The sequence below is a fragment of the Mandrillus leucophaeus genome, unplaced genomic scaffold (assembly GCF_000951045.1).
Source record: "Mandrillus leucophaeus isolate KB7577 unplaced genomic scaffold, Mleu.le_1.0 Scaffold339, whole genome shotgun sequence".
NCBI classification, from domain to species: Eukaryota; Metazoa; Chordata; class Mammalia; order Primates; family Cercopithecidae; genus Mandrillus; species Mandrillus leucophaeus.
Window position 1 is genome coordinate 3,141,029 of NW_012103576.1, and position 55,712 is coordinate 3,196,740.

At 44.5% G+C, this 55,712-nt stretch overlaps 2 protein-coding genes across 4 annotated transcripts in view; one reads left to right on the forward strand and one right to left on the reverse strand.

Moving 5' to 3' along the window:
• RAB33A (RAB33A, member RAS oncogene family) overlaps nucleotides 1-9,204 on the reverse strand; it is a 13,781-nt gene extending 4,577 nt beyond the window's left edge. Inside the window, exon 1 of the mRNA XM_011988839.1 lies at nucleotides 8,099-9,204. Within this exon, the coding sequence (XP_011844229.1) occupies nucleotides 8,099-8,356 (258 nt within the window). The 5' untranslated portion in view covers nucleotides 8,357-9,204. The remainder of the gene's footprint in view (nucleotides 1-8,098) is intronic.
• Nucleotides 9,205-14,193: 4,989 nt separating this feature from the next.
• AIFM1 (apoptosis-inducing factor, mitochondrion-associated, 1) lies at nucleotides 14,194-49,979 on the forward strand. Of its 3 annotated transcripts, none has more exons than XM_011988836.1 (16): nucleotides 14,194-14,530; nucleotides 23,463-23,605; nucleotides 29,842-29,941; nucleotides 31,530-31,654; nucleotides 31,785-31,915; nucleotides 33,845-33,935; nucleotides 38,724-38,808; nucleotides 39,470-39,546; nucleotides 40,942-41,050; nucleotides 42,165-42,272; nucleotides 42,619-42,707; nucleotides 43,165-43,305; nucleotides 45,884-46,026; nucleotides 47,552-47,676; nucleotides 49,186-49,382; nucleotides 49,717-49,979. In XM_011988836.1, the coding sequence occupies exons 1-16, from the start codon at nucleotides 14,425-14,427 to the stop codon at nucleotides 49,786-49,788; spliced, it is 1,842 nt and encodes a 613-aa protein (XP_011844226.1). In that variant the 5' UTR covers nucleotides 14,194-14,424; the 3' UTR covers nucleotides 49,789-49,979. The 3 variants fall into 3 exon arrangements, with proteins under 3 accessions (XP_011844226.1, XP_011844227.1, XP_011844228.1); XM_011988837.1 differs by lacking the exon at nucleotides 23,463-23,605 and adding an exon at nucleotides 24,784-24,914; XM_011988838.1 differs by lacking the exons at nucleotides 23,463-23,605; nucleotides 29,842-29,941; nucleotides 31,530-31,654; ... (3 more) ...; nucleotides 39,470-39,546; nucleotides 40,942-41,050.
• The last annotated feature ends 5,733 nt before the right edge of the window (nucleotides 49,980-55,712 follow it).

Sequence of the window (55,712 nt, forward strand, 5' to 3'; positions counted from 1 at the left end):
GTGGCTCACTCCTGTAATCCCAGCACTTTGGGAGGCCCAATCACTCCTGATCCACCTGCCTCAGCCCCTGAAAGTGCTGGGATTACAGCCGTGAGCCCCAGTGCCCGACCTCTGAATACTACTTTCTGACCAGTTTTCCTCAATCCCTGCTTGTATCAGCATGCCATTCACCTCTTCAGGAAACTACTGTAGCCCTCTACTGCATGTGGCATCACATGGATTCCAAATGTGGAATTCTGTCTGCCATAATTTCACCCTTCCCAACCTGGTTTCAAGCTACTCAGCTACACCGGGTTGATTCCCTCCTCTGTACTTTGGGTCATGCTAGTCCACTCCTCCCCTATAGAATCGGCTGCCCCCTCATTGCCCTATCAAAATCTCACTCATTCTTCAAGGTTAAGCTCATGCTTCTGGCTTCTTCCTCAAACCTTCGCCAACTTCCCTTCAATTTTCTTTTCTTAGGAATCTCTGTTGCACTTTGAGTCTGCATCACACCATTTCGAATAGATTTATGTTTTCTAATTGTCTCGTCAGTGCTCTTGGCCTCTCTCCAGCAAGACTGTAAGCAGTCTTTTTCTGCATCAGACCACACTCGTCACTGAGGTTGTCACCATCACCATTATCAGCAGCAGCCACGTTATCAAAAGGCAGTGATGGCCTGAACCACTGAAACTACAAGCAGTCTGGCATCCTAGATATCTGCCAAGGCGATTTCAGAGGGAACGTCTGACTGTGATCACACAGAAAAAACATAAGTCCTCAAAGACTGATTTGCTTCTGCAAGCAAGAGACAGAAAATATTTTCATTTCTTCCACCTCTCCGTGGTGTTCTGAACAGGAAGAAAGGGAGAACAGACCACAGGAGGAATGGAGGTCAGTAGGAAGACAGCAGGCATAGCCCAGGAATATCATTACCACTTGGCTCCTGATCCCCACTCCCCACCTCACCCCCCCAGCAGTCTTCACTCTTGCCTTTTGCCTCTGAAGAAGGCTGAATCCCTACCAGCCCTCAGGCATGTGGCAGATGCTTTAACACCATGAGCTCAGGACTCTAAAAATACCTGCCACTAGCAGGAACATGGGTGGGAGTGTGTGAGGTGATTGAGGCTGAGTAAGGTTGGCCATTTGGCTTTTCTTTGGCTTCATAATTGTGTATGCCGCCCAAGTTGCCGGAACTGCCAGGAGGGCCCTCTCTGCTGGAGACCTCCTCTGTCTTTCCAACGCTATTGGGAGCCTTGAAGCTTTTATTTGGAGGCTCCAAATTTAAACTGCAGGCACTGCTCCCTTCCAGTTCTTTGTAAACCCCACCCTGAGTTCTTTGCAGACGTGTCTGTCGTGAGAGGGGAGCCAGGAAGCAGGCTGCTCGCAGCAGAAAATAGAAGAACCAGTGGTGTGGCCTCAGAAGCATCAGAAAGGAAGATCACAGCAGGCAGGTTCCCTAAACACATGAAATGATCTCATTAAAAAAAAAAAAGTCGCCGGGCGCGATGGCTCACGCCTGTAATCCCAGCACTTTGGGACGCCGAGGCGGGTGGATCACAAGGTCAAGAGATCGAGATCATCCTGGCTAACATAGTGAAACCCTGTCTCTACAAAAAAATACAAAAAATTAGCTGGGCGTGGTGGTGGGCACCTAGTCCCAGCTACTCGGGAAGCTGAGGCAGGAGAATGGCGTGAACCCGGGAGGCGGAGCTTGTGGTTAGCTGAGATCGCACCACTGCACTCCAGCCTGGGCTACAGAGTGAGACTCTGTCTCAAAGCAAACAAACAAACAAAACATCAGACAGGGTCTCACTCAGTCACCCAGGTTGGAGTGCAGTGGCATGATCTCAGCTCATTGCAGCCTCAACTTCCCCAGACTCAGGTGATCCTCCCACCTCGGCCTCCCGAGTAGCTGAGACTACAGGCATGCACCACCACACCTGGCTAATTTTTGTATTTTTTGTAGAGATAGGGTTTCCCCATGTTGCCCAGGCTGGTCTCAAACTCCTGGGCTCAAGTGATCTGCCCGCCTGGGCCTCCCAAAGTGCTGAGACTCTACGTGTGAGCCACCACGCCCGGTCTCTCTCTCTCTCTCTTTTTCCAGACAAGATCTCATCATGTCACCCAGGCTGGAGTGCAGCAGTGCAGTCATGGCTCACTGCAGCCTCGACCTCCTAGGCGCAAGCAATCCTCCCTCCTCAGCTTTCCGAGTAGCTGGGACTACAGGCATGCACCAGCACACTCAACTAATTTTCATATTTTTTTTTATTTCGTAGAGATGGAGTCCTCCTTATGTTGCCCAGGCTGGTCTGGATCTCCCGGGCTCAAGCAACTATCCTGCCTCGGCCTCCCAAAGTGCTGGGATTACAAGTGTGAGCCACCTTGACCAGCAGTGATCTCATTTTGTTTGAGAGTTAGGTGTTCCTGTTCTCAGCATCTTCACAAACCCCTGGCCCACGCCAAGCAGTGAACGCATCTCCTTCCTCTTTTGCAGCTGCCTCTCCTCTCACCCTTTCCTCCTTTCCTGTGGGCACCACATCCATACAGTGTATGGGGGTGAAGACTGCCTCTTAGCCACATACATGTATCCCAGATCCTTGTTTCTCTCAGATGGCCAATGGAGTATAGTGAAGTCAAATCAATTTGGGTGCAGATCTCGGCCCAAGTCATGTTAGTACATGACTTGTTAGGTGTCCTTAGGTAAGTTAGGTGTCCTTAGGTAAGTCACTTTCTCTGTCTTCAGTGTCCTCATCTGGAAAGCGATGATAACAATAATAAGGTAGGGATGCTATGAGGATTAGTAGTCCTTGTAAGTACATGACCCAGTGTGTAATATACACTCTCCCTTCTTTCATGACCTGAAATCTCCACCATTCAGTCTAGATGGGCAACAGTTTGAGCAGGCACTGTTGGAAAGGCAGCAAGCATCCCAGCTCTTCTGCTCAGAAGCTGAGTAAATGCCAGACAAGTCTTTTAATCTCCCTGAACTGAGCCTTGTTTTTCTCACCTCTACAATGGGACCTTGATCCTCCTATGGTTGCTGGGATGATCCAGTGAAATAACACATGAGAAAGGACTTTTGGAAAATGTCAAGCACTCTGCAAATATTAGTTGTTGCTCTGGTCTCAGAAAGGCCATCAAGCCCTCTTCTGTCGGTATGGTTCCTTGAATCCATTGGTTTCTCATCCTGGAAATCATAGAAAGCTTGGCTTCTCGAAGGTGAGACAGAGCTAAAGGCCATCCAGTGGGGAGGGGGGAGGAGAGAGGAATGCTGGCAACATGCCATGGGTGGCCCGGGGACAGGCCCGAACTGATGAGGTGCTAGAGGAGGATGGAGGGGCACAGCGTGGGGAACTGCCAAAGAGAAATCTAACCTTTTGAACTATTTTCTGGGTGAGCTTCAGCAAGCCCCCCACCCCCTGCATGTGCTCTTAGCTGACAGGGGGATTTCTTTTCCCTTGGAAACATAACTGGCATCTTTCTATAGATGAGGCATGAATGTCCTTTTGTTGGAGGCTGATGGGGGAGGGTAGAAGTGCAAAAAAAGGAGACAAATACATCTGTAACCTTTGGAGCATGCCCCAGTGGATGATGGGAAAAGTTTAAAAGAAACCTGTTTTCAACTAGCTGGACTGTCCCATCTGCATCTAAGATCTACACACAAAGCTGACACAGAGAATGGCAAAGGAGGACAGAGACAAAGAGAAACTCACACACAGAAAAAACTAGCAAGGGAGACAGAGAAACTCACACTGATGGATAATTAACCATTAAGCTAACTGGCAGAAGATAGAAGCTCAGAAGCACTAAGGAAGACATGATGTCATTCTGATTTCAGGCAGCTTCCAAGGAACACTTAGCTCAGCCTCCATCCACTTGATAATGTAACACAGGAAGGTTTTTTTTTTCCCCCAGTGATCAGTAGAGGAACAGAAATTCACAGTCCTGAGCTGTACCTGCCCTTAGCCACAGCTGACCTGCAGTTTATTTGGTCCCCAGGGCTGGGGCACAGGGAGTGCCCAGCCTGTGGGAGGAACCAAACTATTATAGACAGAAGTGCAGCTTCCATGCAAATTTACAAAGAATGATTCAAAAATTAGTTTCTTAGCCTCCCCTCTACTACATACCATCCCTCCCTACACACACACCCCCCTATTCAGCATTTTCTAATGCATTTAGGAGACAGACTCAATAAATTTAGCTACATCTGTAGGTGACAGACACATCACAGTCATTAAGGGAAGTTCCACTCTTCCTTTGGGGGTTGGGGGATACCTCCACCCTTCCTAGGCTAATGTCAAGAAAGATTGTCAGCTATCTCTTATGATGTCCCTCTGAATTCTTGTCATAGGCAACCTTGTGGGTTGGATGGACCATGGAGCTAGACTGGAGAGAGGATTTTGTGCTCTTCTAAGCCAGGCAGCATGATGTGTGGAAAGACCAGAAGGGGAATTAGGAGACCTGAGTTCTAGGTCTGACCCTGTGTGATCTTGGGCAAGTCACTTTCCCTCTCTGAGTCTCAGTTTCCTATCTGCAAGAGGACGACACTGGATTACAGAATCTGTAACGTCTCTTTTATCTCTGAACATTCTCTGCATTTCACACCTGAGTTGAGACAATCAAAGTGCAAAAAGTAAACCCAGGGCTCCCACCTGTAATCCCAGCACTTTGGGAGGCTGAGGCAGGTGGATCACCTGAGGTCAGGAGTTCGAGACCAGCCTGGCCAACATGGTGAAACCCCATCTCCACTAAAAATATAAAAATTAGTTGGGCATGGTGGCGGGTGCCTGTAATCCCAGCTACTCAGGAGGCTGAGGCAGGAGAATCACTTGAACCCGGGAGGCCGAGGTTGCGGTGAGCTGAGATCGTGCCATTGTACTCCAGCTTGGGCAACAAGAGTAAAACACCCTCTAAAAAAAAAAAAAAAAAAAAGTAAACCCAGTTGAGTTCTGTGTGTCCTGAATACAAATTGAAGGAGGCATCTGAAAGGCTCCTGAGGCCTTGGGCTATAACCCTAAGTCCCTGGCCTACAAGAAAGAGCAAGACTGGCTGACTGACATTCTACCTCCCTCTGTCAAACTCCCCCAATCTAAGGGACTGAATATTCCCCTGTAGAGTGGAATGCAGTGGTAAAGGGTATGGTCTCTGAATCTGGGTTGAAATCATGGCCCTGTAACAGGAAAGGCAGGATAGTGAGGTGGCGAAGTGCTTGGGCTCAAGAGTCAAAGACTGAAGCTCAGATCCATAGGCCATTGGGTTATTTCATCTCTCTTAGCCTCAGTCTCCTTATCTATAAAATGGGAATGATAACAATAGTGCTGATTTGATAAAGCTGCTGTGAGGAGCAAATAAGATAATGCATGTAACGTGCCTAGCCTGGGCTCTTTGTTTGTTCAATACATAGTTATTATTATTATTATTATTATTATTATTATTATTGCCTACTCATTGGAGGCTTTTCTTGGTGTTCATACAATTGAGTTCACCAGGACTCAGTTGTAAATGCTTTGATGGGGTGAGGGTGGGGAACATAATGATTGGAGACAGCAAATGGGGCTTCAATACCCTAGGGATGGCCTTGAAAATTAATTACAGCGTGACTCTAACTACACCAAATCAGTTGTCCCTAGCAGGGGTTCATGTATGTGCTACCCCGGGACACAGGCAGGCAGCCCAAAAGAGGCCACACCGTTGCTCTTAGACTGAGAAGAACTAGCTGAGACCTCTCTACCACTCTCCTGCAAGGGCTGGTATGTTACAGCCCAAAAGCCTTCTATTGCTGGCCATGGTCTAGGCCAGACCTCGGACTGTCACACCGGACTTTTCTCTCTCTCCCAAAGGGCAAAGCCCTTGGCAGTCATCTCCAAGCATGGCTTTGGCATGTATTCCTTGAACAACTTCAGGCTAGCCAGAGTGTGAGGCCAAATCTTCTCCTATCTAGATCATGTGCTAGCTGCCAGGCCCTGCCATCTTCCCACAGACATGCTGGCCTCTCGCCTGCCAGCTCTGGTCCTAAGACTGCAGCAGCTTTACAAGAAGCAGGGTCACCATCTCCCCACTCTCACACGCTGCTCTGAGCTCCTTCAGAATCTGCCCTCAGAGGACTCCTCCATGAGCAGTGTCACAAGGCTTTGTCCTCTTGAAAATATCATCTTCCCAAAAAAAGCCTGTATTAAGCACTTATCTGCACGTGGTGTTGTGCTGAGTTCTGTTTCTAGTGAGTCACACTGTCACAGGCTCTGCCCTCTGGGAAAAAGTCTGGAATCTTTGCCAGAGACTGTAAAGTCCAGTTTGGCTAAGTACTGGCGTGTTAGAAGAGAAGGAATGGTTTAAAAATTCCTCCGAGGTCACTGGGTGGTGACTCTTCCACTCGTGTTCATCTCCCATCCCTCACTTTCTAGCTTCCTTCTCCCTCCTTCTTTAGATTCCCAAACACTTCATTTTTTTCCATTTAAATTTCAGATGGGCTTATTTCCCACCTTTTAAATCCAGGGAACTCTTTGGCTTACTGTAACACTTGATTTTAAGCAAATGAGAGCATTAGGTTTTTGAGGGTTTAAGAGCCCATCCGTAAAGATATTTCTACTTTGGATTACAAAGGCATGTTTTAGAAATTCTAGAATCGTATAGCCTTACATTAAAGAAGCCAGACACACTAGAGGAAGTCTTAACCAAGCAAATGTCAACAGCCCCAGGAAAGGACAAAGACAAGATGCTGCCTTTGACTTTAAAAGGAAATGTAGCAATTCCCCTTCAAAATGCAAGGGGCAAAAAAGATCACAATTTCAAAATAATGTTCTATCTTCCTGACCCTGGAGCTCTCCCTTATCAGTACTGAGCTGTCCATCTTCCTGACATCTAGTGCGCTGGCCCAGTTTCTGAAGCCATTTTTAGAACATGTTCATTTTAATAATCAAGGAGTCAGAGTCTTGCACAGTTTCAAGTGTTTCATCAGTTACTCAGCCCTTCTCTCCACGTCACTCAGAGGAGGGGCCTTGTGGTCACTTTGGCCGTTTGACCAGCAAGAAGGAGGCTTACTGTTACCCCTGACTCTGTCTAGGGTCCAACCATACGCTCAAGGAAAGGCCAGCTGTGAGCCTAGAAGAGTTGTCTTCAGTGATTCCATTGCCTTTATAGAGGCCCCCCTCTGCTCCCCTGACACAGGAAGTTGCCCTTGTTATGTCCTCCCTCCCTCCATGCCCTGCACATTGACATATTCGTGTCATATCAGGTTTCTACCTTTTCTGAATTAAAGGTGAGCACAAATGGTCAGACAAGAATATTTGCACTTAGCCTATTACATAAACTCATGGAGGGGGAGGATTGAGCATTTCCCTGGCCCTCGGTTAAGTCACTGCATTTTTACAAAGACCTTCTGAAGACAATACCAACAGAATGAATAAGGAGCAGTTCATGTATTAGATACCCCAGACAAGTAAAGAAAATACCATTCCAGGGGGCCTGTTACAATAAAAAACAAGTTTTGTTGATTACAAAGGGCTGGCTGGTGACCCTGCCTCAATTTCTTTAAAAGGGCTCATGGCTTTCTGCCAGAACCACCTCACTCCACCCCCATCTCAACTCAGCCCTAATCTTAACTATAAACTGCAATTTAAAATAAAGCAGCTTTTTCATTCTCCATGGATTTCCATCCTTTCTTTCCCTCTAATGACTTGAGGCTTAGCTGAAGTGGGGTTTTGCAGCCTATCGGCACCCAAGCGGTAGAAGAGACATCAGGATGTGTAAAGTGCTTTGGGATCCATCCCACAGACTAGGACCCAGAGATGCCTCCTGCCTCCCTCTGCCCACAGGTGCCGCTGCTCGGGCTAGGGGTCAAGGATGGGATCCAACATGCTTTTCCTGGCAGGACCTGTCAGGCAGCAGCAAAGGGTAAGAATGCAACCATTCTCGACCGCCCTAAAAAACTGAGTGATATGGGGACGGGACCCCGCTGAGAGAGGTGAAAAGGGGTGAGGAGGGGCCGAGGATCCTCGGCTCAGCAAGAGGCGAAACCGCCACGCGCTGGGACGCTGAACGATGACAACCGCTACAGCTATGCCTCGGGCGAGGTCCCCTCCCAGGTCCCTCCCTTCCTGGACCTGACCCCCGGGATCACCTTGATCTTCTCGCCCTCGATTTCCACGGTCTTCTCCCTGAAGTCCACGCCGATGGTGGCTTCAGTCTTGTCTGGGAAGGTACCCCCGCAGAAGCGGAAGGTCAGGCAGGTCTTGCCCACGTTGGAGTCCCCAATCACGATGATTTTGAAGATGCGAATCTGCACGTACTGGTCCAGCGACGAGTCAAGCTCCAGGGACGCCAGGCCAGCGGCCGAGGCGGGCTCCAGGCTCCCATGGCCCAGGATGGGCTGCGCCATCTCCCCCGGACCGAACCGGGGCCCCAACCCCCCTCGAGGGCTCCACACAAAGAGAACGTCCACGTTCGTGCGCTCGAGGCGAGCGAGCTCTGTGCGCGTGTGTGTGCGCGCGTGTGTGTGTGTCCGCCCGTGTGTGCGTGCGCCGGCACCGTGTGCGCGCGCGCGTGAAGAGGGTGCCTCTCATTCCGGGCCCCCCTCCTCCTCCTCCAGCGCACCCTCCTTGCAGCTCGGAGGCACCAACACAAAAGCCAGGGAGAGGAGGAGAGAGGGAGGAGAGTGGACGAGCACCGAGCCTTCTGCCTGTGTGCGCCCTCGGACCGGATGCTCTGGCGAAGGACCCTACGGCGCTGCTCCAGCCGCCGCCGCGCCTCGGCCCACACTCTCCCCTGCCTGCACCCCCGAGATCGACCGGAGGGAAGAAGCCTCAGGAGGAAAGGGAGGGGGTGGGGACAGCAGCACACGCCACCCCGGGATAGACTTCTTTCTCCTTGCCCCCATTTATGTTATAGGTTTCGGGCTCCCCACCCCGACTGGCTCGGAGCGCACGGGATCAGCGGGCAGGGAGCGCAGCTGGGGAGGACAAAGAGCTGCACCCTAAGGCATCACTGGATCACTTCGGCCTCCCTGGAGCAACGCAACTCTGCAGAGATGGGGTGGGGGCTAAGGCACCTCTTTCACTTCGGGAGCAGCCGGCAGCTGAGCCGCGCCTTCCCGGTCCCCGCTACCCCGTCCCCTCTACCCCCACCCTCTACCCGACCCGCGCCTTGGGATAAAGGGATGTTCTGTTTTATTGAGTGAGCAGGTGCACTCACGGGCCCCAGGCAGCCTGAGAGGGCGCTGCCAAGACACGCAGTGGGTTGTCCCGGGCCTGCACAGTTGAGAGGAGGGAGCCAGCGGGCGCGCGTGTGCGTGTGTAGGGGGTGTTACTGTTTCTGTCACAGACTTGCCAGATGTAGGGGGGCGCGTACCAGGCGCCAACATCCCCTCATCACACCACGAGCACCCATCCTCTGAATGTTCAGGAGAGCGGCTCCTATTGGCTGCCGCAGTCGGTTGTGTTTGGCTGGCCAATGGGGAAGGCTCGCCGCGGGAGAGGGCCACACAGAGGCTAGGAGAAGGGGGGAAGCTAGTGGTGGCAGTTCCAGCAAAAGGGGACTTTGTTTATGGGGCTAGCCATTACTGGCCCAGGTGGAGGATCTTGGGACATGGCATAAGCTCCACAGTGCCTTCCACTCCCAAGCCCTCCATATAACCGTAAGTCCTTCCAGAAGGGTGGAGTTTCAGAGGGAGTTGGGAATCCCTAGGAGGGTTCACTCCCCCTGCAGCTGAATGTAGAACAAAGTGGTTGAGTCTAATTTGCCAGAAGCCTAGATTATGCTTGGAAGATGATAAATGAACACAATCTCCTTACAATATTAGGGGGCTGCTTCCCAAAGCTTACTAATCATCACACACATCTTGGTCAAGACCAGTATTCCCTCTCCCTAAAGTCATCCGCAGATTCAGAATTTGTTTGAAATCGACTTTATTGGGGGTACAATTTACATATGATAAAGTGCACCCATTTATTTTTAAGACTTCATCTCTCCCCCTACATATTTCATAAGCTAAGGTAACACTGACACATGTCACTAGCACTGACTTGTGAGTTATTGCTAATGCGATCAAGGTCAGGGATTCAAGCATCACAGTTGAGCTGCCATCTTATTTGGGAGGCTGAGCTGCAGGAAGAGACAAATATGACCAAATCCATTTCTGCTGAGAGAAAAACAGTTTAGTGCATAAGTGATATATGTGAGAGCAAACTGGAATGTAACTACTCAAGGACGTCCAAGTTACTCAGAATGGCGTCTTCCAGTTAATAAGTTTATAAGCTGAGCTAGCAGATATATTTACAGCTATATCATATATGCAGGTCGCCCATTCCTAAAACCCTAGATTATACTACTCAGCATTAAAACTACCCAGATAAGGATTTAATCTTAGTTGGCTAATCCAAAATCATCCTTATGAATACCAGTTTTCATTGTATTATGTATCAATCATCATTGTACAGTATTTTTGGTTTTGGTTTGCTGGATCGTTCCCCTCTGTATTGGAAGCTAATGCTCCTGATGATCTTTATCTACAGCATAGCTTTAAGGCGGAGAGGGGTAACTATTAACTAGGCACATCCTGTACACAAAGTAGAAAGGGGCTTTGCCCTTTGCCAACCCACAGCTAGAATTAATGCCAACTTCCTGAGAGATATAAAAAAATAAACATATGTACATAATAAGATTATTTCAATGTATGCTTCTAGCAAAAACTTGTCACTGAGTCTACTTTTGTAAGGAAGAAATTTTGATTTCTGAAAATATGATATCTCAAAATGGGCTTCTTGCCCTAATAAAAGGTGTCTGTTACTTCTGTGGGGTGAGACTTTGGAGGACTTCCACTTATATTGTTTGGAATTAATTCAATGAGTATATATTGCTTTTGCAAAAAAAAAGATAAAAATATAATTTTTAATTAAAAGGACAGGAAAACTACCGTATTGTACCTATTGTAAAAAAATTAAACGTACTATATAATGCCTTTTGTGTTAATTGTGCATTATTAAATTACTGACTTTCAAATACATGCAGTTGTTTTCATAGGTACCTGATTATCATGATTTTGACAGTGTTTTCCAGTCCCTTTCGCAATCAGATATAATTAACTTTGTATTTAATCAATCCATGATCACTGGTTTTTAGAAATATCAATAAAAATCAATGTCTGCAAGGCTGTTAAAATACTAAGTAAATATAAATAATTTTTACGTTACTCTGGAATTGATATTTTCAATATTTATCTCCTGGCCTAAAGTGATCCACCCTCCTCGGCCTCCCAAAGTGCTGGGATTACAGGCATGAGCCACAGTGCCTGACCATATTTTCAATATTTATCCAAAGGAGCTCTAGATAAAATGTCACCCATTGCCTGCACTTCTGAACACTGATCTACTCTGCTTAATGGGTAAGGGAACCCTGGATCATTTTCACCCAATAAAGACTACTTCCTAGGCCTGGCACAGCGGCTCACACGTGTAATCCCAACACTTTGAGAGGCTGAGGTGGCAAGATTGCTTGAGCCCCGGAGTTCAAGACCAGCCTGGGCAACATAATGAGACTGTCTCCTAAAGAAAACCAAAAAACAAAACTGCTTCCTTGGTTAAACTTCATAAAAGAATGTCTTTGTAGGCCGGGCGAGGTGGCTTATGCCTGTAATCCCAGCACTTTGGGAGGCTGAGGCAGATGATCACCTGAGGTCAGGAGTTCAAGACCAGCCTGGACAACATGGTGGAACCCTGTGTCTACTAAAAAGACAAAAATTAGCCGGGCATGGTGGCATGCGCCTGTAATCCCAGCTACTCGGGAGGCTGAGGCAGGAGAATTGCTTGAACCTGGGGGGCAGAAGTTGCAGTGAGCCGAGATCTGCCACTGCACTCCAGCCTGGGTGACAAAGGGAGACTGTCTCAAGAAGAAAAAAAAAAATTATCTCTTTTTCTTTTTTGAAATAGGGCCTTGCTCTGTCATCCAGGCTGGAGTGAACGGGAGCAATCACTGCTCACTGCAGTCTCAGTCTCCTGGGCTCAAGTGATCCTCCCATCTCAGCTTCCTGAGTAGCTAGAACCACAGGCACATACTACCACGTCTGGCAAATTAAAAAAAAAAAAAAAAAAATGTTAGAGATGAGGTCTCATTATGTTGCGCAGGCTGGTCTGGAACTCCTGGTCTCAAACAATCTTCCCACTCATCCTCCCAAAGTACTGGGATTACAGGCATGAGCCACTGCACCCGGCCCTGTAATTTCATTCTTTATCCCCATCCCACCAAAATAAATAAATAAATTAAAATAAGTAACTTCATTACCTGCAAAGTTAGGGCCAAACTCTTTTCCCAGTTCAAATCTGGCCCCACCATACTTGCCTGTGCTTATCACTGCTTCTTTTTCTTTTTTTTTTCTTTTTGGAGACAGTCTTGCTCCATCACCCAGGCTGGAGTGCAGTGGCACAGTCTCGGCTCACTGCAGCCTCCACCTCTCAGGTTCAAGCGATTCTCCTGCCTCAGTCTTCCTAGTAGCTGGGATTACAGGTGCACCCCATGGCGCCAGGCTAATTTTTGGATTTTTTGTAGAGACGGGGTTTCACCACGTTGGCCAGGCTGTTCTTAAACTCCTGACCTAAAGTGATCCACCTGCCTAGGCCTCCCAAAGTGCTGGGATTACAGGCATGAGCCACGGAGCCTGACCACATCAATACTTCTTAGTATGATGTCCCCTGAAAATGTGCTGGGGTTTGTTTTTTCTTAAACACTTCCAAGCCTTTTCATTTAACAAACAGCATGGTGCTTCCTCTATGACACTTTACAAATATTAGCTCATTTAGTCTTCCGAACACCCTCATGAGATTGGTAGATGAGGAAAATGAGGCACAATTAAGTGACTTGCCCAGGTGGCAGAGCCATGATTCAATCTGGGTTAGTCTGGATCCAAGGTCAACATGTTTAACAATGAAAAATGTTATCTTTGGTCCCAAAGTATTCATCATCTGAAATATCATTCCTTTTCCTCCACGATTTGAATTTTACTACTCATCCTTCAAGATACAGCTCAAATAACTTCTTGTATGAAGTTCTTCCATAGCGATTCCATCCCATAGTCTTCTCTCTTGCTCTGTCCGGCACGACACCGGATATTAATTTCAATGACCGGTGTATGTCATCTCCCCAACTAGACAGTGGCCACTTCCTATACAGATGCTACGTCCAAATAAACCCATTGTAAATTGAAAATATCTTAAGTCAAAACTGCATTTAATACCCTGACAACCCATCATAAAGTAGAAAAAACGTAAGTTGAACCATGGTTAAATCCAGATGCTCCTCGACTTACATGGGGTTAGGTCTCATTAAACCCATCATAAAGTCGAAAAATTGTTAAGTTGAACCATTGTGAGGGGTACGTTGGGGACCATCCGTACTTTTCATACCCACTAGAGCCCCTTTTATAGTACAATCCAAGAGGCAAATGCTCAATAAATACTTGTTAAATGAATATGTAAGTTGACTATTTGAAACAGGCACATTTCATGCTCTGCATGCAGCCAAAACATTATTTCCAATTTAGCTTATATCTGGCAGAGTCAAAACACCTATTTATACTCAGCCCCTCACCCTACTCCCATAACTGAAAGTTCTGCTTAGAAGACTTCTCTTCCCATAAAGTCTGAGAAGCACAAACGCTTTTTGCTAACATCCTGCTCCCAAGCATCCTGAAACCACAGCAGGAGACCGTGTGTATCTGTAGCACCTGGTACAGCATCTAGGACACACAACTGCACTAAAAAATAAAGGTGACAGGCGGGAAGGAGAGCGCCGAATTACTCGTCCGCGAAACGGGTTGGGTGGGAAAGAGCCGGCAACTGGTAAAAGATGGCAGTACACGCCGGATCTGGGAAGCCAGGTTCCGCGCCTCGGACTCATGGAAAAAGTGGATCTGGATCATAGCAAAAGAATCAGGAAGGCTTCAGTATCAAGTAACTAGTGGCCTAAAACCAAAAAACAAAGTGCGGTGCTGGGGCTACGCTGCTGTGAGATGCTGTTATCAGTTCCTGTCACCAACACAGCGACAGCACCAGGCACAACCGCCAATCAAAGCGGCCCCACGAGTCCCTCCTTGGACAGCTTCCTTAACTCGTTCAGTCCAACACCGTGCCACCAACTCGCGAATACTGGCTACCTAGAGCCAAGGTCTTTGCGAGCGTGCAGTCAGGTAGTGCATGCGCAAATCCTCTCGCCGTGCGGACCAATCGCAATGTGGCAGCGAGTGCTACGCCTGCGCAGTAGGCCTCCGGTCGCCGTTTCCCTTCCCCGGCTCTAGCAGGCCGGCTTCTCTGTCCAATGCCCACCCGGAGCTGGGAGGAGGAGTCTGCGTAGTGTGCGTGTGAAGAGACAGGGGGAGCTGGCCGGGGCTCGCGGTGTTTGACCCGTCGGTCGTGCGTGAGAGGAAAGGGAAGGAGGAGGACCCGAATAGCGGTCGCCGAAATGTTCCGGTGTGGAGGCCTGGCGGCGGGTGCTTTGAAGCAGAAGCTGGTGCCCTTGGTGCGGACCGTGTGCGTCCGAAGCCCGAGGCAGAGGAACCGGCTCCCAGGTGATTGACCCATTCCAGGCAGCCTCCAAGTCCAAGGGCCTGGCGCCTTAGGCTCTCTGTGCGTTGCAGCCCTCTACCCTCGCGTCCCCCGAGAAACTTAACACATAGTCGCGTGAATTCCAAATTGGCAGACTCCGAACCCTGAGTCTTGCAAGCGGAGGAATTGGTTCAGCCATGCCGACCTGACCTTCAAGAGATTTGAACCCAGTAGTCGGCCTGAGGCCTTTTCCGGGGAGCGTTTGCTGTTGAGGGATCCCAGAACAACTGGCCGTCGCCGCCTCCCCGCCATCCCCATTCCCCACCCCCCTTTTTAGAGCAATGAGGTCAAGTAGACTTTATCATTTACCGAATGAGACTTTAAACAGGACGTTTAAGACGTAAGCCTAAGTTTCTTGTGTAAATGAGGGTATTATCTGCTCAGCCTCGCAAACCATAGATGAGATCCATGGATTTGAATGCCCAGTGAAATAGAAACGGTGCAAGGCAAGTAAGGAGTCGGTCGGTTGTGCACCAGACACATAGAGAATTGGCCCAGAATTAATTGGAGATGCCTGAGCCGTGTAGTTCTTGGTGGTTTTTAAGGCTTCAAAGAAACAGTTTGCAGAACGCATTGTATTTGTCCTCCGTTAAGTTGTTTCATCAAATTTTAGAGCTGGAAGGGTTTTGTGGTAAAGTTCAACCCACTCATTTTATAGATAATAAACTGAGGCACAGAGAGGTGAAACTACTTGCCAAAGGTCACATCTTTAATAGGTAGAGCTAAGGATAGTTTGCTAGCCTCCAGGTCCTTAATCCCTTTGCTGTAACTCCATACTGCTTCCTAAAGTTGACCCCAAAAAGTTAAGAATGAATTCGGGTCTCTTCCCAGTAATTAGCCCATTGTGCATCAGATATCCGTGAATTTATCTGAGCATGGCTTGAGCCTGCTTATTTTCGTACTGCATTACTTCATGGGGACAATGAATGATCCACCTGTAGGAGCTGCTTTAAAAAAAAAATAAGTAATCTTTCAGTGTCCATCCCCAGGGCATTTGCAATGTCGTAAGTTATCCTTGAGGCTTTTACAATACAGAAACACCTGGGTGCTTTAAAAATAAAAAGTGGAAAATGTTTTCCTTGGGTTGTTAGGGTCTTTGCAAATGTGCATTTGAACAGTTTTTCCAGTTGCTATGCACAATGAAAATGTTTCCTGATAGGTGTATTTGAGTTATGTCCCGGGACATATTGCTCTTGGAACTTAAAACCTCTGCTTAGCTTTTAAACTAATGCCTTATCAATGGATGTCATCTTTGTGGGTTTTGTGCATTGAAATGATGGTGCTCTGTGCTTGTTGCACAGAAATTGAAATAACCTGAATTTTTATTTATTTTTATTTTTATTTTTTTTTGAGACGGAGTCTCGCTCTGTTGCTCAGGCTGGAGTGCAGTGGATGCGATCTCGGCTCACTGCAAGCTCTGCCTTCTGGGTTCACGCCATTCTCCTGCCTCAGCCTCCCAAGTAGCTGGAACTACAGGCACCCGACACCATGCCTGGCTAATTTTTTTTTTTTTTGTATTTTTAGTAGAGATGGGGTTTCACAGTGTTAGCCAGGATGGTCTCGATCTACTGACCTTGTGATCTGCCCGCTTTGGCCTCCCAAAGTGCTGGGATTACAGGCGTGAGCCACCGCGCCCGGCAATAACCTGAATTTTTTCATCCACACTGGCCTTTCAGACTTTGAGTAGTTGTTTTGCTTAAGTCTCACGACTTTTACCAGCATTCTAAAGTCTGACCAAAAGTTCTCATCAATTAAATATGCATTTGCAAAGTTAAGTTGATGTATTAGACATTGGAAAGTGGTTGGTGATGTTAGAACTACTGAAAAATACAGACTCCAGTGGTTTTTTCCACTGCATGTCTTTGTTTGAAGGCAGTCTACTGTAGAATATATTCAGACTTCCTGACATATCCATCCACCTCTTTGCATACACTTATTCTTTGTCCTTTGGCCGTGCACCAAAGTATGACATCACCTGCCTTTAAAAATGGGTGAGGGTAGTGTTACAATTTCAAAAAGAAGTTCTGATACTCTCATTATAGGAATTAACTCTGTTTTGTGGCTTGATTACTAATTGCCTTTAATCTGATTTCTTTTTCATGTAGTAGCATCTACCATGTGTTTTTGCATAGGTGAGAAAGAGCGAGGTTCGTTTATACACCATTTCTCCCTCCACCTTACCTTTAAACTTCCTTTTTTTTTTTTTTTTTGGGACAGTCTTGCTGTGTTGCCCAGGCTGGAGTGCAGTGGAGTGATCTTGGCTCACTGCAGCCTCTGCCTGCCGGGTTCAAGCAATTCTCCTGCCTCAGCCTCCCGAGTAGCTGGGACTAGAGGTGTGCACCACCACACCCGGCTAATTTTTTGTATTTTTAGTAGAGACGGGGGTTTCACCATGCTGGCCAGGCTGGTCTCAAACTCCTGACCTCGTGATCTGCCTGCCTCGGCCTCCCAAACCTTTAAACTTTAAACCTGCCTTGCAACTATCTCATTGACATCTGTCACCATTGTCAGGTTCATTTCCATTAGATGTTGCATTCTGCCTTAAAACCATGATAGCTACTGTTTATTTACTTTATTTATTTGGATGCTCTGCCTCCTTCCAGAAATGATTGAAGGTAACTCATAGTCATCACTCTATGTCTGCATTCAGACACAGAGGAGCAGATAGGTTAGATAATAGATATTTTCTGTTCTGTAATATTTTGTTTGGTCACCAAACACTGCCGCCCATGTTATCAAACTGATCACCGACTCCCTGACTGTAGGTTCAAATGTTTGAACATTTTTCTCTATTCGGAATCCTTCTTACCTCTTCAAAAAGAAACTGAGCTCCTTGTGGGCAAGGATCCTGGCTTCCTGGACACTGCCAAATGTGACTTCTTTTTGAAGCCTAAAGGATTAGTCTTTCCCCGTTCTTTCTGCTGAGACAAGGCTTTGCAGAAGAAATTCTTTGGCAACTCAACCTTTTCTGTAACCAGTTAATAAGTTAGATTTTCTAGAAATTTCTAACTTTTTGAGGGAGTTACTGCATGTCTTAGCTTTCTTCTAGATCATGTTTCCAAAAGTTGCCTGGTCATGTGAATCGCGTCGAGGACCAATTCCTAACCTTCTCCAGGAGAGAATTCTGGGAATCTGTATTTTAACGAGCCCCTTGACATTCATATGATCAGGCAAGTTTGGTAAATACTGTTTTGGATGAGTAATGACTCTTCCCCTTCTGTTTCACTGAGGTAAGGATTAAAAAACCAAACTGAGCAATCTAGAGTATCTTGTAATTTGTATCAAGCTCATTTTCTCATATTCAGAATAGTAGCAGCCATTCTCCTAAACTAAACACTACCTGAGGACATGGATTATGTCCTATTTATTTTTGTGTCGTTAGCATCTTGTACCATCTCTGGCACATGGTAAATTCTCATGACTGAACCCTAGTACAGCATTGTGAAGGACTTAACTTTGCAGAAGACAGATTTTATTTTCTGTTATCTAAATAATTTTTCCTTGTGTGTCTGTCATCAGAATGGTTCACGCTGTACTATAGTTATTGCTACTCTGTTTCTTCTAAAATTCCAGCAAGGATTGGTACTAAAAAACAAAAAAAGGCTGATACCCAGGCACGGTGGCTCACGCCTGTAATCCCAGCACTTTGGGGGGCCGAGGTGGGCAGATCACCTGAGGCTGGGAGTTCGAGACCAGCCTGACCAACATGGAGAAACTCCATCTCTACTAAAAATCCAAAATTAGCCAAGCGTGGTAGCACATGCCTGTAATCCCAGCTACTCAGGAGACTGAGGCAGGAGAATTGCTTGAACCCGGGAAGTGGAGGTTATGGTGAACTGAGATAGCGCCACTGCACTCCAACCTGGATGACAGAGCGAGAATCTGTCTCAGAAAAAAAAAAAGGCTGATAAACTTAAATAGTTGTTAGATTCCTTGTAAATAATCATTTATCTACAATGGACAAACTAGGCTTGTCCTGTGTTTTTTGTTTGTTTTTTTTTTCCTTCAAACAGAGTCTTGCTCTCTTGCCCAGGCTGGAGTGCAGTGACGCGATCTCAGCTCACCACAACCTCCGCCTCCGGGTTCAAGTGATTCTCCTGCCTCGGCCTCCCGAGTAGCTGGGATTACAGGCGCCTGCCACCACGCCCAGCTAATTTTTGTAGTTTTAGTAGAGACGGGGTTTCACTGTTTTGGCCGTGCTGGTCTCAAACTCCTGACCTCATGATCCGTCCACCTCGGCCTCCCAAAGTGCTGGGATTATAAACGTGAGCCACCGCACCTGGCCATCCTGCGTTTTCTCCATGCTGGAAAAATCAGTTTGACACTCAGGAAACAAGTCTCAAGAACATATAGACCTCTTAACCATTGAGGATCCCTGGGTGCCTCAATTGTGAAGATGTGTTTTTGGAAAAGGCCTTTTGGGAGTATGGAAAAAACGGGAGATTGCAAAACCTACAGAAATGAACTTGCTAGTTTAGCTACTATTCTAAAGCTAGTCTGTGATATTTGAGGTTACTCATTTATGATTAAGCAACCTGAAATAAATGGAATCTGGCTAAAGCTTTTTTAAAAAAAAAAACCAAAACTCTAAGTTTATTATTTTATTTTATTTATTTATTTTTGAGTAGAGATGGGGTTTCACCATGTTGGCCGGGCTAGTCTCGAACTCCTGACCTCAAGTGATCCACCTGCCTCGGCCTCCCAAGGTGCTGGGATTACAGGTGTGAGCCATTGCGCATGCCCTGGCTAAAATTTCTTTGCAAAGAATTATTTAAAATGTTCAGTTAGCCGGGCATGATGGTGCATACCTGTAGTCCCACCTACTCTGGAGGCTACGGTGGAAGGATCACCTGAGCCCAGGAGTTTGAGTCTAGTCTGGGCAACATACCGATACCCTTTCATTTAAAAAAAAAAAAATTAATAGTAATAAGAATGTTCAGTCAATATCAGTAGAATTAGGAAGAATTTCTATTTTCTTCCTTCATTCATTAATTCAACAAATATTTATTGAGCAAACACCTACTATGTGTCAGGCGCTGTTGCGCAGGTCAAACTGGCTTCTTAAGAATGAAACCCTAAGTGTGAGGAAGAAATTGTACTGTATGTATGGTTTGACTGCAGAAAACCTAAAATAAGTAAACTGGTGCTATAATGAAAAGGAGTAAGTTGGCTTTTCCATGTTAGTAAGACAAGTGAAAAGGCATGTTTCAGTATTTCCTAACATTTTGAAGCTGTAGGGAGAAAGGTTTGTGAGGAATTTCATAGGGAAAAGAAAATGGGGGGAGGGGGAATGTAAACAGACAATACTTAGTACGTTTTACAAAATTAAAGTCACTTTGTAGGTATGCAGAAAGTTTTAAAAGTTGGTTTATTAATGATAGTAGTGTATTACATTTCTTTTCGAGCAGTAGTTTAAATATTAACCAGTTTACTTTTTTTTTAAGTCAATTTACTTTTCCAGCCTGGGCAACATGGTGAAACCCCGTATCTACAAAAAATAGAAAAATTAGCTGGGCGTTGGTGGCTCATGCCTGTAGTCCCAGCTACATGGGAGGCTGAGGCTGGGGAATCTCTTGAGCCCAGGAAGCAGAGGTTGCAGTGAGCCGAGATCGTGCTACTGCACTCCAGCTTGGGGACAGAGTGAGACCCTGCCAAAAAAAAAAAAAAAAAAGTCAATTTACTTTTGAATGCTTTTTTCTTTTTTTTTTTGTTTTTGGCAAATTGAGACAAAAGCTGCTGAACTTTCTCAAATCTACACACTTAGTATTATCAGTGTGTGAACAGCAAGCAGAAAGAGAATAAACACAAGTATGATCTTAAAACAAATTTGCTATAATGTGTATTTAGGGTCTATCTTCTGGAGGAGTAAACAGAATTTAAAAAAAAAGAAAAACAAAAACAAAAAACGTTTATTTTTAGTAAATGAACCAGGGTTAGGGGTGGAGGACAAACTAAATTCATTGAACTAAATCACGTGGAACTTTTCTTAACCAGTTTCCTTTTCTAAGCTCTGAGAGTTACCACTTTCTACTTCTGATGGTTCGTTATTTTTGTAAGCTTCTGAAAATCAAAAGCTTGCCCAGATTGAGATAAGCTTCTGCCCCACTCATGTTTTTATTTTCATGATTTATCATTATTTCCAAATCTCAACCATTTTATTTCATGTGGTGATGAAGAGTTCTAAAAGCAGGTAAGAACAGTAAAGAAAATTACATTTCCTTTTCTACGAGTATAGATCTAAAGTCTCTTATCTGTAATTCAGAAATTGAAATTGAAATTTTAGAATGACCAAAATTTAAGACTATCAAGTTTTCATAACTCATTTGCCAGTAAAACCTGACCTGAACTGGAGAGAGGCTACTTTATAATCTTTTTAAAATATCACTTAGCATGATTGGTCATATTAATATGTTTGACTATGAGTTGCTGCCCTTTACCTTGCTAGCTGTCACTATGTGGTATATGCCCCATATGCTTAAGACCAGATAATTCAAAGTTCCAAAATACACATGGTCCCCAGGATTTCAGATGAGAGACCACAGATCCACACTGGGCTTGTTTTACCCGTCTGTGGCCTAACATTATGAAAGCAAGGGGGAAATTCCTTCTCTAATCTCTGCAAGTATACATGGGATGCTACTACCAGTGTCCATTCTGTTTGTCTTTTAAAGCCTAGACAGGACAGGAACATATGTGTCAGCCTCTAGACTAAGCTTGTCCAACCTGCAGCCCAACACAAATTTGTAAACTTTTTTAAAACATTATGAGATTTTTTTGCGATTTTTTTTTTTTTTTTTTTTTTTTTAGCTCATCAGCTATGGTTAGTGTTAGTATATTTTTTATGTGGCCCAGGACAGTTCTTCTTCCAATGTGACCCGGGGAAGCCAAAAGATAGGATGTACCTGCTCTAGATGGATGTTTCTCAATGTGTGGTCCCCATCCTAACAGCAACAGCAGCAACAGCAGCATCCCCTGGGAACTTGTTAGAAATGCACATTATTGAGCCCCATCCCAGATCTATTGAATCAGAACCTCTGAACCTGGGGCCTGGCCGGCTTTGTTTTATAAACCCTTCAGGGCATTCGGATACACTCTCAAGTTTGAGAACCACTGCTCTAGATTGGGGTCTGCCAACTACAGCCACAGGCCAAAGCCAGTCAGTCACCTGCTTTTGTGTGCCCCAGGAGCCATGAGCGGGTTTTGCTTTTTTTTTCTTTTTTTCCTTTTTTCTTTTTGTTTCTTTGAGACAGAGTTTCGCTCTTGTTGCCCAGGCTGGAGTGCAATGGCACAATCTCGGCTCACCGCAACCTCTGCCTCCTGGGTTCGAGCGATTCTCTTGCCTCAGCCTCCCCAGTCGCTGGGATTACAGGCATGCACCACTAGTGGCCTGGCTAATTTTTGTATTTTTAGTATAAGCAGGGTTTCTCCGTGTTAGTCAGGCTGGTCTCTAACTCCCGACCTCAGGTTATTCGCCTGCCTCGGCCTTCCAAAGTGCTGGGATTACAGGTGTGAGCCACCGCGCCCGACCTTTTTTCTTTTTTCTTTTCTTTTTTTTTTTTTTGAGACGAAGTCTCACTCTGTCGCCAGGCTGGAGTGCAGTGGCATGATCTCGGCTCACTGCAAGCTCCGCCTCCCGGGTTCATGCCATTCTTCTGCCTCAGCCTCCCGAGTAGCTGGGACTACACCTGCCCAGCTAATTTTTAAAGGGGTTTCACCATGTTGGCCAGGTTGGTCTTGATCTCTTGACCTTGTGATCTGCCCTCCTAGGCCTCCCAAAGTGCTGGGATTACAGGCGTGAGCCCCTGGCCTACATTTTCTAAATGGCTGAAAAAAATTAAAGACAATTTCTTGACACATGAAAATTATATAAAATATAAACTTCAGTGTCCATAAAGTTTTATTGGAACATGGCCACATTCATTCATTTATGTATTGTCTTTGGCTGCTTTTATGCAGCATCAGCGGAATTGAGTAGTTGCAGCAGACACCAAATGGCCCAGAAAGCTGAAAATATTTACCATCTGGTTCTTTGCAGAAAAAAATTGCTGCTCTAGGTTGATAGTCAACAAACACGAGGAATAATCACAGAGAAGGTACACTGAGACCTTCCTTTATCTGAAAATGTCAGCATCTCCCTAGAAAAAGAAATCTACAGAACTCACATATTTCTATGTACGGGTGTTGTTATGATCATCACATCATTACATAGCTCTGCATAGTTTTACATCAAAATAACCTTTGTATTATTTTGGGGGAGTAAGAGCCAAGGAGTTGCTGGACACTTTAAATTTTGTCATTATAAAAAATATTTCATAGTCCAAAATTTTTTAGTTCTTTGGGGGAGAGAAACTCATTTAAAATTTTATTTTTCTGATTTTCTTCTGAGCTTTAACATTTCTGTATTCCAGGACATATTACCTTTCATGCAAGATTGAACTGTGTCCTGGTTAGAGCGTGTTGCGTTTTATTTTGTGCAAGATTGGAGCCATTTAGATTACTCCTTAAATGGTTATTATAATGTCCCAGGTAGCCCATGGTTAACTTTGTATATCTACCTATTCAGTCATCTTTCTGTGTTTACTTCATTTATGGGAAAGACATGAAGGGAGAGGTATTTGATGAACTATTCATGTTTTTCATGATCTTTTCTGGAAGCTGAAGATTTCCTCACTGGGCAGCATTAAATTTTACTCTTAAAAACTTCAGCAACTTAAGAGTGTTCATTCAGCTGTCTGTAGTATTTATGTATGCAGTTTTTATGATGTTTTTCTTGATCATTTAACGGTGAATATCTGTGGGCAGTAAGTCTTGTACAGTGCACTGACGTTTAATCATAAATATGTATTAACTATTTTATTTTTGTATGTGTGTGTCTTAATAAATTATGTTTCTTAGGCAACTTGTTCCAGCGATGGCATGTTCCTCTAGAACTCCAGATGACAAGACAAATGGCTAGCTCTGGTGCATCAGGGGGCAAAATCGATAATTCTGTGTTAGTCCTTATTGTGGGCTTATCAACAGTAGGAGCTGGTGCCTATGTAAGTAGAAAAGCAGCGTGTGTAAAGAAGCTGCCAAACAGCTCCCATTAATAGACTCGATAGTACTCTGCTTTAAAACTTTTGCAACTAATTCCCCTTTCTCCTTTTGGAAAAAATTTCAAAAAGCTTTCTTTTAAGTGCCTGCTGCCTAATATCTTATGGGAGCCAATTCGGGAATGACTGAAATTTAATCTCATGTTGATTGATTTCTGCTCTTTTCACTTGTCTTTTTCCTCTTTACTTGAAAGCCACTGTGTTTTCCTAGATTCAAGTAACCCACAAAATTGTACCTGTTTTCTTGGATGTCACACACTAACCTGTGAATAAAGTCAAAATCCATTGCAGCTCCTTAGCACAATATTTGATTTTGACCTATTTGTCAGACATTTTATTTTTCCTCAGCTTGAGGTTCACATTAAGAAACAACAGCCTTCAATAAAAAATATTAAGTATTCCTAAAAGGAAAGCTATCCCTGAATCTCACCCAAAGACTAAATTACAGAAGCAGGGCTAGTATCACTGATTTTAGAATGGAGTTTGTTTGAGGTGAGAAATATGGTGTTTAATTGCTACGTAGTATTAGCACCATTATATCTCCTTAAATGAACTCCAATCAGCTTAGCAGGTCACAGAGGAATTATTCTGTGGGTGTTTTTTCCCTAACTTGGCAGGGTTTACTGTGACTAAGCTGATCAGTCTAAAGTTGGATCCTGTAAGGTTGAGTGAACCAACTTAGATAACACCTAGTAACACCTTGATTGAAGCAAGCTGTTTGTTTTACTTATTAAGCCATTACAAGTTTAGGGGTTTTTTCCTACATTGGTAAGACAGTGAATTTATCTTTGTTCCTTGGTTGCTAGGTTAAAGAAAGGGACGTGAAAATTATTTGAAGCTACCTATATCCTCATGCTCTGATGTGACTCCCAAATGGACAAGAAAAGTAGATAGTTCTTGCCTATTGTGAGTCAAATCAGAGTAAGAAATAGGTGAGAGCTGTCTGATAATGTGATTTGATGAAATATACATTCTGCAATCCTGGAGCAGCATTTTTTTCTTTTTTCTTTTTTTAGCACAGGGTAACCAAAACTGCTTCCCTGCCTTTGTATTGAATGTTTCTTCATTAATTCTTAGTGCTCTATTTCCTTTTGTTTCTCTCTTGGCCTTATCTTTACCTACAGTTGTGCAGTCTCATCACCTAGGATCCCCTTCTAGATCACTAGCATCTACAGGTGCTTCTGGGAAAGATGGCAGCAACCTAGTGTACTTCTTAATTGTAGGAGCAACAGTCACTGGGGCAGGAGTTTATTATGTAAGATGCTTACACTAAAATATATTTTGGGGTAGGGTGGGTGAGACCATGGCACTAATGAAAACTTGATACATTAGAATATAATAAAACATTCACAGCATGTGCTTTCTCTAGGTGTTTATTAAAGGGACATTGTCAGTCACAAGCGAGTCCTCAAATCTCATTCTTCAAACTGTTGAAGTCCTACCAGATATAGCTAAAGCCACAAGTCTAATGATGATCACAAATCCTCATCATTACCTCTTTCTTTGAAACTTTTGCCAATTTTATAATGATTTTGTATGATACCAAATTATATTGTGCTTTAGTGCTGCATATCTAACAAGACAGTCTCAGACTAAATGTTAAATAAGCAAATAAAGGTAATGTGAACACCGTCCATTTTTGAATCATTTTAGGTAAAATGTAATTTTTGTGTTTTGTGGGAAACAATCAGCCAGACTTTGACTGTGAAAAGGCATTTTATTGAATGCTTCTGAGGAGATCCAAAAAGCCATAGAAATTGCAATATTCTCCCTATCTACCTTTCCACCTGCAGCCTCTATTTCAAAGTAAATTCATTTGGCAGTGTCCCTTTGTAATCTCTAATTTGGTCAAAAGTGGCTGAAGCAGTACAAGCTAACACATTCATGTAGATTGCTTTCTTTAATGCCTCTCATTCGTAATTCAGATACTACCCTCTGAGCCTTACTTTTTCCATTTCATATCTCTCAACTTTTCCCATCAGTTCCACCCCATTCATTCAAAAATAGATTAAAGCCTTTGTGTTCAGTATGTTGGTAACAATTTAAACCTGATAAATTCCTGGTCTGTGTTGCTGTACCAGAGTTGGATGGCTTCCACAGAGTTGACCATGCAAATTCTCTTGATGCCAAGCTACAAGACAGGGCTGGTCACTGTTCTTTTCTCCTGCCTTAGAAATATCTAAGAAGCACAAGTTCCTCTCAAGTCATTCAGTTAAATGCCTCATTGTACTCTGTGTTTATCCAACACTGGTAATAATGAAGCTACTGTATTATAAAGTGGTTCCAGGTTAAATGATAAGCTTTTGTCTACCTACAACTGTTATTGAACTGTTATGTACAGTTTTGTTTTAAATCATTGAAAACTTGATCTGAGGTGGCTTAGTTTTTTTGTCTGAAATTAGTATTAGTCTCAAGAGAACGATGAATTTAAAATCAATGTTCAGATTTTATTGGATATTGCTGTAAGTTGTTGGGAACGTTTGTATTAGTTTATTGGGCTGCCATAACAAAACACCACAGACTGAGTGGCTTAAACAACAGAGGTTTATTTTCTCATAGCTCTGAAGGCTGGAAAGGCCAAGATCAAGGTCAGACAGGGTTCAGTTTCTGTTGAGGGCTCTCTTCTTAGCTTTCAGACAGCCACCCTCTTGCTGTGTCCTCACATGGTTTTGGGGGGTGGGGGGCAGACAGGGAGAAAGAGTGAGCAAGGGAACTCTGGTGTCTTCCCTTTCCTATATGAGCTCCAGCCCTATCTGATTAGGGCCCCACCCTTAAGACTTCATTCAACCATTATCACCTCCCCAAAACCCCATTGCCAAATACCATCACATAAGGGGTTAAGGCTTCAATATAGGAATAGGAAACATTCAGTCCATAACAGTGAGCAGTATTTCTTCGTAACTTTTTTCTCTCATTTGAAGAAATGTTCCTAACTTAAGTATAAATATTACTTTGGCAATTCCTTTATTGGGAGCTCTTTACCTCCCACCCACTTTACCCTCCAAAAAGAAGGGAGTAAACTGCCGACTTCCAAAAATTTTTACCATGATCTGCAGTGAGAAATGCATTTCTCTTACAACCCATTTTATGACCACAAATACATAAAACAGAAACAGAGCTTCAAAAACGACTCTTACTAGGTGTCATGTAATTACTCTAGCTTCTGTTCTCTTCCATTTGTGTCTGCGTCTAATGCTGGTTGCAACCTACTAAATTGACTTCACAACCCACTAACGGCATGCAACCACAGTTTGAAAAACACTGATTTCAACAGTGCTTCCGCTGCTTGGATTGTAAATATGAACTTCTGATTCGGATTGATGTGAGAGTTTTTCCTCTTTTTGCTGGTAACTTTCACTAGGACCTGAGGCAGATCCTCAAATCTCAGTCCTCTATTTTTTGTTGGTGGGCAGAGCCAAAGTAGCCTTTAGAATATTTAATAAGATTTAGTATTTGGGCCCTTTGCCGTTGTTAAACTATAGGATTGCATTGCCTCATTCAGAAAATGACCTGTTGCCTTTCAAATCCCATTAAGTTGGATAAATGCCACCATATTCATCTGTTTAGAAAAGTTGTCTTCACTAATAGTTTTCATAAATTTATAGTTTTTCTTAACCTGACATGTATTCATGTCATTAATTGGAAATCTGTGCAAACTAGGAGTACAGAAACCCTTGGGGGAAAGGTAAAGAAATAAATACATTTATATATATATCAGACATACCAACCTCATTCTTGCCCTTTCCCCACTAAACCTAGATATTTCTTGGTCTGCTCTTCCCTTCATGTGTAAGCCATTAGCAAGTGTGAGCTGGGCTTAGGCTATTTTGGGATATTCCTCTCAATGAACATGGCCCCTGTTTATTTCTCTTTTCATTCATGTTGACCAGAGTAAGCCATCTTTTTAGGTAAAACCTCATCTCTCGTCTCGTCTCGTCTCGTCTCGTCTCGTCTCGTCTCTTCTCTTCTCTTCTCTTCTCTTCTCTTCTCTTCTCTTCTCTTCTCTTCTCTTCTCTCTTCTCTTTTCTTGAGAAGTTTTCCCCTCTAGGTTTTTTTTGTTGTGTATTTGTTTTTGAGACAGAGTCTCCCTCTGTCACCCAGGCTGGAGTGCAGTGGTGCGATCTCGGCTCACTGCAGCCACCATCTCCCGGGTTCAGGTGATTCTCTTGTCTCAGCCTCCCTAGTAGCTGGGATCATAGGCGCGCCCCACCACACCTAGCTACTTTTTTTATTTTTAATAGAGACGGGTTTGCTGTGTTGGCCAGGCTAGTCTCGAACTCCGGGCCTCAAGTGATCCCCCCCAACTTGGCCTCCCAAAGTGCTGGAATTACAGGCGTCAGCCACCGTGCCCAGCCAAAGTCCCTTTCTTAAATGTTTTTAAGGTATGAGTAAATACTGGACTTGTGTATTAGTATCTGATGCCAAGATAAAAACTCTTCCTGAAATTAATGTTAATTGAATTCGTTTATTTGATAAATTTAGTAGTAAATTCAAGGAGTAGCTATTGTCTTTTCACATACAGTACTTCTTTCTACTTCATTTGTCACAATGTTAAATGCTTCCAGGTTAAACCCAGCTCTCAGGGTCCAGGTTCCTCAATTGCAGCACATTGCCTGATGGGCTGTTCTGGAAGGAAGTCATAGAAGTATTCTTAGAATATGTTTTATGGGGTCGGGTGCAGTGGCTCACATCTGTAATCTCAGCACTTTGGGAGGCCGAGGTGGGCGGATCACAAGGTCAAGGGTTCGAGACCAGCCTGGCCAACATAGTGAAACCCCCACCTCTACTAAAAATACAAAAATTATCTGGGCATGGTAGCGTGTGCCTGTAGTCCCAGCTACTCTGGAGGCTGAGGCAGGAGAATCACTTGAACCTGGGAGGCGGAGGTTGTGGTAAGCTGAGATCACGCCACTGCACTCCAGCCTGGGCAACAGAGTGAGACTACGTCTCAAAAAAAAAAAAAGAATATGTTTTATGATAGTTCCTCTGATTGTCTTTACTTTCTCCTACAATTAATTAATCTGAGATTTCATTTGACATATGTTCACTTAAATTCCTGTTTTGTTTACCCTGTGGGGTACAAAAGAGTGAAAGCGTTGTAGGTTTTTTTTTTTTTGAGACAGAGTCTCACTCTGTCGTCTACACTGGAGTGCAGTGATGTGATCTCAGCTCACTGCAACCTCCACCTCCTGGGTTCAAGCAATTCTCATGCCTCAACCTCCCAAGTAGCTGGGACTACAGGCGTGCATCACCTCACCCAGCTAATTTTTGTATTTTTAGTAGAGACGGGGTTTCACCATGTTGGCCAGGCTGGTCTCAAACTCCTCACCTCAGCCTCCCAAAGTGCTGGGATTACAGTTGTGAGTCACCATGCCCAGCCAAAAGCATTATAATGTCAAGTCATTCTTGCCTACCTTTTCTTTAAAAGGTCTCCAATAAACTCTGGTGCTGTATGTTAAAAAAAAAAACAACACAACTAGTCATAATGGTAAAATTACCCTTTTCCAATTTGAAAGGCTAGAGAAGATAGAATATTTGGAATATAACAGGTGTTTAAGCAAGGTGTTTGACCCCCTAGTAAATAATCTGTGTGTAGTTTTTCTGAATGAGATCCCTTCTACCTCGTGAGTTTAGGAAAAGGACAGACCATTGAGGGAATGATGGGTAACTCTCTAAAAATAGAATACAGGCGGCCATGTTTCTGACCACTATGTGAGTATGCAGCAAAAGCCAGAATGTTGACCAGAAAAACTTGTGTCCCAGCTTCCTACCCGGGACCCCTATAGATTGATTTCACAGCTAGTGTCCAGCATAGTCCAAACCCCCGTTCTGTGCTTCATATAAAGATTAGCCCTTTCTAGTGCTTTATTCTTCTAGTATAAAATGTTTTTTTCTTTTTTCTTAAACTGTACATTCAGAATAAAATATGGGGAGAATTCTTTACAGAGAGCCTAAAAATCTGAAACTGGAATATTTTCATCTGCTTACACATATTTTTTCCATACCAAGCATGTGCACACCCAGTATTTTTTATTTCTTAAGAAAACAACTTTGTCTTAGTGGTTTTGACATAGAGGAACTAACATCAGATAGACAAAAGCTTCTCATTTAATTGAAAGATAATATTACAGTATGAGCTAGCTGTATGGTGAAATAAACTTTCTCCATGTTTGGATCTGCAGGCCTACAAGACTATGAAAGAGGACGAAAAAAGATACAATGAAAGAATTTCAGGGTTAGGGCTGACACCAGAACAGAAACAGAAAAAGGCCGCATTATCTGGTGAGTATTCCCTTAATTCTTGCTATGATTTGAGACTCACAAAGGGAAAGTTATAAACAGTTGGGGTGCTGTGATTCATGGATGTCTTGTAGAAGCAATGGTGGTATGAGATTGCAAGCATCTAGAAAGTATGGTATTACCCTAGAACTGGGAGTGATTTAAAGCATTTGGCTGAAATTTGGGTTTGAGAATAAAGCTAGTGATGATTATGATTGGTTGTTTTTCTGTATATTAATATTAGTCTCTTGGCTGGGCACGGTGGCTCACACCTGTCATCCCAGCACTTTGTGAGGCCGAGACGTGCAGGTCAACTGAAGTCAAGAGCTCAAGACCAGCCTGGCCAACATGGTGAAACCCCATCTATACTAAAAATACAAAAATTAGCCAGGTGTGGTGGCAGGCACCTGTAATCCTAGCTACTCGGGAGGCTGAGGCATGAGAATCACTTGAACCCAAGCAGCAGAGGTTACAGTGAGCCAAGATCACACTGCTGCACTCCAGCTTGGGCGACAGAGCAAGACTCTGTCTTAAAAAAAAAAAAAAAAAAAAAAAAGAAATCTCTTAAAAGGCAAGCTTAGCAAGGAAAACTATTGGAAAAGAGATGAAAACCATTTTTTTTTTTGAGACGGAGTTTCACTCTTTTTGCCCAGGCAGGAGTGCAGTGGCCTGATCTTGTCTCACTGCAACCTCCGCCTCCTGGGTTGAAGCGATTCTCCTGCCTCAGCCTCTGGAGTAGCTAGGATTACAGGCACACGCCACCATGCCTGGCTAATTTTGTATGTTTAGTAGAGACAGGGTTTCACCATGTTGGCCAGGCTGGTCTTGAAACCCTGACCTCAGGTGATCCGCCTGCTTCAGCCTCCCAAAGTGCTGGGATTACAGGTGTGAGCCACCACACTCGGCCAAAAGTCATTTTTTAAATGAGGAAATTCTTCTGGTTTTGTTCCCCTGTTTTGTTCCCTTTTTGAGTCTTTGCAGTTTCGAGTTGCTAAAGGTATATTTGCTTTCCTAAAGCACATACCCTAGCCATCACTTCCATTTCACATGATTCGCTTCAATTTTCAGAGAGGAATGTTTTAATCCTTTAATAAGCCCCACAACTCTGGGTGGGCAGTTTGTTCTGCTTTTTTCAAAAGCACCTCCTTATTCTTGAACATTGTATAATAATCCCCAATTGACCCCCTGGATTTTCTCCCTTTGTTGCTAATGGAAGGTGAAACTGAGCTTGATATTTTCCTGGTGATCTCTAGGAAATTGATGGGAAGGGCAGAAGCCTACTGATGTATACTTTCTAAATGTTTTAGAAGTAACTAAATATTTAAGCCATGTCCTAGTACCAGTTCAGAACTGATGAATGAATGACATTGGTGAAATCATTCTCCTATTTGTCACTTATGAAATGAAAGGGATACTTGCTTTTCCTCTCCCATCAGGATGCTGTGAAGATTGTTAAGGTTAATGTAGGTCCTATGTTTTGCTAGCTTTATGTGGAGGATTGAGACAAGTGCAAGGTGATTTTTTTTTAACAGTGGCAAAGAATCATCTGAGACTTCAAGAAGATTCATCCAGTGTGTTCTGTTGCTTTCAGCTTCAGAAGGAGAGGAAGTTCCTCAAGACAGCGTGCCAAGTCATGTTCCTTTTCTGCTAATTGGTGGAGGCACGGCTGCTTTTGCTGCAGCCAGATCCATCCGGGCTCGGGATCCTGGGGCCAGGGTAAGGTACATGTTTTTTTTGGCTTGGTGCAGAGGGTACAGTCTGCAAGTATTTAGCTAATGTGAACGTTTTGACATTTGCCTCTTAAATTACTTGGCTCTGATAAGCATCATGATTTTTATGTCTGAAGGTACTGATTGTATCTGAAGATCCTGAGCTGCCATACATGCGACCTCCTCTTTCAAAAGAACTGTGGTTTTCAGATGACCCAAATGTCACAAAGACACTGCGATTCAAACAGTGGAATGGAAAAGAGAGAAGGTGTGTTTGCCTATGTAAAATGAGCCTGACTAACAACTTCAGCTAAGCACAGAGAGTAGGTTAGGATTTTGCCACTGACTGTGTACAGTGAATAGGAGGGATGACTTGGCTGTCCACTAGAGTCTACTACGGTCCACACTTGGTACAGCTTAGAGATAACAGTCTACAAAGGGCAAGAGTCCTGGATTCTGTTACCAGATCTACCAACAGTTGATGGTGTAATATTGGCCTCTGAAATACTAATGTTCCTATTTCTGGAACCTTTATGTTAAGTTTCTTTAGGTGAAGATCAACTTGGCCTGTATTGTCACTTCTTTTTTTTTTTTTTTTTTTTTGAGACAGAGTCTTGCTGCTCTGTCACCAGGCTGGAGTGCAGTACAGTGGCACAATCTCAGCTCACTGCAACCTCCGCCTCCCAGGTTCAAGCAATTCCCCTGCCTCAGCCTCTCAAGTAGCTGGGATTACAGGCACGCACCACCACGCCCAGCTAATTTCTTTGTATTTTAGTAGAGACGGGGTTTCACCATGTTGACCAAGATGGTCTCGATCTCCTGACCTTGTAATCTGCCCCGCCTCGGCCTCCCAAATTGCTGGGATTACAGGCGTGAGCCACTGCGCCCAGCCATCACTTCTTTATACTTGCCTAGACATGTCCTACAAGAGCAGAAGAAAAGAAACTATTTAACAGCACTCTCTTTGACAGCCTAGCAGGCATTTAGAATTTCAGGAGTAGAGTAGGAAGACTGTAAGGAAGAGCCTCTGTTAGAATTTTTGCATGACAGACTTGGAGATACAGGTCCAGAAGCTTTTTCCTTTTGAAGGACAACATAGATCTCTTAATTTTAGTACCATGTTCTTTGGGTTCCAGTTTTTTTCTCATTGGTGACCGCTTTGATACTGGACCAAATTTTACAAACTTACCCTTCTCCCTCACCCCCACTATCATGTTCCATTTTCAAACAGGATGTATACTTTCAGTTAAGTTAGTGGCTAACTTTATATGTATATTTATGCATGTATACATACATACATACATACATACATAAATACATATTTTTAGAGACAGGGTCTGGCTCTGTCACCCATGCTGGAGTACAGTGGCCAAATCGTAGCTCACTGCAGTCTCAAACTCCTGGGCTCAGGTGATCCTCCCACCTCAGCCTCCCGAGTAACTAGGACTATAGGTGTGTACCACCATGTGCTTTTTATTAATTTAAAAAATTTTTTTCTAGAGATGAGATCTTGCTATGTTGCCCAATCTGTTCTCAAACTCCTGGCCTCAAGTGATCCTTCCACCTTGGGCTCCCAAAGCACTGGGGTTACAGACCTGAGCCACTGCACCCAGCCAATATTAATAAATTAATTAATATTAATATATCATAGTTGATAACTGTTTGAGGCAGAGTCATCTCAGGAGCTAGAATTAGTTGTTCCATTGAAGAGCACCATTCTGGACAACCCATTTGGGTGGATATGTGAATACCAGCTCCGTGAGTGCTCCACTTGTTCTTACTTCGAAATGAAACTAAATCTAGAGCAAGATCCTCAGCCTCAGCACTATAGACATTTGGAGCAGGATAACACTTTGCTGGGAGTGGGGAGCTGTCCAGTGCATCGTAGGATGGTTAGCAGCATCCCTGGCCATTACCCACTGGATATGAGTAGCATCCTTACCCAAGTTGTTACAACCTAGATTGTCTCTGGACACTGGCAAACATCCCCTGGGGGCAAAATTGCCCCAGGTTGAGAACTCCTGATCTGGATGCCTGTATGTAAGCAAGTCATGACCACGATTTAATAGACTTGGAGACTTACTTTGGAAAACGTCCCTTACAGTTTCTGATAATGGAAACAGTTTTATTAAAGCTATGGGGGAAGCTGATAACAGTTCCACATGCTTATAATATTCTCCCTCTCTGCTCCATACAGCATATATTTCCAGCCACCTTCTTTCTATGTCTCTGCTCAGGACCTGCCTCACATTGAGAATGGTGGTGTGGCTGTCCTCACTGGGAAGAAGGTGAGCTAGTAGACCGCTTCCTTTGTCAGGCTGTACGTACGTGCCCACCAGCCAGTATGGTGATGTGTGTTTCCATTACCATTTATGTCTGTCCTGCCATTGTAGCTCATCAAAGAAGGATCGAGCTGCTTTAGGTTTAATAATGCTGAGTGTGTCTTTCTGGGGAAAGCACTAGTATCAAAGCCTAGGGTAGCATGCTGACTCAACTTGACCCTAAAAGCTGTTATCTCTCCTATTTGCTCTTCTACCCTTCCTCATCCTTCCTATTTTCCCACGCTAACTTCTCTCTGGGATTATTGATGAGAAAAGATTGACAAATATGTATTATTCATTATAGTAAAATAATTTGGGCATAACTCAGCATAGAAGATATTGTTAGACTTTAAAAGGTGAGTGTCTGAGTAATAAGGTCAGTTATTAGAGGGTATTTCTGGAGTCCCAGGATGGTTTTGTTATATTTTATTGTTGTTAATGGCAGGTACTAGAGTGTGTGTGTAAACTAATGGCAGTGTTCCAATAGGGAGGTGTTTTCTGAAGGAGCAAAAGCCCAGAGTAGATGAGATACACAGCATAAATGGAGGAATTGTCGTTTGTTAGAAACATACCCACTTCTCCTATAAGGGGACATTAGACAGAGAAGATGGATATAGGTTTGTTGATAAGCTGGTAATGAGACATTGTGTCCCCTATGTGTAAACAACACTCAGGCCCTGCCCTCTAGGGGCTAACTGTATTAGGCAGAAACATAAATACATAATCATAACACATAGGTGTGTAGTAAGAGAGATCTGTGCACTATGTTGTGGGAAATACTGGGAAGCATGCCCAGTTGAGTGATGACATCAGGAAAGGCTTTCTGGAGGAGAAGGTCTTACAGAATGGGCAGTCTTATGGAATGAAGAGGCATTCACCAGACTAGAGAAGAGTGAAGAGCATTCAAGTAAAAAAGAACAGCATTTAAGCAGAAGCACAGGGGTACAAAAAAGCATGTTTGGTGCCAGGAAATAGAAGCAGCTCGGTACTGACAGAGCAGTTAGGTACAAATTAGGAAGTGGCAAGAGATGAAGCAGGGGGCCTGATTGTGGAGGGCTTTGCATGAAAGAGCTTTTTCTGCACTGGAGAGCTGGGGAGCTGTTGCATTTTAGGCAATTGAATTTTAAATAATCACTATTGGCTGTGAGGAGGATGGATTTCAGTGAGACAAGACTAGAGGGAGACCATTTCAGAGATTATTGCAATAATCTAGGCAACAGGTGATGAGAGCCCAAATTAGAGTAGTAGTGGTGTGATGATGATGATGATGAAGAAGAAAGTAAGAGGTAAAATTTGTATAGTACCTATTCTAATCTTGTAAGCACAGTTATTAAATGCTTTATGTGTACCATCTCATTTTATCCTCCCAATAACCTTATGAGGTGAATATTATTTCCCTCTTACAGAGAAATAAGTTGAAATTTTTAAAAATAAATAAATTTTAAATAATTTGCCTAAACTCACATAGCTAGTAAGCGGTAGGGAGAGAATTTGAACCCGGGTCTGTCTGAGGCCACAGAATTGGAACCCAGATATTCTGATTCCAGAGCCTAAACTATTAATAGCATCAGTGTACAGTGTATTAATTTTTTTTTTTTTTTTTTTTTTGAGACAGATTCTCACTCTGTTGCCCAGGCTGGAGTACAGTGGCGTGATCTTGGCTCACTGCAACCTCTGCCTTCCAGGTTCAAGTGATTCTCCTGCCTTAGCCTCCTAAGTAGCTGCATGCGCCACCATACCTGGCTAATTTTTTTTTGTCTTTTTAGTAGAGACGGGGTTTCACCATGTAGGCCAGGTTGGTCTCGAACTCCTGACCTTAGGTGATCCACCCACCTTGGCTTCCCAAAGTGCTGAGATTACAGGCATGAGCCATCATGTCCAGCCAGTATTACTTCTTGATAGAAAGGTGAAGAGAAGTAGGGAGCACACTTGAGGCATGCTTAGGAGGCATGCTTGATGAGGCTTGGTGGTTGGTTAAAGGTAGGAGATGGAGGAGGCAAAGATGATTTTCTAATTTCTAGCCTGCATGTCTGAGTGGATGGCAGGGTACCCCCAGCTGAAAAAGACATTACAAGAGGAAGAGCTAGTTTAAGGGAGAAGATAGAATTCAGTTTTGGACCATTAAGTATGAAGTGGAATATCTGTGTGAAGGTGTCTTCTGGGCAGTTGGACATATGACTGCTACGCTCAGGGGACCTGGGCTCAGACAGAGAGTCGAGAATCATCTGCATATGTGTAGGAGTTGAAACCATGAGAGTAGGTGAAGCCTCCCAGGGAGAACTGATCTGGTGAGAAGAGGAGTAAGGCAAGGATAGAGCCCTGGGGAACCCCAATTTTTAGGAGGCAGGTTTAAGAAGAACCCGAAACCTGAGGACAGGAGCCAAGGATATAGGGAGTTTCAAGAAGGAGGATGTGATCCACAGTATTACTGTGGCAGAGGAATCTGGGAAGAAAAGAACTGTAAAATGCACCGTGAGATTTGGTGGTTCAGATACCTTTGGGAGGCTGAAGCAGGTGAATCGCTTGAGGTCAGGAGTTAGAGACCAGCCTGGCCAACATGGTGAAAACACGTCTCTACTAAAAATACAAAAATTAGCCGGGTGTGGTAATGCACACCTGTAATCCCAGCTACTCAGGAGGCTGAAGCACAAGAATTGCTTGAATCCAGGAGGCGGAGGTTGCAGTGAGCCAAGATTGCATCAGTGCACTCCAGCCTGGGTGACAGAACAAGACTCCATCTCAAAAAAATAATAAAATAAAATAAAATAAAACAGATACCATTGGGAAGTTAGAAAAGAGGGTAAAGTACTCTTTCAAAAGATTTAAATGAGAAGAGAGAGATGGCAATTGGATAAAAGCGTGAAGAGGACGTAGAATCAAAGGCGGGACCTGTTGGATGGGACAAGAATGTTAATAGGCTGGGCAGGGGTGGTGGGGAGCCCTCATGCCTCATGGGAAGCTGTGGAAGATCACATCTAATGGCTTCATTTGTTTTCACAATACAATAGAACATAAGATGGTTATCTGAGAGCGAGCAACGTGAGGGTTGAGTAGCGGGATTGGATTGAAGAGGGAGCTTACCAGGGACAAATCAAAGGAGGCTAAAGAAGCTGCATCAGATCTCAGTTCATGTCGTTGCCTCTAGAAAGCTTTACCCAACCCACCCTGACTAGATGGCATATGTCATATGTTCCCAGTACTACCTGCACTGTTCTTACCACTCATATCACATGTATCACTCTTGATTACTGTTAGTGCTTGTCAAATTGTCTTGGCCACTAAACTCTGAAAGCAGTGAGGATCACTGTCTAAACTTGATACATAGTAGGTGCTTAATTGAATGGTCTCATAGCTAGTAAAGAGTGGAGCAAAGACTGGGTGCCTATTCTCTCTGACTCCAAAGCTCAAACTCTTAACCATAAGAAGGAGTAGGGTGCAAGGGAATTAAAGGTACTGGCAAAAGAACAGTTTGGATGTTCTACCATCAGCCCAAATTAGTTAGAATGGAGCAGCTAGTCAAATAAACAGAGAAAATTGAAAGCAAGTATAGGAGACAGACTGAGCGAAAGCTGAAGGGATGGAAAATTGTGACCAACAAGTAGGATAATTGAGGTAGAAGGAGCAGTTTAGGAGATAACAAGATGAGGAACAGTATGAGCCAGTTTCCAAGGTCTTCAGTGAATCAGGAGGAGTAGCGAGGAGGTGGCTCAAAAAAGTGATTCATAGGAATGTAGGACTCCTCTGATGTCCCTCAGAAGAGAATGAAAGTACAAGAATCTGGAAGCAGCAGACCAGTAACCTCAAGAAGCTTGCAAAATGCCAACACCTCCTCCTGGCCTTGCGATGTGGAGTGTAGGGGAACTAACAGCCTCTACATGTAAGCTCTCCTTAAGAGAGAGCCAAGTTTCAGTGAAGGCTACAAGTTGGAGAAAGCATTCTGTAAAAATGTTGTAGATATAGGAGGGTTATTAACAAAGTAATAATAAGTAATTCCAAACAGCCAAATAAGAAAGGCTATTCCGATTCTCCTTTTCCACACATGGGGCAGGGCTTCAGGACTGTCATGACTTGCTCTAATGTTACCTGCTTTCTGTCTATTTCCAACATATGACTGCCTGAAAAAACTGGGTACCAGAAACTGTGGTTCCCATGATTACTTGGATATGGTTTCTTAAGGATCGCTTTAGGTCAAGAACTAATTCTTCTTATTGGGCTGACAACTTTTGTGTTTGTTTGTTTTTTGTTTTGTTTTGTTTTGAGACAGAATCTTCCTCTGTTGCCCAGGCTGGAGTGCAGTGGCATGATCTCAGCTCACTGCAACCTTTGCCTCCCAGGTTCAAGTGATTCTCCTACCTCAGTCTCCCCAGTAGCTGGGACCACAGGCATATGCCACCACACCTGGCTAATTTTTGTATTTTTAGTAGAGACGGGGTTTTGCCATATTGGCCAGGCTGGTCTCGAACTCATGGCCTCAGTGATCCGCCCGCCTCAGCCTCCCAGAGTGTTGGGATTACAGGCATGAGTCACTGTGCCCGTCCTGGACTGACAACTTCTTATTGGCCTGGAGTTTGGGGGTGGTGATGGAAATATTCTGAAATCAGATAGTGGTGATGGTGGCACAACCTTGTGAATATATTGAAATCCACAGAATTCCACACTTTAAAATGGTGAATTTGATGTGAATTATATATCAATAAATTTTTTTCAAAGCTAATTCATCTCTACCTCTTTTGTGTATGTGTGTGACTGTACCAGGTAGTACAGCTGGATGTGAGAGGCAACATGGTGAAACTTAATGATGGCTCTCAAATAACCTATGAAAAGTGCTTGATTGCAACAGGTGAGCATTTCTGGAGATGGCTTTCTTCCCTGATACAGCTCATTCAAGTTTTAGAGTCCAGCTTTCTCTGTAGAAGGTATTACTACTTAAGAAAATGGAAACCCAGACTCTCTGAAGTGGGTGTCTTCTCTTGGTACAAAAGCTGGCTGTGTCCAGGCATCCTGGATCACCAGCCCTTCTGGATGATCCTTGCTCTTCTCCCAGTAAAGGCATGAAGAAGTTGCCCTTTTTTCTCTCCCTGCTTAGCCTTCACCCTGTGCCCTGTGCCCTAAAAGTGATGTTGTTTGTGGCTTCATTGCCAGTTGCAATCAGAAACCAAGAGAGGAGACAGAAGCAATTCATCAAACCCATGTAGCTATGCTAGCTGGCAAATCCTCATGAGAAACTCGAAGAGAACATGGAAGCCAAAAGTAAGGCCTTTTGGCCACCTAGGGGGAGGGTGTACCCCTTGAAGACAGACTCTCAAATCTGCTTCTCAAAGACAACTGACAAAAAGCCTGCTGGGAGGCGAGCTGAAGGCAAACAAAGCCTTCATATCCTATCCTGTTGTTGCCGCCATGGTGCTAAGTGAAGAGGGCTCCACCTTTGTGTGGTGGAGGGAGTATTGTTTGGGCTAGCTCCTGCTTGTTGGGCTAAAGGGTTTTCCTTCTCTTATTTCCAGGAGGTACTCCAAGAAGTCTGTCTGCCATTGATAGGGCTGGAGCAGAGGTGAAGAGTAGAACAACGCTTTTCAGAAAGGTAATTGTCTGCTTTAGTGTTTTCTTTGTGTTGTTTTTGAAGAGGTAGTATAATCTTGCAGTCCCCAAGCACCCACCCGGGACTTGGGAGATCCAAGTTCTATTTATGGCTCTTCTCCAGACTTGTTATCTGGCCTTGAGCAAGTCACTTCCTCTCTCTGCACCTCAGATACCTCACTCAAGGGTTTTAAGCTCCTACGGAAAAAATGGAGTGTTTGTATTGCTTGCAACAGATCCTTCTGATTGCTCTTCCATAGTTGTTTTTTCCTGATGCGTTTGATTCATTGGAACCCCTTATAGCCTGTTGGCATTTTCATTGCAACTGCTGTGTAGAGACTTCAGAGAAAAAAAGTACCTAAAGAAAAAGCAAGGGGGTGTTCTGCTGCTTAACACTGTGTGTATAAAAACCGCTGTCATTTTTTCAGGGATAAGATTTGTCCTGTCTTCTTTTTTTTTTTTTTTTTGAGACAGGGTCTCGCTCTGTTGCCCAGGCTGCAGTGCAGTGGCGCAATCTCGGCTCACTGCAAGCTCTGCCTCCCGAGTTCACGCCATTCTCCTGCCTCAGCCTCCCAAGTAGCTGGGACTACAAGCATCCACCACCATGCCCGGCTAATTTTTTGTATTTTTAGTAGAGACGGGGTTTCACCATGTTAGCCAGGATAGTCTCAATCTCCTGACCTTGTGATCCACCTGCCTTGGCCTCCCAAAGTGCTGGGATTACAGGCGTGAGCCACCGCGCCCGGCCCTGTCTTTTTTTTTTTTTTTTCCAAGACTGAGTCTCACTCTATCGCCCAGGCTGGAGTGCGGTGGCACGATCTTGGTTCACTGCAACGTCCACCTCCCAGGTTCAAGCGATTCTTGTGACTCAGTCTCCCAAGTAGCTGGAATTACAGGCATGTGCCACCACGACCAGCTAATTTTTTTTGTATTTTTAGTAGGGATGAGATTTCACCCTGTTGGCCAGACTGGGTACTGTCTTTTAAGTTCTTCCTAGAACAAGGTTTGTCAGCCTCTGCAGTATTGGCATTTTGAGCTGGATAATTGTAGTAGGGGCTGTCTTATGCCATTGTAGTATGTTAGCAGCATCCTGGCCTCTTGTACACTAAATGCTGGGAGCACCTACTTGCTCTCACAACCAAAAATGTCTTCAGATATTGCCAGATGTCCTCCTGGGGAAGATAGGGACAAAATTGCCACCAATTGAGAACCACTGTTTATAGAAGGAATTTTACCATGAAGAAAGAAATTTGCATTAATAATATAGAAGTTTTAATTGAGTCACTTTATACAAGGAGAAAATTTACAGTTGCCAAAGATTTAGAAGAAACTACTTCCTAGTATTATTATCCTATGCCCCTTTTGGAAATTAATGGACTAAACTGATGTGGTCCTGCAGATTGGAGACTTTAGAAGCTTGGAGAAGATTTCACGGGAAGTCAAATCAATTACGATTATCGGTGGGGGCTTCCTTGGTAGCGAACTGGCCTGTGCTCTTGGCAGAAAGGGTGAGTATTGAGGAGTGACCTTGATATTCTTTCTCTAGTCTTATACAGCTTTTCTGTGAATCCCAGAGATGTGTTTGGCAGGATCCGTAGAGTTTAATTAAGGTTTATACAGTGAAAAGCTAAGCACTGAGATTAGTTCTGGTGAGGGATCCCTTGGTGACCAAAAAGCTGTCACCTGAGCAACTTAACAGCGATGCTTTTTAAATTTTATTTTATTTTATTTTATTTTATTTTATTTTTTTGAGACGGAGTTTCGCTCTTGTTGCCCAGGCTGGAGTGCAATGGTGCGACCTCTGCTCACTGCAACCTCCGCCTCCGAGGTTCAAGCGATTCTCCTGCCTCAGCCTCCAGAGTAGCTGGGATTACAGGCATGCACCACCACAGCTGGCTAATTTTGTATTTTTAGTAGAGACGGGGTTTCTCCATGTTGGTCAGGCTGGTCTTGAACCCCCAACCTCAGGTGATCCGCCCACCTCGGCCTCCCAAAGTGCTGGAATTACAGGTGTGAGCCACTGCACCCTGCCAACAGCAATGCTTTCTTTCCTTTCCTCTACCTCTATGCCAGGACTCCTTAGAAATAAAATATTAAGGAAAGTAACTTATGAAGATGATAAGAGCAATGCAGACTACAGAATTATAGGTGTCTTTCAACTGCTGCCTCGTGTAAAAAGCCAAAACCTTCTTTGGGCACATGATGGTTCCCAGCTTGACGGATCTGTGAGCTCCAGTTGGAATGTTTCATGGCAACTAGTTATCTTAATGTTCTTTTTCAGATATATGAAATCAGGGCATCTTTTCAGGAGGATGCTTCCTATTCAGAGGTTGCAAAGCACTTGTGTAAGCCTTAGGTGACTGCATGGGTGGAAGTACACAGAGTTCACCATCTGAAGCTTAATCTGGGGCCAGAAGTTCTGATACCTGTTGTATTTGCGTTACAAATGAACTTGAGCACTGAGGCCCTCATGCCCAGTGTCCTGTAAGTGGGCGCTCTGGCCTGGATTGCAGCTCTGCCCTGTCTTTAGTGAGGGCTGCCTGCTGCTCCTTTACTTCTCTTACTGTCTTCCTAGGATTGACTTTTGCTTCCTGCTGTAACTACTCTGTTTCTTCTTCCCAGCTCGAGCCTTGGGCACAGAAGTGATTCAGCTCTTCCCCGAGAAAGGAAATATGGGAAAGATCCTCCCTGAATACCTCAGCAACTGGACCATGGAAAAAGTCAGACGAGGTAGAGAGACTGTTTCTATATGCTGCCACTCTATTTCCTTTGAGTGTGACCTAAGGCAAACTTTGCTTCTATGGGAACCCCCTTGACATAAGCCCTATCACCTGGCCTGTAAAATGTTTCCACCATTCTCCAGTCAGCTAAGTTCATCTAGGTGTTCTGAATCAGATGCCCCAAATTCCTGGAAGTGCTGGAAATGAGCCATGGGTGTAGGTTCTTGCGGCTCTCCAAAACTGCCTGTGTACTGATTATTGGTTTTACCATGAAGGAGACCACTGGTCAGCTTCCCTATTTCCCATGAAAGTGACAGCCTCGTAGGCTCACTCTCAGGTCTTGTTTGCCTTTACAGAGGGAGTTAAGGTGATGCCCAATGCTATTGTTCAATCGGTTGGAGTCAGCAGTGGCAAGTTACTTATCAAGCTGAAAGACGGCAGGAAGGTAAGGAAGGAAAAGACAGCCTGCCAGGAGGCCTTCCAGTTCTCTGCTCCCCTTGCCTCATTCTTACTCCTTCATTTGACACCAGTAGATTATTTTTCCTGGCAGTTGCCATTAACCTGATATAATTTTCCGAATTAACTACCCCTCCATTAAAACAGAATGATGAGAGCCAGAGTAGACACCTGTGAACCACTTTCCCTTAGCCCCTTTCTGTCTGTCTCACAGAGTTTTGAGTCCTGGCTAGGGTGGCAGATTTCTGTTCGAATGACATGGGGGATGTGCATGGGATGGGGTGGTGGAGGCTTATGAAATAGAACTTAAAATCCATTTACCAGAGGTAAGTTAACCCATGATTTTTTGAAGTCCCAATTCTTAATGGCATGATGGGCCATTGTTACGCCTGTAGGCATAAATGGGAACTGTGGTAATTGACTGAATTATTTCTTTTTTGCCTCAGGTAGAAACTGACCACATAGTGGCAGCTGTGGGCCTGGAGCCCAATGTTGAGTTGGCCAAGACTGGTGGCCTGGAAATAGACTCAGATTTTGGTGGCTTCCGGGTAAATGCAGAGCTACAAGCACGCTCTAACATCTGGGTGGTAAGTGTGCTACAGCATGACCAGGCACAGTTCATTCTCCCTAGCCTGTGAACAGGTCTGCCCGGTGGTATGCTAAAGCTCATCAGCCTAACCAGATAGGGTCAGAATGTTTAGAGGCTGAGGGTACAGAATAGAAATGTGTGAATTGCTTGATTCAGAAGACCAGGTATGGCCTCATGTGCAAGCTAGTGGCAGATAAAATGAGCAGTGTGCATGCCTGCAGGAGTAGAGCTCTTCCGGTTCTACTTATTGGCATCAGCCACTGGCATAACCCCTGGTGGGCATGCACATAGCTTTCAGATGGATCTGCTGTTCCCTTTGCTCAAACGTGAATCCGGAGGATGGAGGATGAAGCAATTTATAACCTGTTCCCTAGAAAGGAAAATTACGCTGTTTTCATTTTCCTTGAGTACTATTTTTAGCTGTTTTTTACAATCTATTATGACACAAACAAGACTATAGTATGTAGGAACCATGAGGTAATTTCCCCATTGCTAGTTACAAGTGTATTGTGTTTGTTTATGGACTCTGCAACTAAGGACATAGGCACCTTGGAGGAGTTTTTTTCCCCTCCAAACCTTGCTTTAAAAAAAAAAAGATGAAATGTACTGGATTTTTTAAACTTGTTATAAAAGTAATACGTGGGCCAGGCGAAGTGGCTCACGCCTGTAATTCCAGCACTTTGGGAGGCTGAGGCAGGTGGATCACTTGAGATCAGGAGTTCGAGACCAGCCTGGCTAACATGGCAAAACCCCGTGTCTACTAAAAATATACAAAAATTAGCCGGGTGTAGTGGCACAGGCCTGTAATCCCAGCTACTTGGGGGGCTGAGTGAGGCAGGAGAATCACTTGAATTCAGGAGGCAGAGGCTGCAGTGAGCAGAGATCACGCCACTGTCCTCCAGCCTGGGCAACAACAGAGCAAGACTCAGTCTCAAAAAAAAAAAAAAGTAATATGTGGTCAATGTAGAAGACAGACGAGAAGGCGAGAGGAAAGTCACCTGCAGCAACCATTAATATTTTGGTGAATTTCCTTCCCTTTGTTTCCTTGCATGTAGGTTTTATTGTTGGTTTGTTTTATTCATGGCAAGCATACTATATATAATATTCTGCTCTTTTCCACTTAACACCATAAATGTAAGCATTTTCTATGTTGCTTCAGACTTTGTAAACAGTTTAATGACTATATGTTCCATTAAGTGAATTCACAGTTTACTTTACCGTTGCTTACTCGTTGGATTTTTAGGTTGCTTTGGGGGAGTCTAAATAGCCACAAAGATGAACAAAGGGTTAGAGAGCTCAAATACCACATCCTTCGTGAAGCTGGCCCAGTTCACCCCCGGCTGGAGGTTCTTGCCCTCTGCTTGAAATACTTGACTCCTTTAATCTGTACCTTTCATATGGCACATTACTGTTTACATTGCTCTGTAGTTATGAGCAAGGCTGTATCTTTCTGTACTAGGTTGTATGCTCCTCATAGTCAAGGTCCATGTCAGTTTTGTCTCAGCAACCCGGACAACATAATACTTTTGTATATAATAAGTACTCCATAAATATTTGTTGAATGAATGAATACTGAATGACAAAAAGAAATCTAAGAAAACATTTCTAGGTGAGAGGCAGTCACATCCAAAAACTGGTTTCTACATATAGAAAAGAATATTCTGCAAATCATGGTTATTAAATATCTGGTCTGTTAAGGAAAGAACAGGAAGTAGGCATAAGTAAACCGAACTATAGAAGATTTAGGTTAGCTTTATGGAAGCAGAATAGATTTTTTTTGGGGGGGGACGTAGTCTCACTCTGTTTCCCAGTCTGGAGTACAGTGGCACGATCTCAGCTCACTGCAACCTCTGCCTCCCGGGTTCAAGCCATTATCCTGTCTCAGCCTCCCAAGTAGCTGGGATTACAGGTGCTCGCCACCACACCCGCCTAATTTTTTGTATTTTTAGTAGAGATGGGGTTTCACCATATTGGCCAGGCTTGTCTCAAACTCCTGACCTTGTGATCTGCCCACCTTGGCCTCCCAAAGTGCTGGGATTACGGGCATGAGCCACTGCACCTGGCCTGGAATTGATATTTTAAAATGAGATCTCAGGCCAGGCATGGTGGCTCACACCTGTAATCCCAACACTTTGGAAGGCTGAGGCAGGGACATTGCTTGAGCCCAGGAGTTCGAGACCAGCCTGGGCAACATGGCAACACCCCAGCTCTTAAAAAAAAAAAAAAAAATTTAGCCAGGCATAGTGGTACATTCCTGTAGTCCCAGCTACTTGGGAGGCTGAGGTGGGAGGATCATCTGAGCCTGGAGGTCCAGGCTCTGGTGAGCCATGATCGCACCACTGCACTCCAGCCCAGGCAATAGAGTGAGACCCTGTCTCAAAAAAAAAAAAAAAAAAAAAAATTGAATGGGTTATCAGCTGTTTTTGTTAGTTTAAGTACAACTCTGGCCTGTAGATGGAAAACATGAATTAGTTACCATTACAAGTGTTCTTTGAGCCCCCAAAGTTTATATTTTGTCTTTAACTTGCTTTTTTTGTTTTTAATCATGTGTTCATGTTATGTATTTGTTTCCACAGGCAGGAGATGCTGCATGCTTCTATGATATAAAGTTGGGAAGGAGGCGGGTAGAGCACCATGATCATGCTGTTGTGAGTGGAAGATTGGCTGGAGAAAATATGACTGGAGCTGCTAAGCCGTACTGGCATCAGTCAATGTTCTGGTAATAGTTGTGTGCCTTGGGGACCCAATTGATTACAGTTCAGTATCTCTAGGACCATAACACAGAGTTATGGTTTGGTTTTATTATGAGCCAGTTAGCTTTCATACAGAAGGGAAAAAAGTCCATCTCATGTCCACACATTCTACCCTCAGGTAACCATCTGGCAAAAGTGTCCTGATGGGTTTTTCACCAAACTGCTCCTTTTGTAAAACATTAAAAGAGAAAAAAAAGTTATTTTAAGTGTTCCGTCTGATGTTTGTTAGACTAGGTGAATGAATGGAGATGGCACCAGCACTTCTGGCAAAATATCTCAGAGGCCGAGGTGGGCGGATCACAAAGCCAGGAGTTCGAGACCAGCCTGACCAACATGGTGAAACCCTGTCTCTACTAAAAATACAAAAATTAGCCTGGCATAGTGACGCGCGCCTGTAATCCCAGCTACTCGGTAGGCTGAGGCAGGAGAATTGCTTGGACCCGGGAGGTGGAGGTTGCAGTGAGCCGAGATCACACCACTGCACTCCGGCCTGGGCAATAGAGCGAGACTCCGTCTCAAAAAAAAAAAAAAAAAAAAAGACTGTCAGAAAGCATTCCAGTCCTAAAAGATGAAGGCTGGTCTGGTGTGGTTGCTCATGCCTCTAATCCCAGCACTTTGGGAGACCGAGGCTGGGGGATTGCTTGAGCCCAGAAGTTCGAGACCAACTTGGGCAACATACCAAGAGCTCGTCTGAATTTTTTAAATAAAAACGTTTTAAAAGCTAAAGAAAAGAAAAGTGGAGGCTAAGGGGAAATACCGTAGGTTAATGAAACCATAAAACATCTCAAATTCTGAATTCTGTAAATGTGGAACACTCTTTGAAGCTTCAAAAAGGGAATTTCAAGACGAAAGTAGTGAATAGCAAAAGTGGGGACCTCATCACTTTTCAAATGTGGCATGGGATAAAAGCATGAATAAATTGAAGAACACTTCAATCACTGCATGGATATGTGATCGTGTATAATGGCTTTTTAAGGAAAAGTCAAAGCTGTTAGGGTTAATCTTACTTTCTCATGGTCATCCCTAGATGCTCTAGCAACAGCAGATCAGTTTGGCGTCTCGTGATATGCATACTGAGTTCTTTGGTTAGCATAAGAGTGCGGTGTTGGTCGGGCACGGTGGCTCATGTCTGTAATCCCTGCACTCTGGGAGGCCAAGGCGGGCAGATTACTTGAGGTCAGGAGTTCAAGACAAGCCTGGCCAGCATGGTAAAATCCCGTCTCTACTAAAAATACAAAAATTAGCCAGGTGTAGTAGTGGATGCCTGTAATCCCAGCTACTCAGGAGGCTGAGGCTGGAGAATCACTTGAACCCAGGAGGCAGATGTTGCAATGAGCTGAGTTCTCACCATTGCACTCCAGCCTGGGCGACAAGCGAAACTCCGGCTCAGGAAAAAAAAAGAAAAAAAAAAAGTGCATTGTCGTAGTGAATATGTGCTACCGTGTCATTCCTTACAGTCCCTTGACAGAACACCCTCTTCTCTCTTGTTAGGAGTGATTTGGGCCCCGATGTTGGCTATGAAGCTATTGGTCTTGTGGACAGTAGTTTGCCCACAGTTGGTGTTTTTGCAAAAGCAACTGCACAAGACAACCCCAGAGCTGCCACAGAGCAGTCAGGTAAGGAAGCCCCAGCACTCCTCTTAGAGAGTGTTGAGAAGCAGTGGTCCAGATTCTCCTGAACAAGGGGTTTCTGTATTGGCCAGCGGGGGCTGTCAGTGAAAGCCTCTCTTCATGTTGTGCTTTAAAAGAAACCAAACCTCAAGTCCTCACTCTTTAGTGGTCTGAGATTTGGCAAAATCAGGTATCCTGTGCAAAGCATAGATTCAAATATTGCGGGTATCTGTCCTAGACAGTGGACAGTGGCTAACTCAACGACACTGTTGTTTCGTTTGTCTCTGGGAAGACCTATCTAAGGAAGAAAACAAGAAAACCTGAACTTTTTAGGTTGCGTTTTTTTCTTTCTTTCAGTTGTCATTTTTATTATTTTGCTTCAGGCGAATCTCAAGAACACGGCCTGAGAGCCTTAGCTTAAGACTGGCTGTCCTCCATGGGTCCTGGGCAGGGAGGAACTGGGCTGAGTAGTTCTTTAGCTGCCTCTCATTCCATTTGGCAGATCTTAGTGCCAGGTTTTCTTTAGATGGGAGGCACCTCTCTTGGAATGAACTTCTCTCCCACACATGTCTCTTTCATTAACTCCGAGACCTTATTCCTTAACCTTAGCTCAGGTTATTTAACCTCTGTGTCCTTTTGCCAGAGGTGTCTCAAGGGCAGGGTGCTCTTTAAGAAGGAGAAAGTAAGACATTATATGGATATGTAGTTCCTTTTCCTGTGTAATTCTAATGTATTCCATATTCCTTAATTGATCTCTCCTAGTAACCTAGTAAGTGGATTCATGTCACTGCTCTGTCCACTGGACAGTGTTATTGGAGGCTAGTGGTTCTCAGAAGGCAAGGTGCCCCCTTCCCATGCCACCCTTCCCTTCCCCTCTTATCTTTCTCTAGGAAGAAATGCCTTCACTATGGTTTTTCCACATGGAAGTGCCTTCTGCTTTGGCTAAAGTATCTGTCTAATAGCACTGTCAAATAGAACTTTCTGCTGCGATGGAAATGTTCCATCTCTGCTCTGTCCAGTACATTAGCCACTAGCCACATGTGGCTTCTGAGCTCATGAAACATGGTGAGTGCAGATAAGGAACTGAATTTTACATCTTACTCAGTTTGAAATGATGTTCATTTACATGGCTGTGGCTAGTGGCTACTGTATTTGGACCATGCCGCTCTAGAATATTTCTTAGAGGACAAGGACCAGCCTTCTGCAGTTTGAAGAAATCCAGATATCAGGAAATATTCATAGCATGAATTTAAAATGAGATAATAAGGGAGGGAAGTTTTGGGTCAGACTGACCCTGTGCCCAGGAGCTGGCAAGGAAGACCTTTCCTTGGCTTTGTCACTGGAGAGGGGCTGGTGAAGGCCAGGGTTTACTGAGGGGGCATAGAGAAACAAATCCTCTAGAAGTAGCTTGAAGCAGGTCTTGAAAGACTGCTGGCTTCTAGAATTTCCCAGGCTCATAATAACTGAAGTTTTGATTTTGCTTCTATGTTTATTTGTTTTGGGGGCTGGCCACAGGAACTGGTATCCGATCAGAGAGTGAGACAGAGTCCGAGGCTTCAGAAATTGCTATTCCTCCCAGCACCCCGGCAGTTCCACAGGCCCCCGTCCAGGGGGAGGACTACGGCAAAGGTGTCATCTTCTACCTCAGGGACAAAGTGGTCGTGGGGATTGTGCTATGGAACATCTTTAACCGAATGCCAATAGCAAGGAAGGTAGGTGCCCGTCATAACTCTTAGAGGAAGATGGGAAGTACGGCTCAGAAACACTCCTGTAACTTCATCAGGTGCCCTGAGATGCATTGTCCCCCAGGTCAAATTGTGCCTAAGCAGAACAAAGGTATAGCCTTGGCTCAGGAACATTATTTTTTACTTGGGACTTGGCTGGGTGATCTGGGAGTTGGCAGGCTGCTTGTTTGGGTTTAGCAGAGAGCTGTTCCCACACCTCCCTCCCATTGTGATATGGGGACTGCCCCAGGTGGCCCCATTGTGTGGGCATGGCCTAAATGCACATGGAGTGAGTTAGGGACCTATTGTTTCTCTCCCTCAGATCATTAAGGACGGTGAGCAGCATGAAGATCTCAATGAAGTAGCCAAACTATTCAACATTCATGAAGACTGAAGCCCTGCAGTGGAATTGGCAAACCCTCTGCCACCCTGAGGGGTCGGATGGGTAAAGGAGCATTTTTTTATTCTGCAGACTTTCTCTGTGTATAAGTGTGAATGATCAAGTCCTTTGTGAATATTTTCAACTATGTAGGCAAATTCTTAATGTTCACATAGTGAAATAAATTCTGATTCTTCTAAATTAAATTTTGTTCTCTTGTCAAGGGGGCAGGTGGGTGAAGGAGGAAAGCCTATTAGAAAGCAAGCAAATTGCAGCACCCACCAAGGGCAGGATTTTTGTCAGCCATGTATTCGTGCCCTACTCCACCCGTGAAACTCCTTTCATTTCCAAACTTCCCTCATCCCTCCAGACCTCTTTGCACACACCTGCTGTGGCCTCGGCCCACAACACTCGACTCCCCTCCTCTCCTCTCAGGAAGTTCACTATCTCTGAAGACTTTCCCAGCCTTCCAAGCCTCATCCTTGTGTATGTGTCTCCCTGCTAGCCCATGACTTCCTGGAAGCAGGAGCCCTGACGTTAAGGCCTTGCTCACGGTTTTATCTCCAGAGCTTAGCACAGGGTCTGCTTCATGCTAAGTGCTTCATAGATCATTGTCGAATTAGTAAACAAATAAATGTATGGAATAGACTCCGTTTAACCTGGAACAACTCCCGTCCCAGAACTGGATTGGGTCCTGCAGGGGACAGAAAGGGCACTTACTACAAATCTGAGTTCAGAGACCTGGTGCTTCACAGTTAAACCTGGAGACGGACTCGTGGAAGGACCATCATCTCTTGACTCTTCTGCCTGTTGTCCTCATGCCAGACATCTGTCCTCTCTTAAGCTCCTTTTTTCTAAAATATGCTTATGGGCATACCTCACTTTACAGATTATTTCCTGGGAATACAATTCAGAGTTTCACAAGTCAACTCATTGTTTGGTATTTTAGATTGCTTAACTTTTAAAAATCAAATATCATTATTATTATTATTATTATTATTATTATTATTTTGAGATGGAGTTTTGCTCTTGTTGCCCAGGCTGGAGTGCAGTGGTGCAACCTAGGCTCACCACCTCTACCTCCTGGGTTCAAGTGATTCTCCTGCCTCAGCCTCCCGAGTAGCTGGGATTACAGTCATGCACTACCACGCCTGGCTAATTTTGTATTTTTAGTAGAGATGGGTTTTCTCCATGTTGGTCAGGCTGATCTCAAGCTACCTACCTCAGGTGATCCGCCCGCCTCAGCCTCCCAAAGTGCTGGGATTATAGGTGTGAGCCACCGTGCCCGGCCTAAAAACGTCAAATCTTATTTAAGAGGAATTTGTTACTACTTTCAAGAGTCCTGTTGTGAAACTCCATGTATATAAAAAGAAAATTACCACTAGTCTGGACTTTTTTTTAATATTGGGTTTGATTAAGGGCAGTTTCAGCTTCAACCAAATCCCTTCTGAACTCTGGGAGAACAGGCCAAATCTCCACCATAAGAATTAGCAGTACAGGTATACCATGCAATACTATATGTGCAATACTATATGGATACAGGTTTAGTCGAATGTGATCATATCCAAATGATATATCCAAATCCATATGTAGAAAACTCATCTAGAGTCGGGTGCAGTGGCTCACGCCTGTAGTCCCAGCACTTTGGGAGGCCAAGACAGGTGGATCACCTGAGGTCAGGAGTTTGAGACCATCCTGGCCAACATGGGAAAACCCCATCTCTACTAAAAATACAAAAATTTGCCAGGCATGGTGGCGTGTACCTATAGTCCCAGCTACTCAGGAGGCTGAGACAGGAGAATTACTTGAACCTGGGAAGCGGAGGTTGCAGTGGGCAGAGATTGCACCACTGCACTCCTGCCTGGGCGACACAGCGAGACTCCATCTCAAAAAAAAAAAAAAAACTCATCTAGTATCCTGTGATATAGAAATTATTATACAGCAGTAATTGCTGCTTACCGAGATGGGGGTAAGACTAAGATCCTAGTGTTCCAGAAATCATTAAGAAAAGATCAAATTGTGATTTGTCTTGCTTTAGTGTTGTATACAGTTTTGTCAAATTCTTTGACAGTAGTTATCCTTGTATGGTATGTCATTGTAATTCAGTGGATTGAAATTAAATGATCTGTTCATCTAATCAGTGTTCATTGGGTGCCTACTCTGAGCTAGGTAGATGTCAGAATAGGAAGATGGATAAAACATGGCCACTGCTTTTAAGGACGACCTGATGTCGGTGAGGAATGCAGACACATGGATGCAGAACTCCAATACGATGAGCTACGTCCATAGAAGGACACAAAAAGTACTGTGGCCATGCCAGGAATGGAGAGATCAGCCACAGCAGCCATCCTGAGTCAACCACTGCTGTTAGGCCACTTCCTAAACCACCACTTGGTCCATGTCCCCTCCCTGTTTAAAAATATACAGTGACTCCCTGTCACCAACCACATCAGGTTCAAAGTCTCCTGTAGTACTAAGCCCACTCTGCCTGTCTCACCTTCCCCGTGACTTTTAATGCGGACATGCACACACACACACCTGGTTTATTGCCACCTTTAAACTTGTGTTCATGCTCTTCACATCTGGAACGCCATCCCTCCTCCCTTTACCTATCCAAATCCTGCTCATCTTTCAAGGCCTACATCAAGTCCTGCCTTGGTGGCATGGTACCAGTTGGACTAGTGCCCATGCATGATTTCTCTCTGAACTCCAGTTGCACTTAGCACCTTTGAGTGTAATTGTTCTTTAAGTCATTCTAAAGGAATTGTCAGCTGTCTCAGAGCAGAGCCCATGTTTTCTTCTCAGGATGGGGACCATATGCTGCACCCTGGTGAGGTGCTGAGCAAGTCCTTGGTCAGTTGGCTGGATGATGCTAGATAACAGAGCTGACTAAAAATGCACCTCTGTCTTGTAGCCTCTGATATCTGTAATTCAGGTTGTTTATGGGAGGATGTTCAGATCATAACCACTTCACTCACTGTCACAACTTGCCACTTACCCCAGGATGCATTTAATCTGCCCAAGCCCCTGAGGATCCTGGGCTGCAACTTCTTTCTTTTCTTTTCTTTTTTCTTGAGATGGAGTCTCGCTCTGTTGCCCAGGCTGGAGTGCAGTGGGTGATCTCACTGCAACCTCCACCTCCCAGGTTCAAGCGATTCTCCTGCCTCAGCCTCCCCGGTAGCTGGGATTACAGGCACACACCACCACGCCCGGCTAATTTTTGTATTTTTAATAGAGGTGGGGTTTCGCCACGGCAAGGCTGGTCTCAAACTCCTGACCTCAGGTGATCTGTCCGCCTCGGCCTCCCAAAGTGCTGAGATTACAGGCATGAGCCACCAGCCTCTAGGGTCTGATTTCTGACTCCACAGACAAGCAGCCAGTCAGGGTTTGGCCCTCAATACCTGGTCTGTGATCAGCTAGACCACACCACAGTGCGGTGCAGGGCTAGTCCCACCCTGGGAAGAAGAGGCAGGCTTTGCCCAAAGAGCAGACATCTGGAGCCCACCCATTTGACTTCAACCTCGCTTTCCTTGGCCATTTCACAAACGGTATCAGATGGTCCTTGGCACCACTTAGTGATGGTCCTAACCTCTGCCTGGCTACCTGTAAGCCACAGCAGGGAGTGTCCTAATGTTTTTAAAGGTGGAGAGGTGGAACTGAGGGAAGGAAGGAAGTTTGATTGGAAAGGGGTTAGATTAAGCCTCTTAGTGAAGGATGAGGTCAACATTTGTGATTTTTGTTGTTGTTGTTGTAATCAACAGGGCCTGTTTTGGAGACAAGAGGCTTTAAACAGAAAGGGCTGGGGGTGGGACTCCACAGTGACCTACTGCAGGCTGCTTCCTTGAAGGAAAATCAGCAGCTTCTCAAGAGACCCATTTATACAAAGGAACTCTCCCCTCCCTTCCCCCACTGCCCCTTCCCTTTCCCGCTCCTCTCCAGTTTGGCCGCTGCCACATCCCTTCTGTACGTCCTTCCCTGACTCCACCTAAAGCCAGGCACCCTTGCTGCCCTAGAGATTGTTGGGACTCGCTCCCAGTGCCTTGCTTTCTGGGCAGAGGGGAAGTTCTCCTGGGCCCAGAGGTGAAGTAAGACTGCCTCTGGTCTCTTTCCCATCTTATCAGGGAATTCCTGGCGGGCACAGACACGCGCACACAAAACCACACACAGATACACTCAGCCCAAGCCAGTGATGACGTTCCCCTGCCTGGCTGGTTCTACATATGGGTGTGACTAGGTCAAAGAGGACAGGGAGGGTCTAAATATTTAGATACTGGACTGCCAAGCCCTCGATGGAAACCAGAGATCCTCTCAAAATGAACATTTGCAGAAAGAAAAGCAGCCCCTGGCGTCTCTGGAAGCTCGCCCAGTACTGTCGGCCAGGACTTGATGTTGCTACCAACTGGCCTGGCACTCACGGCTAGATCTGGGTGTTCTGCTGAACATACATTCATAGGACATCAGCATTATACAAGGCTACTCTGTGACCGTGGTGGATTGAGACAAAAACAAGACCGCTCCATAATCATGTGAACAGATGAAAACGTGAACATTGCCTGAACCTTGAAAATGACCAAACACCCCCCACCCCCATCCTGGTTTTTCTGAGTAGCTGCTGCTTCCTTACCAATTGCAGCTTCAGCCTCGCTCTTGTCTGCCCTCCTCTTAGATAAGATTGAGTTGATAAGATACTCAAGTCCAATCACAGAATCACCAGCATCCAGTCCAGAACAAAGCCTGACTTCCTTAAACCTTCCTCCAAATCCCCTGACCCGACCTGAATCCTCTAAGTCTTTTCTAGCGCCCTCTTCCTGAGGCATGTCATGATTCCCCCATGGGGTGCCTTCTTTCTTGCCGCAATGAGCAATAAACCCAACTTGTATGACCACCGTGTTCCTGGTCTTTGACCAGAGGGGGTTGACAATTTGGACACAAATAGCCAAAATATCCTCTGGAGGACCACTATCAGGCAGAGACCCCAGTGAAATTCGCCTAGTCCTGTGCCTTTCTGAAGACCTTACCTAGTCCTGGTGGAGCCTCCAAGGTCTGTGTTTCGGTTGGGGAAAGCCCAGGAGTTGTGTCTTGTGTTGGGGGACAGAGGTACCTGGCTTCCCAGGCAGGTTCTCACGTAGGATGTCTTGGCATTTGCAGTACAACACAAAGATGCTTCTCAGGGAGCACCTAGCACAGGTATTGAATTTATAAATAATATACAGATAAATGTATTCATTTCTTTAACATTTTCTGAGCAATTAATGCATGCCATAGTACTGTACTAGGCTCTGGAGATAGGAAGATGAGTAATATATTGTCCCTGTCTTCCTTCAATGGCTTTATAACTGAGTGGTGGCCACAGACAAGTCAACAGGGATTATCAGTGTCACCTAACTGCTGGGAGTATGATATGTGACTTCCGATTGGAACTTCATTGCTTTACCAGTTGCTTTACTGTTCTATCTATTCTAGGCATTTTTAAAAATAGAGATGGGGTCTCACTTTGTTGCCCAGGCTGTTCCCAAACTCCTGGGTTCAAGCAATCCTCCCACCTCAGCCTCCCATAGTGCTGGGATTACTGGCATGAGCCACTGTGCCTGGCCTATTCTAGGCTTTTTCTTCACCGACCAAATCATAGTTCCCCCGTTTTATGGTTGTGTCTTCTCTGTCATCACTTTGGAAAGAATATGGAGAGTGCCCTGCTTCACAGAGGATGGAGCTGACATTCCTTTCACCCAGAGATTACACATCTCCCTCTTCACTCTTCCTCAGATCTTTCATTCTCCCACGTCCTCTCGGAATCTCTGCAGTCTTCCCCTCTTGTTTTCCTTTTTTTTTTTTTTTTTTGAGACGGAGTCTCGCTCTGTCGCCCAGGCTGGAGTGCAGTGGCCGGATCTCAGCTTACAGCAAGCTCCGCCTCCCGGGTTTACGCCATTCTCCTGCCTCAG

What these genes read in the sequence shown, in the direction of transcription:
- AIFM1 (XM_011988836.1), top strand. Translation starts at nt 14,425, where the DNA reads ATGTTCCGGTGTGGAGGCCTGGCGGCGGGTGCTTTGAAGCAGAAGCTG. An exon ending in CTCGGGATCCTGGGGCCAGG is followed by an intron (nt 31,655 to 31,784) that starts GTAAGGTACATG and finishes TTATGTCTGAAG; the next exon opens with GTACTGATTGTATCTGAAGA. An exon ending in CACGCTCTAACATCTGGGTG is followed by an intron (nt 43,306 to 45,883) that starts GTAAGTGTGCTA and finishes TTGTTTCCACAG; the next exon opens with GCAGGAGATGCTGCATGCTT.